We start from the raw sequence: 70,319 nt of genomic DNA on the forward strand, positions 1-70,319 counted from the left end.
ACCCATTTTGATATCAATCAAGGCAGTAGAGTTTAGCTCCCTTGGAAGAGTTTGTACTATAAGGTAAATAGCTTGTTGTAGTAACTGCGGCCATTTTGAAGTTATTAATGAGGAAACAAATTAGAAGAGAAGATCTATCAACCCTTGTCCACCCTTGCATGTATTCATTTTAAAGTATTTGAGCCTGCAAGACTTGATAAGCTGACAGGCAAAATGAGCTCTGGCAAAATATACACATAACATGGAGTTTGAATTGATGCCTAAGATTGGCATCCGGTCCTGATTTTCAGATTAGACGAATTAGAGTATTGAGGCATGAAGGGAACGCGAAACTGGGACGTCAAGTCCGCCCATCATATCACCTTGAAGGAAGATTTTGAGTGGTTCTGAACACGACCCATGAATGACCCGAAGGTAGGCCATTAGGATAAGTGAAAGAGATGTTCTGGTTAACAAATGTGACTGCATTGGCGACCATTTGGCCTAGCGAGTGAAAACGATGTATGCTTTCGGATGATCATTAAGGCAAACGAATCTAAACCCACCACGCACTGCCCCCACGATTTGTCTAAATTTCAACCATGGTGGCAATCCAGAATAATTCCTAGGTGATGTCCCTACCACTCTGTGGCATTTTCGCACCCTACTATTTAGCCTTTTTCTCATTCTTTTTTTTTTATCCTGTTTTAACACTTGATGATACGTGCATGACACTTGATATAATTAATCAATGGTGTGGGTCAGTTATTTCCTTAAAGGTACTCCAATGGTGATATTATTAGCATTTGAATTTTCTGTGCGCGTCATTTCCTTGCCAATCCACTACACCACTGAGGCTCCCTCTTCTCTTGATTGCGTGTTTGTTGTTTCCAGGGCATCCATTAAACTAGTAGTAATTGGAAATGCTGCTGAGATCATGTTTATTAAAAATTTAAAATAATTTATTTATATTTTAGATTTAAAATAATTTTTTAAAAATACATCATTTTAATATATTTTTAAATAAAAAACACTTTAAAATTTAACCGCTATACCTCTTTTGAGGCACCATTTTAACATGTCACATCCTTTTTTTTTCTTTTTTGTAATTTCTACCGTTTGGTGGCTGATTTTTGAATTAACATAGACTCGAGATATTGAGATTGAAGTATACGATAATGCAAAGGTTTCTATATAGGCTAGGATTTGATTATTTAGAGAAGACATAGATGGTGTTTGGTAGCGAGGTTGCGTCTGCGTTTTCAACAAAACGCAGATGCACCTCGTTTGGTAAAGAAAAAAAACAATTTACTATTCATGAGACCCGCGGCATTTCAGCGTCCAAAACGCTGGAGAAAAAAAAGCAGACGAATGCTGCTTCCTGCGCCCTTCATGCTAATTAATTAGCATTGAAGCACTGTTCATGCTAATTAATTAGCACGAACAGTGTAGCATGACTACACTGTTCCTGCCGGACCGGTTCCGATTCAAAGCTCAAAAATGCATTGAATCAGGTCCGACCCAGTAAAATAAAAAATAAAAATTATTTTTTATTTTTTAATTGTGTTTTATTAAAAAAAAACTAGTGTTTAACATTATTCAATGACACTGCATAAATTAGACAGAGATCGCTTGATGACGTAACATTTATAGAATTTGATCGCAATTTCAATTTTATTCCTGATTATATTTTACCTGATGTTGTTGCGTGCTTAAGAAACAAAAAAAATTGTAGTCCTTGTCGTATGTATTTCTTACGTGATGGAATTGTAGATAGTTTAATGGAACAATAAAAAATATTTTATATAAAGTATTATTTATTTCATGATGTAATAACAATAGTTAAATCTACAATATTTAAATTAAAAACCATCAATATTAATATATATATTTTTAATATTATTTTATAACCTCAATTTCAAAAGCATTATTAACCAAACACATTAAATTATTTTTTTTTCAACCTCAATTTCAACCACAGTTTTAACCAAATATATATTTTTTCAAACCAATCTAAATTAAAAGTACTTTTTATAAAATAATTTTTTTCAAACTACAAACACAACATCAATCACAATACCAAACACACTCATGAAGCAGGTGCACTAGCTTGTTAAAAAAAAAACGTAGCAGTTGCGTAGCTAAGATGTCACAGGAACATGTACTTTCACTCAGAATATATATTTTTTTCCTTTTAAAACCCTACCAACTTGGAAGAGGTGAGAATACTTACCTGACAGTAGAATTAAAACAAAAACAAAAGGAAGAGTGAACTGAAATGCTAACTGGTAAGGCCTCAATTACAAGCCACAGAACAGGATTGGGGTTGGGCAGTTGGCATTCAACGACCAATCAAATCGTAGCAGTATAAGAGAAGAGAAGAGAAGTGGGGGATAGCGTGGTTTGCCACTCGCTGGTTGTAAGAAGGAGCATGTGCTGCTGATCGTTTCTTAATTGCAACGGGAGACTCTTCGATGTAAACCACTCGTACCTACGTTTACAACAATTACGAGGAGGTATTAGCTTTCCCTTAAAACTCGTAATCTGATTTTGAATTTTGATTTGAATCGAAAAGGATAGACTTGTCCGGATTATTCGAGCCAATAAATTATTACATGCCCGACTAAATAGTATATTTAGTATGTGATAGCGATGATTTTTTAAATAATTTTTTATGTTAAAATATATGTTAATAATATTTTTTTTCAAAAAAAAATTATTTTTAAAATCAGCACATCAAAACAATCCAAAACATATTAAATTTTAATAAAAAAAATTAAATTTTTTAAAAACACAGTTTGCACCGCGTTCCCGAACGGTTAATAAGTCAACATCAAAAATTTTATTAAAAAAACAAAATAACTTTATTTTTATTAAATCTAGTATTTGTGAGTTGAAAAATTACCTTGATTATTTTATAATTTAGTTATTTTTACACTTATATTATGTGTTTTTAAAAATTATAAATGTAAAATAGATTATAGAATGATTTAGAATGTATATTATTACACGCATAACAAAGTTAGGATATAAATTATAAATTTTTAAAAAATAAAAAATATAAATATAAAAATAACTAAACTATAGAATAATCATGATAAATTTTTCATTCCAAGTCAAATCCTGAATTGATCCTAAATTGAATCTATCAACTATGATTTTCCTCAATGATAGCATTTTGCCATCTAATGGCGGTACGAGCAGCATTTCAATCTTTCGATCATGGGTGTCCTATACTTTGAATTGAAACTTCTAACACTAGCTGTAAACATTCAACAAAAAAATCCTTAGTATTTTGAAAAATAATTATGAGAAAATGATAGATATTATTTTTTAAAGTGATTTTTATTTGGAAATATATTAAAATAATATATTTTTTATTTTTTAAAAATTATTTTAACATCAATATATAAAAACAATCTAAAAAATAATTAAAACAAAAACAAAATATTTAAAATTCTTGAAAAGCTTAATTAAACCGCGCTCCGAGACCCAAAAGAAGAAGAAAAAAACACCTTTTGTTTCAGATTACATTTCGATTTTTTAAGAACTACCACTTGGTAACCGGCTGTGGTTCAGGGAAAAATTAAATTATAGCTCTGTGTTCGGTGTGAGTGTCGCACAGAATATTTGCTCTGCCTTTACTTAATTTCTGATTAACCATAATTCAATCACCCAATAAATTCAAGAGGACCCCACAATAATTGTTGTCATCTAGACAATCTCAACTACAAGATGCCAAAGCTTGTGTTCTGTAGTAATAGCGTGCCTTTCTCGATCCACACCAAAAATAAATAATTTTTTAAAGAAAAATAATATTTTATCATACGACGTCGATTACCCTGTTAATTATGTCCAAATTATCGAAATCCTTAAAAATGAATTATTTACATTTTTTATATATATAATTTTTTCGATTTTCCCATTAGTTCTTGTGCTTCCAAGCTACAAAAATTTCTCTCCAGTCTCCAACGACAACCAAAATTTAGAGAGAGAGAGAAGCAGAAAAAGGAAAAAACTTTCCCTTTAACCGAACAAAAAAGACTTATCAAAAGTGGGAATTAAGAATTTTTTCCCTTTGGATTCCTTCACTTTGATCACTCTGCAACTTCCTCAGCTTTTGTTCGTTCAATCTCTGGTTTCCCTCTTCAAATTCAAAGCCACTAGAGCTCAGCTGCGTCACTCTCCTCTTCTCATTTTATTGTCAACTATTCCTTGTTCTAGTTTCTCATTTTGTGTTTTTTTTTAAGGGATACGAAGTGGGTTGGGTTTGGTTTGCCTTTTTTGGTAGAGAAATTGAGGTAGCTGTTGGTGGGTGGGTCTGACGTCTTTTCTGCTCTCTTTCATTTTCTTGTTGAAGGTGACTGAGGATTTTTGTTGTGTAATTGAAGATTATATTTCAAGTTATTTTCTTTCTATATCTGTGGATTTGAGCCAACCCAAGAGGGATCTGTAAGATTGTGATTGCCATAAAACCTCCCTTTTTTGGTTTGTATTTACTTATTCAGTGAAACCTTTTCCACGCGATAGTTAGCCTGTTGTTTTGTAATTTTGTGAACTGTTATTTAGATAGGAATTGTTGTTCTGTGGGGTTGGAAGATCTATCAGCTAAGTGTAGTGATGTGTGTTCACAAGCAACAGTTTAGGCTTTATATTTGTTTGCTTTGTATTGCCAAATCTTAGGTTCATTTCAGTTGGGGAGAACGAGGGGAGAGAGAGAGAGAAATTAGAAAGAGTGGGGATAATACCTATCTGACTACTGTGGAGATCTGGGAATTGTTTATAGCCCCATGAGGTCTTCCTTTACCTCTGAGTCCTGTAAGGAATCACAGCTCAATTCCTTAAATCCACAGTCATGGCTTCAAGTTGAAAGAGGGAAGCTTTCCAAATTATCCTCCCAGTCTTCTACCTCTCCTACTTCTTCTTCACCATCCATGTAAGTTTTTCTTTACATCTGTTGTGGTTTCCATAACTAAAAAATGTTAAAGTTTTTATATTTGATTTCAATAGATTGAGATTTCCTTTTCTTGTTGGGTTAATTAGAGAATCATTTATCAAGGTCCCTGAACCACCTGTGCAACCATTCTTTAAACCCGGTGATTATGTAGAAGTTTTAGCTCAGATTCATGAAGAACTTGAATCCTGTTCTCCGCAAGAGAGGTCGAATCTCTATTTATTTCAATATCAACTGTTTAAAGGCCTTGGTGAAGCCAAATTGATGCGAAGAAGTCTCCGCTCAGCTTGGCTGAAGGGCAGCACTGTGCATGAGAAGCTTGTATTTGGGGCATGGTTAAAGTTTGAGAGACAGGGAGAGGAGCTTATTTCGGATTTGCTTGCCACATGTGGTAAATGCGCACAAGAGTCCGGTCAAATAGATGTTTCCTCCGACCTTGATATTGATATAAGTTCAAGTTCCCGTGAGACAGTTTCAATGATGAATGGCAGCCATATTTTAAGAAGTGTCTCTTTTAAAATTGGAGATGAGAAAATAGTTTGTGACAGACAGAAAATTGCCAGCCTTTCTGCACCATTTCATGCCATGCTTAATGGATGTTTCTCTGAGTCACTTTGTGAACACATAGATTTATCTGAAAACAACATATCGCCTCTGGGTTTTAGGTCAATAAGCGAGTTCAGCATAACTGGTAGTTTGAATGAAGAATCTCCAAATGTATTGTTGGAAATGTTGATTTTTGCTAATAAATTTTGTTGTGAAAGGCTAAAAGATGTGTGCGATAGGAAACTTGCATCTTTAGTGTCTTCCAGAGATGATGCTGTAGAGCTCATGGAATGTGCCCTTGAAGAGAACTCTCCTGTCCTTGCTGCATCATGTTTACAAGTTTTCTTACAGGATCTACCTGATTGCTTGAACGATGATCGGGTAGTGGAAATTTTTAGCCATGCTAATAAACAAGAGAAAATGATCATGGTTGGGCCAGCCTCATTTTCATTATATTGTTTATTAAGTGAAGTTGCTATGAACCTTGATCCTCAGTCCGATAAAACAGCTTGTTTTCTGGATCAGTTGGTAGAGTCAGCACAAACTAACCGACAGAAGCTGTTGGCTTTTCATCAATTGGGATGTGTACGGCTCTTGAGGAAAGAGTATGATGAAGCTGAGCGTCTTTTCGAGGCAGCTTTAAATGCTGGCCATATATATTCTGTATCAGGCTTGGCTAGGCTGGGTCGCATCAGAGGTCACAGGCTTTGGGCTTTTGACAAGCTCAGTTCTGTGATTTCATCTGGTACTCCACTTGGATGGATGTACCTGGAGAGGTCCTTGTGTTGTGAGGGTGATAAGAGGTGGGAAGACCTTGAAAAAGCAACTGAGCTGGACCCAACCCTAACTTACCCCTACATGTATCGGGCTGCTGCTTTGATGAGAAGACAGAATGTTCAAGCTGCACTGGCAGAAATCAATAGAATTCTTGGTTTTAAACTCGCATTAGAATGCTTGGAGCTCCGGTTCTGTTTCTATCTAGCGCTTGAGAATTATCAAGCAGCAATTTGTGATGTTCAGGCAATTCTCACGCTCTCCCCTGATTATAGGATGTTTGAGGGACGGGTGGCAGCATCCCAACTCCGTACCCTTGTGCGTGAGCATGTTGAGAATTGGACAACAGCAGATTGTTGGCTGCAATTGTATGATAGGTGGTCTTCAGTTGATGATACAGGGTCCCTCTCAGTCATATACCAGATGCTTGAATCTGATGCAGCCAAAGGTGTTCTATATTTCAGGCAGTCTTTGCTTCTCCTTAGGTATGCTCTTAAATTTTAATAGTTTACAGGCATTGCTGCTTAAAATAATTTCCAGGGTCCAGACTTTGTTGACGAGTTAGCTAGCACATGTGTCCCCTACCTTACGGCATATGCAACCTCTAAATGAATGCACCTAGTGAACAATATCCGAACATTGTGACAGTGGGATAGCCTATGGTTTCCTTCTCCTTTCTTTTTTTGTCTTATTATGTTGTCAATAATGAGAATCAGTTTATAAGCTTATTTTCTTTACTCAGCATTCTTTTCTCCAAAACATGTTTCTTTAATTTTCTTGACAAGATGTACTTTTCACAGTGGGTATGGCTTATGATTCCTTATAGCACAATGTTCACTTGTATATAGTTTCTATATTGGAGGTTAGTAAGATTATGGTTGACTAGGATTGCCAATAAACCCTATCTGAACATGATCAGGTTGAACTGTCCTGAGGCAGCCATGCGGAGTTTACAATTAGCCCGTCAACATGCATCAACTGAACATGAACGTCTAGTTTATGAAGGTTGGATCTTGTATGATACGGGTCATTGCAATGAAGGGCTTCAAAAAGCTGAGGAGTCTATCAACATCAAGAAGTCCTTTGAGGCCTTCTTCCTTAAAGCCTATGCATTGGCTGACTCTAGTCTTGATCCATCTTGCTCTTCAACTGTTATTTCCCTGCTTGAAGAAGCTCTCAAGTGCCCTTCGGACAGATTGCGCAAAGGCCAGGTATGGTTTTCCTGTCCCCTGCTTTTTCTTTGAAATGGGAATTGCTGGCATTTGGTAGCAGTCATTAGCAACTTTAATCAATTACACTAGTGTAGTTTTTGTCAAGGTTTTCTGGTGATAATACCTAGGGCAGGTCTTATTGATTTATAAAAAGAGAAACAATAAGAGAAAGAACAAAAAATATTGTGCTTGTGTCGAAAACATTGCAGCAGATCATTTTTGGTGATTGGGCAGATTCTGCTATGATTGGCTACTATTGATTGGTAGGTGATAGAGTGAAATGTGCTACGATTGGCTACAATTGATTGGTTGGTGATAGAGCAGCGCAACAGTTCAATGAAAGTATATACAGTGGTGACTTCACTGGTAGTTACTGATGCTCCAAGGTATTTGAGACAGCATGGTCCTGAAAGTCCAAAAAGTAAACACGCTAACTATACAAGATTTAGGTATTCTGCCTTAATAAATTACTGTAAAGAAATTGCTTCCTAAAGTCTGCTTGGAAAATGTCAAACTTTGGAAGGTCACATATGAAGCTGGTTAGAATCCTTGGAGTGGTATTCATTTAAAAAAAAAGCCTAAAAAACTAAGAAAAGAATTCATGGAGTGGTGGTCATTTTTTGGGTGCATAGCATGTATTGAAGTGCAGATTCATGTGCCTCTGTTTTTAAACTCTGTTTTAGATAAACTATTTTGTATCTCAAAATGAGAGTCGTATAATTATGAACACCTGCAGTTCATTCTGGGGTGGCCCTCGTTGGAAAAGTACTCAATAACTGGTGAGGCGCTGTTGTGCTGTTTCTTAGAAGGGTGGTTTGTCTTCACTGTTTCCAATATGTTTGACTGTGGAGAAGCCACTGTACATGAGCCTAGAGCACCCTTATGTGTTGCATGAAGGAGGTTAGCCTTACTGGCAGAGTTGAACTTAAAGTGGCTCCAGTGGTATGAGATAGATCATGTATGCAAATGTTTATTCGTAATTCTTTGAGACCTCGGTGTCAGAATGGTCATAGTTTATTTACTCGTAAGATTTTGTATGACGCCCATTTCATTTTCCCTTTGGGCCCAAATCTGAAGTGGTAGTTTCTTGGGTAGACTGATGAATCACCTATCATTTATCATTGCATTCTGCATCTGGCATTATGTTAAGGTCCTATATATGTAAGCAAGCCTGTGCTAATATTTTAGTTCTTGAAACTTTATTTGTTAGGCACTCAACAATCTTGGAAGTGTCTATGTCGACTGTGGGAAATTAGACTTGGCAGCTGATTGTTACATCAATGCCCTTAAGATCAGGCATACCAGAGCACACCAAGGACTTGCTCGAGTACATTTTCTAAGAAATGAAAAGACTGCTGCATATGAGGAAATGACGAAACTGATTGAGAAAGCCCAAAACAATGCATCTGCCTATGAGAAGAGGTCAGAGTATTGTGATCGGGAACTTACGAAAGCAGACCTTGAGATGGTTACGCAATTAGACCCCCTTCGAGTGTACCCTTACAGATACCGAGCTGCAGGTCTGATGCAACCCCACCCCCTGTACTGTTGAATAAAACAGAGTACCACAATTAGTTTGGGATGTAGAACTGAGCTTGAAAGAAAGGGGTTTTTTCTTCTTCTTTTTTTTAAATATCATTTAGCTCAAAGCTCATTGATACTGAAGCTGCATTGTGCTATTTGTTGGGCAGTGTTAATGGACAGCCACAAGGAGAAAGAAGCCATTGCAGAACTATCGAGGGCAATTGTATTCAAAGCAGACCTTCACCTTCTGCACTTGCGGGCGGCTTTTCATGAGCACACAGGTGATGTATTGGCTGCTCTACGTGACTGCCGTGCTGCTCTCTCTGTGGACCCAAACCATCGAGAGATGCTGGAACTTCATAACAGAGTGAACAGCCATGAGCCCTGAATTCACAAGGACCCAAAATCATCGAATGCATATAACAAATACTACCGAGCATGTTAACGTCCGTGTCACATTCTTTTTTCTTTTTTCTTTTTTCTTTTTTCTTTTTTCTTTTAGTAATTAATGCTTTTACATTTTTGTAATTTAATTTAATCAATATCCTAAAATATCCATGTTCTTCCATTATGGCATATGAACAAAAAGAGTAGTCTATGAAGCAATTGATTTAACGTTATCTTTCTCCAATTTCAAACGTTGTGACATCTTCCACGCAGAAATGAAAGATAAAAGCGTTGTGGAAACCAAGAAAAATCTCAACGCTTGATGCTGCATGGATGACAGGCACCGACATGTAGCAGTCTTCGATGAGCTTTTCCTCCTTTCTCATGAGAATACTAGAGATGTGAGCACCTTACCTCGTTGAACCTCTTAGGAAACAGAAAGGCAGACCACAAGGTGCAGATGTTCCCTAGCATCTTATTTTGTTGGCGTTGAACTGTCAGGGACACTTTATATCTTATTTTGTGACTCATGCTTTAGGCCTTTTCTTTTTCCTTTTCTTCTGCGTTTTTTTTATCTAAAATCCAAAACATCCCGAAAGCGAAAGATGTTTTTCTAAAGCCACTTAGAAGTTAAAAGTTACAAAAAAAAAAAGAGTTGAAGTTTTTGGATTTTTAAATCTATATAGTATATATAAAAGCATCTTGCATCTGAACAGCATGTATCGCCATCACATAAAACATAATTACAGCTGTTACCTTGAAGTTTTATTTGTTTTTATGTTTTAAATTTTTTAAAAAAATTAATATTTTTTTTATATTTTCAGATCATTTTGATGCATATCAAAAATAATTTTAAAAAAATTAAAAAAAATTATTTTAATGTATTTTCAAGTAAAAATTATTTTAAAAAACAACCACAATCACACTTCCGGTAATTAGACATTTAACCCGTTGGCCTGTAAGTTTTCTAACATACAAAAAAACAGAAGCCTAAAATTAAAGCAAAATTAAAACTTTTAAATAGCGTTTTCTAGTTTAGGTAGGTAAATTGAAAATGCCTCTACCTAGGACATCGTGTTTGGGTAATTACCATAATTACCGGGTGGTATTTTTTTTATAACTACTAGATAGCGATAGGTTATTGTTTTAAAATAAAAGGAATTAAAATAATTAAAATAAAAATATATTTAGTTGGAGATATAGACATTAAAATAAATTTATTTATGAAATAATTTTGAAGTGAAGTTTTGTATTTAAAAAACATGAGATACAAAAATGATATTTCTTCATGGATAATATTTATTATTTTTTATTTCTAAAATATCATTGTAAAAGACTCTTAAGTCCAAAATTGTTTAACTAAGACATATAAAAATATAAATGATAATTATTATAATTTTAAAACTCAACTCGAGAGTTGATCTTGGGAAAAGTTTGTCACTAATTAAGGCCCGGGTCACGGATCGGGTTGAGCCGAGTTAGCGTAAGAATAAAATTGATCATTATCATAATTTAAAAACCCGATTCGAGGGTCGACCTGGAACAAGACTCAAGTTATATGTCAAGAGGGTCAATCCAAGTTAACATAAAAATAAAAGTGGTTATTATTATATTTTTAAAACTTGATTTAGAAGAAACTTGAGGCAAGACCTAAGTCATAAATCAAGAGGATCAACCCGGGTTAACCCATATCAATGTAAAGATAAAAATTGTTATTATTATAATTTTAAAATCCAACATGAGAGTCAATCAAGGCAAAAGCTCTGGTCATGGGTCGAGAGGGTCAACATTAGTTGACTCGATTTAATATATCGATAAAAATGATTATTATTATAGTTTTAAAACTCGACTTGGGAGTCAACTCAAGTATATGTTAAAGTCACGAGTTTAGAAGATCAACTTAGTTGATTTTATTTTTTTTAAGAAATAATTAAAACAACCTTGTTTTGACCAAATATTTTTTTAAAAAAAGTCAATAGAGTTGACCCGTGTTTTATCCCCGATTGACCTGGATTTTTGACCTGATTAAATAAAGTCAATCATTTCTCTATTTTTAAAAAAACTCAGAACAGTCTAGGCCCCGGATCGATCTGATTTTGAATCAATCCGTCAGGTCGGTCCTAGTTTTGTAACTAGAGTTATTATAATATTATTAATTTCAATATTTATTATAAACTAAAGTAAAAAAAAATTATCTAATTATTTTTCAAAATATATAAGTTTGATAACAATACATATTAAAGGTAAAATAATTTTTTTATATATTTTATCATGTGTTGTCTATTATAATTATACAGAATATAGAAACAATCATTTATTTTATATATTTTTATTAAACACAAATTTGTTTTTGTTTTTCTGTTTTATTTTATCTCATGTCTTTGTCTTTTCAATCATGAGACAATAACCAAATGTTACTCAAGTATGCAAAACAATAAGATTTTTTTAGAGTCATTTTATTCAATAAATAATAAATCATATATATAAAAATCATATAATAAAGATATTTAAAATTTGATAAATAAAATATAAATATTTAATTTTCTTATATTATTTATAATGGATGGTGCATAAATACAATAGAAATTCCAGGTATGCGTGGTCATCCCTAACCGGGCCATTAACTCGGTGACGTCAAAACTTGCCCATCTCAGCACTTCCTAGCCTGCAATTTTAATTTTTTTTTGCTACTATAAAATCTAGGGCTCATCACATGTCTTGTAAGAAAATTTTAGGTTTCTGCAGAACTTTCACCAAACTTGGATTAATGGGCAGATTCAATATTACATCTTTTTCAATACCATTTGTACTTCTTTTCATCAAATCCATTCAATCTTCTCATGGGTTATCAGTGTCATGTATGATAGATTACGATAATGGTGGTGCCCCTGCAGTTTATGAGTCTCAAGAGTGTCCACGATGGGTTCTCTCTAATGGGTCTCTTAAAAATCAGAATATCAAGAACTGCCAGTTCGCCACACTCCAAGGACGCAGGGAGTATCAAGAAGACCGTGTAGTGTGCAATCTTGATATGAAACTACCCTTGCTAAAGAACAACTCTCTTCTTGATTTTGAAGAGGATACAGTTGGTATTGTAGCCGTTTTTGATGGGCATGGTGGTAAAGAAGCGAGTGAGATGGGGTCAAAGCTTTTGTTTGATTACTTTAAGGTGCACCTTGTGTTTCTGTCATATAAGCTAATGGGAATATACAAAGGAGAGATGCCTTTGAGTGATTATAAAGCCAATAAATTGGGGGTTTTAAGAGAATCATTGTTGAAGACAATTTTTGACATTGATCTTAAGTTTACTCAGGCAAGAAAGCGATTATAATTTAGCTGCTTTCTTTGATTAAGGTTTTGGTTTGAGACTAATTGTTTACATGGTTTTTCTCTCCAGGAGGCTATTAAAAATGGCTATTTCTCAGGCTCTACTGCCAATGTGGTTCTTTTGTATGATGGGCAGATTTTAGTTGCCAATGTTGGTGATTCTAAGGCTCTTCTCATGTCAGAGAAAATCCCTTCTGGTCTGTGGGTTTTTTGCAAATTTCCAGCACCTGGGTTTACATTATTTCTTGGTGTAATTAACAAGTGACATGACTGGCTTGATGTTCAAATGTAATTACACAGGTGATTCAAGAGTAAATCTTTCAGCTACAGAACTGACATATGATCATCACCCAGAGAGGGAAGATGAGAAGGCAAGAATTAAAACAGCTGGTGGTTCTGTTATTGTATGGGGTGTGCCTAGAGTGAATGGAGTGCTTGCAATGTCTCGGTCCATTGGTGATGTAGCCTTAAAAAGGTGAATTTCGAACTTGGTTAAGATTGTAAATCAAGCTTATCCATCATTTGCTTTGTTCTTCAAGTTTCTCTTTAAAAAACGAGATCGGATCTCTTCTAATTCAGAATGCTCCTACTTTGGTGTTGAAGGTTTGGTGTTATAGCCGAGCCTGAGTTTACAGGTTGGAGAGTTTTAACTGCAAATGATAGCTACTTGGTGGTAGCATCTGATGGTATATTTGAGAGCTTGAAACCACAAGATGTAGCTGAGCTGATATTTGAATGGAATTTAATTCCTGAAAGGAGAGAAGAATCAAAGCTTCCACTTTCATGCATGTTTTCTGAATCGCTGGCAGAGTGTATAATAACAATTGCATATGAGAAAGGGAGTCATGATAACTTGTCTGCTATTGTAGTTCCTTTGTGATAGAGAGCTTTTATGACTCGACAAAGAGAAAACACTGATCACTTGGGTTGAAGAGGTGGTTGCACAGAATTTTGCGAGATAAGGTACTGGGAGAAATACAGTTCTGAAACTGTATCCGACAAGAACCTGTGGGTAGATAGATGTGTAGTTCTAGGGAGTCTATTTGAATGCTTTCTTGGGCATGTTTTCCTCCGCCATTTGAGAGCATTTTGGCATGTTAACGATGCTTGTATCAAACTTTAGAATGAAAGACCTTTGGTCCCCGTTTTTTTTTCCGTTTACCATTTCGTATTGATCATGTACAGTTAATGATGTACCATGATAATTGCTCTTCTGTTAACTTCCCCGCAGGCATGGATCATAATCTAAAAACCCATAGGCAGTGGCGGTGGCTGCATCTTCATAAAAAAATATAAAAAATTCGGTCCTGGCTGGCTGGTTCCACCAATCTATAATAAACAGCAAATCGGTGTTGGCAGAAACTTGGCAATACAATACATTAACGATTTCCTAAGGAAAAGGCCGTCAAAATTCAGATATATGTATTGAGGGATGTTAGATACACATTCCCCATAGAGTAGCTTCTACTCACAAGAATGATTAAACATGGAATTGGTACTAATCGTCGAGATTAACCACATACAATCATTTTGGATCTAAATGCGCCTGTATTAGGTTATGATACAGTTTATGGAACATGTACAGCAGTAGAGACCGATTGGATGCTGAAAGAGGTGGTTATCAATGAAGTGATTTCATCCAAAGTTGGCATTAAGCAGCATCCGCTGCAAGGTGCTTGACAAGTTAGAGATTTTTGTGCTTTGGTTCAGCATTTCAATCTACAAGCAATGAGGAACCACCGGCCCATGCAACGCCTTCCCTTCCCAATCCTGCAAATCTCCCTTTAGGTGATGATAAGGTTACGAGGAGACCTGCAGCTGAAAAGGAAAAATAATATGTATTGAAGATCGTAGAAGCGCCCTGCATGTCGGGTTTTCAAACCATTATATGTACCTTCCGGAGGACCCAGAACCCAAAAACTAAGCACTTAGCACTTGCAAAGTTCCTATCAACTCATCTCTTGGGAGGAGGTTGGAAATAAGGATGCTGCAAAGCATCATCAACACTTAATCGATCCTCCTGCAATTACAAGCATTTAGTACCCGGCTTACATTCTACTTTATATGATTTGCATCTCAAGGATTGAAGAATGGAACGCGGAAATGAAAAAATAACCTTCAGCCATCTCAAGACCTAAAAATGCGTACTAAAACTACTAAAAAGCTCTAGCAGCCTACAAAGCTTTGATACTCCTATATTTTTTGGAGTATAATCTCCGTGGCTTGGCAGCAAATTAGCACAAGATGTTAAAATTACCCATAAGCCATCTGACTGATTAAATTTGCATGTGGAATTATATTACTCCTATATGTGCCTCCACTCCAAAAACTGACATATTTCATGTAAAATCCGATAACATCAATGGAATTCTCAGAGAGCATGTATCGGTGGAGGTATCAAATGAGTAAGAGCACGATATGGGCTTTGATACTCAGAATATGGAAAGCAGTATTTCTAAAATTGAAACCAGATACTACATTTTGACTTGTGCATTTTATAAACAGCATTTTCCGTTAATTAATTGCCTTGCAGGTGGTGGAAATACTAACCCCACCCCAAACCACTTGGGAGGGGGGGGGGATTTCTCTTATATACTAAATTGTCATCACACCCATTGCAGTTAAAAAGTATTAAATTTGACTGCTTTGTGAACTTACTGGATCCCAAAGTAACAGTTGGCGCACCAATCGCAAAGCCCAAACATTAGGAAACCTGCACATGGTGCAAGACTCTACAAGTAAAAGACATAAAAAAGGACTATATAGTAATTATGTAGTTTAATCAAGATGGCAAGTGCATGGAATCAGAACTGACCCTATTTTCAGAGGATCCCTATTCTTTATTTGATTGGAGAAGAACTCTTCAGAGCATTTCCAGGAAGCTGGTGAATCTCCAACCTGAATACCAAAAGAAAACTTTTCAGTGCATGCATGACGTGTAATTTATTAACAAAATCATAGTATGCTATGAATAAAAAATCATAAAACTGTTGGTGTAAGATAAATTGGAAATGTGACAAGAATCAATCTCATTTGCAAATTGCTGCATTCTCCTCACTTTTTCTGGTGGGGATGGAGCTTATATGGAAGGTGGGGTGGATTACAATAAACCCTTCATAGCCAAATGCAGTGACTCTTTTCCCATGTGATGACGATGATAGCAATAAAAAACAAGTTACTTTATATTAATGGTGGACCATTTGATTTCAAATGTTATTATGCCATGGACCTAAATTATTGAATTTCTTTATCTAATCAATGCTTGACAAACTATTCATTTCACCTTCCTGATTAGTCTGATCATGACCTTTATACATTTCATCACCAAATCATATCAGTTTGCACATGCCAAGTCAAATCAAGACCTAAGGTCATCGGGCCATATTTGCGTTCATGATATTTCAGCTAAAACGTTAGCACATATCTTCATCACAAAATTTATTTTTGGTCAGTGGCTATAAAATGGGCTGATTGTCCCATATCCATCTGTGCCGAGCTCAAAAGCAGAGCTTGAGGCCACCATCATAACATAAGGTCAGCAGTCACTAAGAAAATACTATTAAGGCCTCTATCTGGCTCACTGAGCTTCACCTTGATTTCCCAAAGCCAACAAATTTGAATTCATTATATCAGATGTTGGGAAGGTAAACAGTATAAAAAAGTTAATTTAACATTGCAGATGCTGACATCCATTTCTACTGCATATCTCACAGGAGTTAATGTAGGCATGAGAGTTCCATAAAGATGATGCCCAACAGCATGTTCATCACAGAAATCAAATTAGGAGAACATTCAGCAATAAAGGATGGAAACTGACCCGACCCGTTGAGCGATGATGCTTTGAGGAACTCCCTGGGATTAAGATACATAATTCCATGAATGCCCTGAGTCTGTCACCATAAAATAACCACAGATATCAATGTCAAAAGTTTATCCACACATGTTTCCTTTCTAAAATCAAAAGTCAGTTTGGAATCCATCACACTTTGAAAGTTTTGTAACTCTAGACCTTATAATTTACTGATAGGAATGGGTAAACAATTAAACTTGTACTGCTATCTACAACACAAAAAGGCGTTACTGCTTTCTAATTTCTCTTTTGCAAGAACAGCAGAAACATCAGACATGCACTAGAAAGAATAGAAAAGGGTCATCTGTTGACATTAAACATTGAGATTACCAGTAATAATCTTGTTGCACCAGCTAAACTGGACACGGCAGTAAGACCTTCCTGGTTTCATTAGAGAAGGTATAGTTCTTTCCTGGTTCCAACTTCCAATAAAGGTTACACCAAGCACTCCAGACTAGCACTTCTATGCAAAACAAGAATAGACTTTTTTCCTAATTTTAACAAGGCTAAGTAGGACTCTAGGAGAAGAGCAAAAAGCATTATATGTGATCCTAGAATTTCTGTGGAGAATCAAATAAGGTTGATTATGAAATGTAAACCAGAGGGCGATGAATTAGAGCAAATTCAACCTCAGACACTACAACACAACATTTCAGACTTCCAATTCATGAATTTCTAAGGGCTTTTGTCAAAGGCAACGTTTCAAAGAGAATCATTCAAAATTCAGCTCCCTGAGATATGAGAATTGCAGGATTCAATATCATATCATAAAAGCACATAGGATAATACTCACTTGTACGCGAGTTCCTTCAAGTCTTCGTTCCAACCAACAATATGTGGATCTAAAAGAGCTTGAGTGCGAGCACTAATCTGAAAAACATTTGGTGTTCCTAATATCAACTCTAGCATCACGACACCAACACTCCACATATCATACCTGTCAAACAAGAAGTTATTGGCAACTATAATTAATTCTACAGATAAAATGGTAGCATTCATCTATAAAAAATGCAGATGAATACTCAGGGAGAGAAAGGAAAAAAAAAAGAGTAATTAAGAAAATCAACCAAAAAGGCTAGCACTCAAAATCATTAAGTAGAAAGGCAACATACTTTAAATTTGTGCTTGCTGGCCCATGATACCAACTAGCATTAAGAAAAGCTTCTGGAGGAGAATACTCAGAAGTTTGTTCAGCCCTGATTAGTAGAAAATAGAGACCCGTCATCAACACTTAATTAGGTGCTGCAACATAGATATGGCATATCAGAAGGGGCTCCCAAAGTAAAAGGAGATACCTAGAAGGTCCGGTTGACCCATACAGATGCTTCAGAGTGAATTCATCCATTGCACTACCAAAATCAATAATCCGCCTAGACCAGATGGAAAAAAGAGGGATGAACAATATGTACCAAACAAAAAAGAGGCATGAATAACCCAGTTATAACTGATAACAAGAACACAAGAACTTCCATGCACTTGTGTCAATTCTCAGTTCATATTTTGGTTACCAACAAATGACAGGAAGCTTACAAAACTTAGTAACTTCATAGTAATAGCTTGGCAAATTAAATGAAATTGCTGTAATCTATACTATTTTACATTTTAACGGTATAGTTCTTATCTCCACTTGGACCTCCTTTCAAGCATCTCCCAGTGTGCTGATCTTCTAAGCATACCACCATGTTCTCTACCAATGAGAAACATGAAGCATCTTGAGCAACTAATTCTCAACATTTGGTATCATAAAAGCACAGTCAGACAAAAGAAGCATAATGACCGAAGAAAGGTGGTGTCATCCCCAATAAAGAAGAAGTGAAAAAGCAGATAGTGGAATGTGCACAATACACATGATACTGATAGGGAGTTGGATTATAAACCAATATGATGGCAAAATTTGCACCTCAGACTGGCGAAATTTGATGGCACCCCTTGGCAACAGTCCTTTATCAAATGCACAGAAAGTGAGACAAAATTCCATCCCATTATATTTGCTTTTTCGTTAACTTCTTGGTTTTACCTTTCATACTTGTTGGAAATTTCAATTTAAAAGACCTTCTGACATGTTCCGCTCTCTTTGGGGGGATATTATGGGGGGAAACCATTAAAGAGATTTTTTTATCTTTTGACGATGGACAGATTTTGGGGCATTCAAAAATAAAGAAATAAACTTTAAGTGAGGGGAATAGAGAAACTACATGTTAGGTCATTTCCCTTGAAGGCTTAACAATTTCACATGCACCATAGTTTTTGAGGCATTATTTACAAATCTGTAATTTTTAAACATATTTTATTTCCAACTCATATTGCATGATAATCAGCTCTGACAGATGACTAGTGCTCTCACCAGGTTTGATATCTCTGTGGGTGATGTTGCGGTCATGACAGGACTTGAGTGCTATCAACTGAGCAAACAAAATACAATGTACGTCAAACATCACTCAGAGTGTAACAACCAGGAATGACAGTAAAGTTAACAGAATAGTAACACAAATTAAAAAGGTGTTAAATTCATGAATAAAAAGTAAAAAAATTTCTAAAAGCTTCTTCAAAAGGAACAGAGGTAAGACAAAACATATTACTAGAAAAAGATCTGAAACATGTTAGTTTAAAATACTTCAGTATGAGCAGTATTCACTGATTCATGATAAAGTAAAGGATATGGTCAGTATTTACTGATGGATAAACTTTTGCTGCACCATAAAACCTAAAAACACTTATTGAACGCATTTAAAAGAAAAATTAACAGCAGAAACTCATTCTTATTGAACTCATTAAGCTGTCCTGATAACAAATAATTCATTGGACAATTCACCAGGGAAAAGGGTTGGTAATTCTAATAAAAAATTCACATGCTTTAGACTTAAAGAGTTGTGTCATCTCTTGTGTAAACACTAAAGTTAAACAAACTAACAACACAGCATGCGACTCCTAAGCCAACCATTGCAAGATTGCATATGAACATTAAAGAAACCAAAGGCTGAGTTAACAGAAAATCAGAACTCATAAGATTCAATGTCAAATTTGTAAAGCAGACATACCAATTGCCATAAAAGGTTGCGCATTTCCTCTTTCCCTGCTTTTGTTGTCTTCAACCAATGCCACCATTTTGATGGCTGCAATACCTCAATCCGTTTTACTTCTTCAACCTTTTCTCTGTCAGAGACATTTTCTGCCTCTTCCACAGTATAAATAAGCTTTGACAAAGACACGCCTTCATGATGAAATACAAGCCAGATCTCATTAGATCGAGATTCAAAAGATTCTACATATCTTGCTATATGACTCAAACCTTCTTCAAAGGTAGCTCTCATGGTTCTAAATTTGTTCGGGAACATATTTTCAAAACTCCATCCGCTTCCTAATCCATACACTGATTCATTAGTTTCTAGCAGGTCATAATCTGATCGCATTTCTTCAAATAAAGAGGTTTTGATCCCATCTGACTGTAAGTCTCCAAGACACCTGGATGCATTTAAGAATACGTCACCAAAATATTTTTCCCGCAGACCACTTAAGTAAACAGCAGCTCCTCTCTCCACCTGTTTACAGTAATCATCTCTTTTAAAGAACTTCAACCTCAAAAACACCAGCATGAACATTAACAGAGAATGATCAATAAATACATTAAGTCCTTTCAAACCACTTCAAAGCTGCTTAAAAATAAAAGAGGGGATCAAATGGTTTTTTTCTGACCTTCGTTTGCGTATTGAAAGACCTAATGGAACACCAGCATAAAAATTAACAGAAAATGATAGATCAACTTTCCCTAACCATTGCGAGACGAGAGATTGCAAAAATTTCTAAGTGGAGCCTGATCCTTCTAGACAAGGTTAGCAAAAAAAACTCTAAAGAGTCAGGATGTCACAACTGCCAACAAGGTCCAGAAATTGCTCCATCAGGGGGCAGACCGTTCAATAATTGAACACATAATGTAGTTTCAACAAATTTTTAGGATATCTTAAGGTTCAGTGTTTGATTTTTATATAAACAGCAAATGCTACAAAATAAGAAAGATGCGTGCAAATTAATTTAACACGTAAAACAGAGGAGAGTGGTAAAAACATAGATATCTACTACATTTAGCGCAGAAGCCTTGTTCAAGCAAAAGAGCAACAAAATGGGATCAAAGAGAAACCCAATTACCATGATTCGTTTCAAAATGAACAAGTCACCATCAGGAGAACCAGAACTAAAATCATTAGCACTGCCACAACTGGAATTTCTTTTAGTTGAATTTAAACTAGCATCAAACGAGGAATGTCCATTCCTTTTACTCCAACTTGAAGCATTATGATCTTGATGACAATTCCAATAAAAAGCCAGCCATACTTCACCATACGATCCACGACCAAACCTTTTCTTTAGCACATACCTAACAACCAAGAGCTACAATTGTCTTAGTGGTTTGTTTCAAAACAAAACAGGCCATAGAATATTGTTTAAATGTGAGATGGTGCTAAGAAGTCGATATAAGCAACAACTACAAGCTTAATGAAGAGGTTTCTCAAATTCTCTTGATATCTTTCACATGACATCATATCAGACATGGTCTGATTTGATCCCATATGAGTTGAGTGCTACAAGAATAAAAGTGACTAGCAATTCAGCACACCAGCATGTTACAATGATGTAATCTTGGTTATAACAGGAGCTAACCAATTTCCCATCTCCCCAAATTGGGTGCCTAGCCAGGCATATGCTCCAGAAAATTGCTTTCATTGCATCCAATTAGGAATCATTTTCAACAGTCTAATTGAATGCTAATGAACCAATAAGAGCTCAGCTGACCATATATGGAATTGCTCTTCAACTCTACCTCGTGGTGCACACAGGCAAAAACTTTAATATTGATGGGTTCCCGGGCTAAAAGTCATTAAAAAATAAAGAAAGAAAGATGCACACCTTAAGTCAGGCATTGCATGCTCAGTTGATCCATAATTTGAACCAACATCATGAAAAGGAATAGATTCAAGCAAGCCAAGGAAACTAGCAAAGCCTTCAGGATGAATGCATTGGTCTGTAACTCCATCAATAGTCATTCCAAAATGCAAGCACATATTCTGGTCATTATATAAATTCACAGGTCCACCTGAAATAAAAGGTGAAAAGGTTGCAAATGTCTGCTCATAGACACAAATATATGTCCACACAGACAAACATATAGTTGATAAAATTATAATGCTTGAAAAGAAGAGATGTTTTAGAGTTTCGTAAGAAAATTAAGAAGTCATAAATCCCCTTAAAGTGAAACAGAACCATCATGCAACCAAGGATTATCACAACCCATTCAAAGGATAAAAAAAAGCAAAGGAAGACAGAGATACTTAGGAACAACTTCACATACCATAGCGGTGATTGAAGGCCTCTGGTAGAGCCTGAGGTAGATCATACATATAATCTATCCCGTCATTTTTTTGAGCCCCTAACATCTCCAGATTATCATTAAGGTTCTCAGACAAGTAATAACAGCCAAAATTCCTCTGCTTTCCCTTGATCTGCAAGAGAAAAGAAGGGGGGAGGAAAAAATAACATCAAACGCCCAATAGTGAGATCATAACCATGAATTCACCTTCCAGTTTGTTAACTGTGGTTCAGGTTGTGAAGAATAATGTCTAAAAAATTAAAGTAAGATAAACAACAGATCTGTCTCGTATCTTTTTCTTTCATTGGTCAACACATGAAGGTCTTCTTGTCTTCTAAACATACAGGTAGCCATAAGAAAGTAAAACAAACACACAAAGTCCATATATAACATGGTCAATGATAAGGCCCTTAAAATGATTCAAACACCTTAACACCACTCTATTCCTAACAGAATTCAATCCCTTACAAGAAAATAAATGAGATAGAGATGTCTAATATAGATATGTAAGGAATAAAGGCCATTGACCAGAAAAGATTAAGGTATGAAAATTAGTCTTACCAGTAACTTTTAAAACAAACACACAAAGTCCATATATAACATGGTTATTCATACGGCCCTTAAAATGATTCAAACACCTTAACACCACTCTATCCCTAACAGAACTCAATCCCTTACAAGAAAATAAATGAGATAGAGATGTCTAATTTAGATATGTAAGGAATAAAGGCCATGGACCAGCAAAGATTAAGGTATGGAAATTAGTCTTACCAGTAACTTTTCAAACTTGGTGGTAACTGAATGTCCATGGTCCAATTGCACAAGATCAGAAGACCCTTCATTAGCTGTCAAAAGTTGTGAAAGATATGATGCTTGTTAGCATAAAAATCTGTCAAATCTTGAGCATATATGACAGGCTGTAACAATTCAGCACCACAAAAAAATTGAGGAAAGAAGAAGAAAACACTTGAAAACATGCATAGAATCGCTTCATCATCTACAATGCAAAATCCAACAGTGCCACTGGTCACTAGTCACAACTTATAAACCATGAATACATCCAGCAAAGACCTCATATGTATATGTCAACAGCAAAAAATTGAGTTTGGACAAACCTGGAGAAATACACATCAGCTTGCAAACACCCTGTGGATGAGCTAACTCATTTAATGTTGTTATAAAGGACACAAGGGCCCATGAGCATTGTGATTGCAACATAAAATCAGGTAAGAATATCATGATATTTAAAGTAACTCAGGTTGGTTCTTACCCAGATATAATAATTAAGGAAAGTGAGTCCGGATTAATTTATATCCAGAAACTCCTCAGTGTACCCTCAAATAACATTTTTCCATAAAGATGAGGAAAAAAATTCTGGAAAGGAATAAATTACGAAGTCACAAATATGTGACAGTTATACTTCAACGTACAGCAATTCCGATGTTCATGTTAGGTCCAACATACCATCTGGGAACAGTGCACACACAGAAATAATTACCTGATTGTTCATCCATGAAGTTTCTGTGTCCTATTGTTGAGCAATGTATATCCCCCTCTCCATCACAACTGTCCCTCGATATTTTTTGTGAAATTCCAATGGATCCTAATGGAACCACAACAGCTGCCGCATTGTCCATGCTGCCCTTTTCAACAGCAGTATTTACTAAGCATTCAGCTAATGAGTATGAGCATGAAGAAGAGAGTCCAGGCCTCTCAGTACCATGACTATGTACTTCCCACAGTAGATCACAAGTATCCTGCAAACCCAACTTTTCAAATATACCATCAGATGCAACCACCAGATAGCTATCATTTGTGGTTAGAGGCTGCCAATCTGTCACTTCTGGTGCAGATATAACTCCATAGCTGTTGATAATTAAAAAAAAAAACGTGTTATTTTACTATGAACAGAAGGAAAATCTCATAACATAAATGGATGATTAAAGGGAGAGAGATCCAAAAATTGCATATCAATCATGAAGTAAAGGATGTAATGAATACATATTCTCTTGTGGTTATGAACCTCACCCTTTTAGATGCAAATCGCCAATAGCTCGGGAAACAGCCAATTGACCATTTACTCGAGGCACCCCACCCCACTCAAGTACATATCCACCAGCATTTTCCACTCGAAACCTTTCATCATCTCTATCTGGATGATGATCTCTAGTTAATTGCTGGACAATCAAATGTGTAGGTCCATTGGATGATGTTGATTTGATGTTGCCATAATACCTGGCAGGTGAAACTGCCCCATCACGTCTCTGCTCCCTGTATATCCTTAATAAAGTGGCTGCAAATTCAGATGCAGTGTATTAAATAAACTTCAGTGTTTTTCTTTAACAAGAACTGCAATTATTATACCCCTATCCCAACATGCATGAATATTACCACTAAGAGCACGTAGAGCTATTGCCTACTCACTATGCAATTCTAAGAGCATGTATATAAGAACATTTAACTTTTTATTTTAGGTTGACGAGGTTTCAGACCTTTTGCCTCTGCAGGAGACTGAAACTTTTCAGAGCACAGAAGAGCCTTTGAATCTCCAATGTTGGCAGCTAAAATTTGACCATCTGCCATCAATGCAACAGTGGCCGTAGAACCAGAATCAAGATTATTTTTGGATGCTTCCTTCATTACAATAGCATGAAAAAAAATAAGAAGAAAAAAGATTAGGGAAATTATGCACGCAAGGACTGTAGTACAGACAAGCAAGAATGCATCAAATTCAATTATACAACTTGCCTTAGAAAATGTTGCATCAATATCATGAATTGCCCTCAATAATGCTTCCTTCAAGATATCCAAATGAAAAGAATCATCAAAATTTGTTGGCAGAGAAAATTTAAACCTGAAAAAGTTCATTTAGAAACAAATATTAACGATAAATAAGAATTAAATAGAAACATAGCATAATAACTGTGATAGAGTTCAAGAGAAATCAGTGCGCTAGAGTGAGAGTGAGCAGGCAGTAGGAGCATATGTGCAACTCCGCACGTGCATGTATGAAATATTTGTAGTAAAAAGTAAATTTAACAGCAAGAACAATAATTCTTCTAATTTAGCACTTGGAAACAAACTCTTAAATCACCTTTCAAAGTTCAATTTCCGCTGACCAGATTCCTCTCCCCAATTTAGCACTTGAAAAACTACATCTTTTTCTCCCTCATTCGGCAACCTTCCATTCGATTTCTTGAAAACAAAAGAATATGTTGCATCTAAAAGAAAATAAGTATGCAAAGCAAAATACTCCAATAAAAGCTTTGAAGCCATCTCACTAGCCTCTGCACCATTATGGCCATCAAAAACTGCCACAATTCCAACCACAACCTCCTTAACCCCTACCTTACCTGCTCCAACATCAAAATCTAAGAGTCACAAAAACCTTCCAACTAAATTAATAAGTTCACAAACGCTAACCCTAAGTGACAGCCTACAAATTAACAGATCTAGAAATACAACAGAAAGAGAAACGTGGTTATACCAGGAAATGGAATGCGAAAGTCGAGAGCACAGAGAGTGCGATCCTCCTGAGACTTTCTTCGGCCTTGAAGCATGGCTGATTGGCAAAGGCTACTGGGGGCTGTGGCGGTGGACCGTGGTCGAGAATCATAATTCGGAAGGTTCCAGCGAGGGCATTTTGGGGATTGAAACACTGCTGCTGCACCGCCTTCTTTGTACACCGTTAAACAAGTCGACGATTCTCCGACGCAGCGTGATGTTGTGTATATGGTAAAAATGATAAACCCTAAAACTGATAGCTTCCAATTGAACACCGGATTCATTGTGCGGTGGCATCGAGTTTTAGGTTTTTGAGATGAAAAGGAGAGTAGAGAAAGGAGAAGAGGAAAAGGACTGATTCGCATGCTAATTAATAATCGTTAATAGCTTTAAGATTTTGCCGCCAAGGCTGCTCGTATATCACGGTTTGATTGGATTGTTTTTAAAGTGTTTTTTTTAATATATTAAAATAATATTTTTAAAAATTTTAAAAATATATCAAAATCAAAATCATATGAAAATATAAAAAATATAAAAAATTCAAATTTTGTTTGAAATATATTTAATAACGTTGGAATATATTTCAGCTTGTAAGTTCAGAAATTTATAGAAAAAAAACTCAGCGCCGGAGAAATATTAGATTTTAAAGTTAAAACTGTTTTTCTAAGAGTAAAAATGTATTTGTTTCAAAAAAAAATAATTCATTTTCATAACTCCTTTTCGCTGTAATTTCCATAGAAATAATATATATATATATATATATATATAAATATGATTTATTCTAAAATGTTTTAAATATTTTTCCACAATATTGTCATTGGAGCATGTAGCTTTTTGCCGGGTAACTTCTTAGAAGTGATAAAGTTATCCTATGATTGTAGTTGATTTTTAAATAATTTTTTGTGCTGAAATGCATGTTAATGATTTTTTTTATATTTTAAAAATTATTTTTGATATTAGTCCATCAAAATGATCCAAAACATACAAACCATATTAAATTTTAATAAAAAAAAAATTTAAATTTTTTAGAAACACGATTTACACCGCGTTACCAAACATATTCTTAAGTTGAAATTTGAGGAATTCAATCAACTACAGATTTTTTCAAAATCAATTAAACATATATCTTTAATTGATTGTGTGGAAGAAATAGACTTTACTTCGAAATATAAGGTTCCATATGAAAATGTGATCTAGCCTATGTTTTTAAAAAATTCAAACTTTTTTGTATTTTTTATTGTTTTAATATGTTGAGTTTAAAAATAATTTTTAAAAAATAAAAAAAAATATTATTTTAATATATTTCTAAATAAAAAATAATTTAAACTGCAACCACAATTTCAAATCCCAAACAAGATCCACCACGTGGCCCGGCTGTGTGAAAGAAACTTTCTTTGTACAGGGATAAGCCTTCTCTAATCACCAACATTGGCACCTAAAATTTGATCATGTATCAAAAGAGCGACAACAGCTGTAGATCCTGCTGAAAGTTTATTTCGGAGAGCTTCCTGGAAGGAAGAATGAATAACAGATTGATGAGGAAAAATAACGAGATCAACAAACAAAGAAATTCAGAAAGGATGGAAGAATATTGCTTGCCTTGGAGAACGATGCATCGATCTTCAACGTTGTTCTTGTTTGTGCTTCATTCAGAACTTCCAGCTGCTGTGTTTATTGCATTGAGCTTAAAGAATCGATCCTTTAATTGATGTTATAAAGGTGGGGACTGTGGTAGATCACAATAGCGTCTCTGTACCTACGGTGTGTGAGTTCCAAAACCTAATCGGATCCTTCATTTGTTTTAAAAATATTTTTTAAAAAAAATAAAAAAATTATTTTTTAAAAAAATTATTTATTTTGAAATCTATTTACAATTAAACTCGTATCTAAGTTTACAATCCAAATATTAAATAAAATTATTAAAAAACATGCAAGAGAATCATAAATAATTTTAAAATAGCCCTAAATTTTTGTAGGAATTTTGGAAATTATTTGGGATTCATTTGGTAAAAGCACAAAAAATTAAAAAACAAATAAACATTACTGGAAAATCAGCAGAGCATGTTTTGTCAAACATAATTTTAATTAAAAATCAAAAGTTTAAAAAATATCTCAAGATTGTAATTGTCAAACACACTTAGAGAACAAAATATTATGTTCTCGATAAAAAATAAACATGCAAACACTGCTTTATGCTAAATGGACTGGACTTAGCCATGTGGACTGGACTTCATGACCTAAAGATCCAAACCCACAAACATGACTCAGGACTGCTTAAAGTAGGAATAAAGATCAAAAGAAAAAAAAAAACTTTTGAATATGCTTATAAACATGAACATAATGATAACCTTAGAAACATCTTCTTAGTATCATACCAAGTTATATCAAACTGAAAACGCATATTCAAGTAAGATTTTAGGGCTCAAGCATCACAACAAACACCAAACTAGTTTGAATTAAGTTTAATTAAAACAATTAGATTATAAATTAATTTATTAAATTACTGAAATTTAATCAGGTTAATTTCAAAAACCAGTTCAAATTAAGATTAAGTAGGAGTTTTCATTGATAGTGATAGTGAAATCGACCACAGAACTTCAGTTGTGCAATTGCTAAGAAATAAGGCGATGTACAGTGCGCGAGTTACATTTATCAATTCATTACTAATTTGGAACAAAGTAGGAGTTTTGGACCAACTCTCGCCTAATCTATAACTCTTCGCAGAGATGTGCTTCAGGGCTTGTACTTTTAGCAAAATTACTAGCTAGTCCCTCTCTCTAAAAACTTTTAATAGCATGGAGTGTTTCGTGATAGTTTTTGTTTTTTTTTTATGTATTTTACCTAAAAATATTAAAATAATTATTTTTTAATAGATTTGACATGTTAATATAAAAATATAAAAAATTATTTTAATATATTTTAAAGTAAAAATTATTTTTCAAAATAAAGAATACCGCTATGTCAAATAAACAAATCTCTATTTAGAAGCACGTTTTTGAGTTGTTCCATCGATTACTTGCCCATCTGTTTTTGGAGTCAAGTCTTTAATTCAGATAGAACCAATTATACCTAATAATTAATCAGCGATCGACACAAATCAAGTCAAACAGCTATCCAGGGTTAAAATAAACGAAGACTATGAAACGTGTGAATCTCAAATCATCTCTAAAACCCAATCCAACACACATTTTAGATTTTGTAGAAGCTGCTGCTGTTCAGCAATAAATCCAGTTCCACCCACTTTATACACCTCTAGAAAACTATATCCACATCAACACGTGTAATACTCGGCACTGGATTTACTTTCTTTTTTTTCTCTTGGTCGCCTCACCGTGTCACGACGGAGTGACGGGCAAATGGATCTTCAAATCATGCAGGCCGGTGATGCGTAAGACTACCAGTACCAGGTACATACTGATTACTAACTTTCTGAAACACAAGAGTCACAGAGTCAACCCTAGCCAGACGTGCACGTCTAATCAAGCATTTTTTACACGATCAATCATCTCATGATATGCCACGTTCCCTTGTTCAGATACTGGCTTGCACCGCTCCATGCCAACTGGCAGCGAGAAGGGCTCTCCTGCCTCGGACAAACAAACCTAGGAACCCAGGATTTGTTTATGGCTCCTAATCCAAACCCTGAAAGGAATGCATAGCAGCTGGAGCCAAAACATTGGACACTGATCCAACTAGGTTGGTTCAAATGGCTAGTTAAGATCTTTCTGGTCTCCCTGAATCACAACAAGTCATGGGCGTCACCTTAAAATAAAGGGTGTAGAAAACAAATGGAACACTGCTATTTGGTGAAACGTGCGAGTTTGTTGTTAAGGAAACATGGATACTTTCATGGACTTCGATGGATTAGGTCACCAATGACAAATTTTATTCTCCTTAATTTGGAGAGTCACACGTCTAGACTCTAGAATCCTATACTAAAATCTGCATGCGTGTTTCAGATGGGTTGCCAATATATAGTTTTCTTCTCCCATTTTTTTTTTTGGCATGGATGGGAGATTATTATGTTAAAAAAATAGATATTAACCGGGATTGAGATAAATTTGTTATTCTATAGTAAAAATAAAAATAAACACATCCTCAATAAAAAAAAATGAAAACAAGAAGAAAGTAAAAAGGGTAATGGAAGGGTAAAATTAATTTTTAATTAGAATTATTGATTTGTTCATCCAGGAACCCCGCAGGACTCTAGTACATTCAAGAAGATTGTAGAAGGTCTAGGTGCAAATTTTTTTAATATTTTATCACAATAATTGGCATCCTTTTACCTGTTGCAACTTCTGAGAATGTGCGGGAACAAATTTATTTTATTTGGTGGAGATATTAAAATAATCTTGTCTTTGTCCTAAATATTTAAATGATCGGTGCAAGTTGCAGAAAGGGAACAAAGGACGATTGGTTCTAGAACACCACCACCATGTAGTCTTTGCTCCATGCCTCTATCCGGTCGAAACTTGTTCCCCCTCCATGCTCGAAAAGAGTAACTTCACCTCGGATTAAGTTCATGAAATTTCCATTTATAATCAACCATTTGTCAATATAATGGATAAGAAGGATATTGCCTCGTATGCTGCTTGATTATTCTATTTTGTTTTTTTAATTTTTTAAAAATTAATTTTGTTATGTTAGCATATTAAAACAAAAAAAATATTTTAAAAAAAACACGATAACATTGCATTAACAAATAGGCTCGAAAAACACCAGCTCTCATTATTCAGGGAAAGGAGAATGGTGGGCAAGAAATCTTAAAATCGAATATATGGAACTTTGGATGCCTAGGAGACAAGAAGCTAGTGTACACGGATATTATTTTGGGTGTGAGGGTCTGCCAATTAGAACTACACACGAGTCACACTATTTAATAATGAAGTATAATTAGGATATTGGCCCGCGTTTCATTGCAAATTGAATTAAAAACATATAATTACATTATATAATATAAATGGTGTTATTTCTGCTTGAATGTAATGAAATATTTAAATTAATGATAAAAAACTTGATCAATAAATTAGAATAAATTAATTGACCTTCATAAGCATTAATAAATAAAAAGAAAAAGTTAGGGTGACTTGTTCGATCAATCAAGTAAACAATTTATCACTCAAAAAAACATCAAAAATAGCCCTAGAACATGAAATTAAATCTAGTTAGATTTTTTTCTTTAACCTTGATATATTTTTTTAGGTAATATTGAGGTTTGAAACAACTACAATTCAAATTCTTTAATTAAATAGAACTCGTGGACACTGATATCAACCAATTTGATGGTCGAGATATGCAAAAATAACAACTTTTTCTCTCAGCACTGAAATTCAACGAAAATCTCTCTAGCTCTCCTTAAAAAACCATGGACTTAAAAGCAACAAAAATAAAGTTGTGTATCAATATTTAATCTATAAAAATACAAGGGACTGAAAAAGATCTAATTTAATAAATTAGAACACTGAAATGTATTTTTTATATCGACTTTAAACACACCATTTATTTTCGGTATCTTTTCTAAATTGATCCTTTGTCTTTCCTTTTTATCTCTAACCAATAAATTTGATGCAATTGAATGCTATTTTTTGCAACTAATAGACATAGTCGAGTACTTTATGAATACTTCAACAATATTTGACACCGGTCAAAACATACCCTTTTATTTATTTATTATTATTATTATTTTTGATTTACGTGGGGTGTCCGGGCCAGCTTACGCGCACCACGACTATTCCCCACGGCCCACTGGATATCCTGCAAGCCCAGGAGCAGGTAAGGCACCGCGGGGGTGACAGGCGTGCACATAGAGGATCGAACCCGGGACGGGGGCGGAACAAGTCACACGATTGACCACAGCAGCTAGACCCTCAAGTACACACCCTTTTATTTTAGTATATTTAGTTATGTGGTGTTGTATTGATAGACACGCATATTACTCCTTGATTTTGCTATTTTATTTATTTATCATTATTGTTATATTACTCTAGATCAAAAGGAAATGAAAAGGGTGCAAGAAGGAAGAACATGGAAGGATGGTGGAAATGAAAAATATATTTTGTCCGATTGTTCGGATGACTGGGCGAAAGCCAGCCAAAAAAGGAACGACTTATATATTTTTGCATATAAAATAAATCATAGGTATAAATCATAACTCATAAGTATTATTTTATTTATTATGGATTGATACAAAATCATTAAAGAAAGGACGGTGTTAATAAAATATATTTTCTCCAAATGTTTTGATGATCGTGAAAGATGACAAAAAAGAGAAAAGTATTTTTGCATTAAAATAAATTATTAGTAATATTTTTTTTATCATATATTAAAAAGGTATTTAAAAGTATTTTGTTTCTATTTCCAAGTGCTTTAAAAGCCAGCGATATTGGTTTAAAAAAATATTAAATTTATATTTTTTAGTATTTTTTTAATGATTTTGATAGGTTAAGATCAAGAATAAAATAAAAACTATAATTTATTTTAATATATACTAAAAATACAATACACTACAATCTCAACATATATACTAATTAAACATGAAAAACAAGTTAAGTTTGCTCCTCCTAACCATTAAAATGAAAGAAAAAGGAGAGATATATATCTTCTTCTTTTTCTCTCCACTTGATACTTTAAACTTAATCTGTAAATAAATCAAGATTAATTGTATATGTTTTTAGAAAACAAAAGTGTGCCGATTTTCTAACTCGTCGTGAATTACTTGGAACTTTTCAACTGGCATGGAACTCCTCGTCTCCTGTTTTTTTTTTGAAAATATATTAAGATAAATTTTTTTAAAAAAAAAAAATTATTTTCAATATTAACATATTAAAATGATCTAAAAATATTAAAAAAATATTAATTTAAAACAAAAAAATATATAAAATTTTTAATTTTTTAAAAAAACAGTTTTGAGATAAAAAACAAACAAACTTTCTTGAGCTGTTTTCCACCAAAACAAAAATATGAAAATAAAAGAGATTTTACTGTGAGATTTTTAACGGTAGTCCTATTTCATACCCTTTACCCTTTTTTTCTACCTTTCATATGCTCTTGCTTACTTTTTAAAAGTGCAAAATTATTGAGGCGTTGACAATTTTTTTCCAAGGAAGACTTTTCATACTCTTACACACGAGGAGCTCTCGAGCATACACTATCCCATGTTTGTACACAACTTCTACCCCCTATCAACAAGCATAAAAATATCACTAGATACTCAAATGGCATTTAGTTGTGGATTAGATATTTTTTTCAATAAAAAATATTATATGCAGGCTTTTTTAGTTTTATGCATATATATAATAAAATAAATTGAGGACTATGTATAATAATAAATAAATAAAATATAAATAATAACTAAAAATAAAATTAAAAAAATCAAGAGACAAGTATCAATCAATATATTTAATCTCGTAATATAGTATATTTACCTGGTTGTGTTTGCTAAATTTATTTATTAAAATATTTTTTTATTCAATCAAACGATAATAAAAATTGACAAACATATTAAATTAATTGAATAAAATAAAAGGGAAAGAGTGCACATATTATAACTATTATATGAAAATAAAAGGAATTATTTTCAAAATTAAAGTTAGTCTATATAGGAAATAAAAAAAATTATAGATGAATTAGGAAAACCTCATTAAAAATTAAAAGCATAACAAAAAATAATCATCATTTAAAAGAGGCTCTTTAAACAAAACAAAAAAGAAATATGGTATTAGTCTAAATATAAATATATTTGTTTGAAAAAAAAACATAAAAAAGCATTAATTTATAGAAACAAATAAAAAGGAAAAAAAAAGAGAAAGGTCTAAACGTTGTTGGGTCTGGTAATCCAAGCTAGCTCGTTTGGTCCATTTTATTAGGGCTCGTGCAATCATTTTGGTGGTAAAAAATTTACCTAAGCTCAGATATGTTTATTAAAGTTTTTTTTTAAAAAAAAATCTAATGTGAAGTCTCCTCATCAAATAGAACCATTTGACATAAACATCGATCGTTTTTGTGGCTTAAATTGGTGTCAATAATATTTTTCTCTCTCTACCGCTGGAATTTAGTGACCTCTCTATCTCCTCTCTTGATCAAAAACTAAAAAATAATAAAAATAAATTTTTGTACTAAAATTGAATTGAAAAAATACTGAGGTATCAGAAATTCTAACATGCCTTCCATGTTTGACGCCTGTTTAATTTCAGTTTCTATTCTTTGAATTTCACCATTAAATAAAAAATCTAAATCAATTGGCCTTAAATTATGATCAAATCACCTAAAATAAAATTTCAGATGAATTATAAAAAAACATAGCGTCATCCGTAATGTTTTTTGGTGTGTGTATAGTGCTTGCTTCATGGTACTCAGCGATCTAGTTTTTTTATCTGATGATTATAATAAAACACACTAAAAACAAAGGATAAAATACACCGTACACATTACTGTAACTCTACATTCGTATGCATTATGAACTGTAACAGTAAAAATATTGTTTTACCCTATAACATGAAAACTTGGCTTAGTTGACAAGGATTGTGAAAATACAAAATATACCCCTGGTACCAAAAAAAACTAGGCCCGACATCCAGGGGTATTTTTTTTCTTTTCATCTTTAAATGCACGATGCAATTATTGAGATACCCTTGAGGTGAAAAAAAAAAACCTTAACTTTGGTCAAATGTCATTTTCTTCGTTTTAACCTTTTTTTTTTGTTATTGTTCTGCGCAGTTAGGAGAAGATTTGTATTTTAATATTTTTAAAATATTTTTAAAAAGTTGCTAACATGTGTAAGGTGACAACAATCTTCGGGTGGCTCATACAACATTGCTTGAAGGACAAACAATGGCTTTCAGGATAGTGTTTAAATTCTCTCGGCATCCTTTTTATCCATGATTACAGCTTTTCCCAAACAAACCTTTGGATTGGTGCTAAAAACCTTTTCTTATTTTTTTTTATTTTTTTTCCTCTTTATTTTTCATGTCTCGTTATTCAAAATCTCAAAGTTGTTTCTCAATTTGTTTTGCCTAGATTATTTTTTAATAACTTTATAATTTTTTTCAATTTATTTTATATAAAGTTAGCCTAATTTCGTGGTATAAAATACAAATTTTACTGATTAATCCGATTCGACTTACTTTTTACTAGTCAAGTTACAATTCTATCACTTTACAATTTTTTTTTACGGGCAGCATATTTCTGTGATCATGGTTAAATCTACAGTGATTTTGAATGACGCCAGCCAATTATTGGTAGGGTAAATAAAATCACCACGCTCCTCCAATCAAATCTCATAAAGGTATTGAAATCTAGATGCCAAACAAAAACCACTACGTATTATACTTTAGACACAATGGGCCCCAAACCACACCTCCACCATACCGTCCCCAGTTTCTACCCTTGCAAGTTCCAGAAGTTTCCTAGAGGACCACTCTCTATCCCTCTCTCCCCCACCCTTTGCCAAATGAAGAAAGGGGCTAGATTTTTTTATTTTTTTAAAATATATTCAGCACCCAAGACCTCTAGAACTTTCCAAATGATTTTTATAATAAGCTTCATTACCTCTATTTATCTCTTTAGACACTGCTTCTCTGATTATAGGTATCTACCAACTTTGTAACGACATAAACGACCTTTCCTTTCCCAAAACGCTGTTGCTGTTTTCACCCCTAAAAAAAAAAAAATATCCAATGCAACTTTGTCCTCTTTTTTCATCACAATTATCTCATCTTTTCGATTTATATGAAACTGTTCTTTCCATGACTCTGCTTTCAGTTCTCTTTCCAGCTTAAACCCAGCAGCAGTCTCCTCTCTTTTTCTTGACCAAAATTTATTTATTTTTTCTTATTTTAGTTCAATCAAACCCATTACTCCTCTTCCTTTCTCGATCTTTTTCTTTGCCAGTGTTCATTTTTTAAAAAAAAAAAAAATCTCAAAATCCCATCATCCAGGGCTTCAATTTTGACCGGAGCCAGTTCTATCATCAATCTTGAACCGACACTGGAGCATGTAAATTTTTATCATCAAGCTAACATAAGAACCGAATCGGTGAATCAAATTGCAATCATGAATCCATTTTTCACTGTGAAGCAAGAGTATGCAGGATCAAGTTCATCGCCACCGTCCGGCGGTGATGAGCCCCCACCAGTTATGCTGCCGCCGCAGCCAAGGGAAGGTTTACATGATACAGGACCACCACCATTCCTGACTAAGACTTTTGACATGGTAGATGACCCAACGACCAATCACATAGTTTCTTGGAACAGAGGAGGTTCTAGCTTTGTTGCCTGGGATCCTCATTCGTTCTCCACAAATCTCCTTCCTAGATACTTCAAACATAATAATTTTTCCAGCTTTGTCAGGCAGCTCAATACTTATGTAAGTATTTTGATACTGAGCTCAATCTTACTTTTTTTTTTAAAAAAAAACTCTTATCTATTTTAACAGTCCATTTTATTGAAATAAGCAGTTTTAATATTTTTATGGCATTTTTCAACCTGGGTTCTTGGTACCTCAAAATAATAAATTTTATCATACCCAAAGAACAGTGCTAGTGAGAAGAATGTTCATTTTAACCAGTGTTTTAGCAATTTTTATTTTTTTTTGCGGGATCCATAGTCTATTGTTACTTTATTTTCCACTGTAGGAGTTTATCTTCTTCTGCCCCCCCCCCCTCCAATAGTCCTGTCTGGATGGGGGACCTGTACTTATTACAAAAAAAGCAGAAGTTAAAAATTCTGCATTCTGTTTTCAGAGTTCGATTGCTCTACTCCTGTAATGCAGGAATTTCTTCATTGTACACTGCCTGTCACACTGGAAATTCTCAAGTAATTTTCTTGAGTCTGTGTTGAGATGTAATTTTGTTGGTGGGAATTGATGATGGCTCTGGATTTTTTTTACAGGGTTTTAGAAAGATTGATCCAGATAGATGGGAGTTTGCCAATGAAGGATTTCTGAGCGGTCAAAAGCATCTCTTAAGGAATATAAAGAGAAGAAAGGCACCCTCTCAGCCTCTTACTCAACAGCAAGCTCCAGATGCTTGCGTTGAAGTTGGCCGTTTTGGATTAGATGGAGAAATCGATCGCTTGAGACGTGACAAGCAGGTTTTAATGATGGAATTAGTGAAACTTAGACAGCAGCAACAGAATGCTAGATCTTATATACAAGCTATGGACCAAAGGCTACAAGCGATAGAGCAAAAGCAGCAGCAAATGATGCAATTCTTAGCTAGAGCAATGCAAAATCCAGCCTTTTTACAGCAGTTAGTTCAGCAGAAGGAGAAAAGGAAAGAGCTTGAGGAAGCAATGACTAAAAAGAGAAGGCGGCCTATTGATCAAGGATCTAGTAGAGGTGGTGGTGGTCGTCGTGGTGGTGAATCGAGCCATATTGGTGGAAGTGCAAACCCCATCAAGGCAGAGCCTTTAGAGTCTGGAGACCTTGAATTTGAAGTGTCAGAGCTGGAAGCACTTGCGTTGGAAATGCAAGGGTATGGTAGGGCAAGGAGAGAGCAAGAGGATGGAGTAGAAGAGCTAGAGACACCAGAAAGTAAAGATAGAGAACTTGATGAGGGATTTTGGGAAGAACTGTTAAATGAGAGTGCTGGAGGAGATGAAGATGATGTCAATACATTAGCCGAGCGCTTGGGTTATCTGGGTTCAAGTCCTAAGTAGTGAAACTGAACAGTTTTCTGCATCGCTGACCATCATCATCATCATCATTATCACCACTTGATTCCCTCAATGATCATTTCATTGTGGTAGCAGGTTTCCATGGTCATATTGCTAGTTGACAGTCTAATTTGTGTCATTGGATGCCATTAGGCTATAATCTTCACCTGCATTTCTTGCTATTGACAGGATAGGGGAACTACCAAGCCGTACTTTCCAGTGGAAACTATCTTGTTTCTGGTTTTCTAACCCTTGTATTTTCATTTTGTTGTCAATTTCTCCATTTTGTACATCCCTTCTTATTTTCTCCATCTTGGTTAGGTTGCAGCAGTGCCTGGGCAGAGTCTCGTAGTCCTTGTCATGATTTGTCTCAAAGGTTACTAGATATTTTTTTCACTCGCAACTAATCTTTGAATTATGCATTTGATTCATTAGTTAACAGCTTCCTGTAATTTTCCTTGTCCTCGAATAAATGTAGACTGTTGAGATGCTGTTGATTTCGACAAGATGTTGCTGCAAGTTGCAAGAAACCACGCTAGGTGCTTTTGGATTCAAATAACCGATTTGGTAGTTAACGGCGTCGGCTTGATTTTTTTATCCTTTCTTTTTCTTGATTTGTCTTGTTCTTTATGCAAGGGGAAGAGAGACTCGGTCGGTGATGAAATTCTTGATGTTACATTTATACCATATATAGATGTTTTTCATGCCTCTGCAATTTGGTTCTTGATCTCTCATTTTCAATGGCGGAGGGGCTACCACGGTCCAAGCGGCAGTGTTGATAATGCATCGCATTTCATGACCAATAACAAACAAATGTGTTCGTGGTGGCAATTTTGTGGCCGATCGTGGTGCTGTCCTTGAAAATGGTTTTGAACGATAGTGCAAAATCATTTTCACAGGTCTCTTTTGGAGACCCGACTCCATTGATCTTGCTTTCTATACGATGAGCTCTTAATTTATCTGGTTTGTTGTTATATGAACCATGGGAAGTTTGCGCAGAACAAAAATGAATGAAGGAAAATAATGGCTTTAGTAATCCATGACCCTCTTGAGTGGACTTCCCAGGATTAATGTTTCAATTGCTGGAAATGAGGAAAAAAGAGGTAAGAGGGGTTGGAAAGAAATTAACGTAGCTCGTGAAAAGTCTCGTGTGTGGGTTTGAATTTTGCAATTCCCAGCGCGTTTGGTGGTGTGTTAATGGGAAGCATGTTATCCTATTTTTTATTTAAAAATATATTAAAAAAATTATTTTAAATATTAATACATTAAAAATATTCAATTTATTTATTTAAAAATATAATTTCAATCGCTTTCTTAAACAAGGCTAGAGCAACAATGATCACCGTCCCTAAATTATGGTGTAATATTTTTTTACAATAATTTTTTTATTTAAAAATACATTAGATTTTTTTTATTTTTTATATTAGCACATTAAAATTATTATAAGATACTAAAAAATATTAATTATTATTTTTTAAATAATATTAATAAATTAATATTTTTAAAAACTCAAAATATTTTTAAAATATATTTAAAAACAAAACATATTCACCCCGAAATAAAAGCTAGTACAAGAAAAAAAAAATCCAATTTCAGTATTTATGATCCTGCAATCCCACGTCGTGGAATTGACATAAAATCTGGACAAAAGAGTTATTATAGGTTGCTAAGTATACTCAATTATTAATTAATATTATTATTATTATTAACAAGAATTATTTGATAAAAGAAAATTATTGGTATTTTTCTCACAGAGTATTGTTTGTTGTAACGTTAATTTTTTAAAAACTTTATTATTTAACATTAGATTTATTTAAAATTAAACTTCATAATTTATTTTAATTTACTTTCTATAAGGTTATCCCAGTTTTATGACACAAGTCAATGGTTTAACAGGTTAACTTGGATTTTTTGTTCATTTTTAATTGATTTTTTTAAAATTTTAATATTTAACATTGAGTTTACTGAGGATTGAGCTTTAATATTTATTTATTTTTGTTTTTTATGAGGCTATCACGGTCTCATAACTCGAGTTGTAAATTTTATATGTTAACTTGAGTTGACCTAAATCAATCCAGTATGGTGCTAGCTTAATTATTTTTCAATGGGATGTCATCTTAAAGTTTTTCTAGTCAAATTATATTTGTTTGTTTTTTTCTCTATTTTTTCAAGTTGCTATTGAACTTGTCAAGTTGACTATGTCATATTGGATCAATCTCTGGATGATTTATTTTTTTCCTTCTTGAACATACAATAGCAATGCGTGAAAAAAAAAATAACATTAAAAAAAATCAACTTGACCCTCAATGTATTGCAGTTAGATAATTTAGAGTCATGTCCTAAACAATTTTACATGATTTATACGATAATTTATATAATTATCAAGAATCTAAAAAATGAGGGGGTTTTATTATACCCCTCATCACAAAACATTATTCATTATAATAATTTTTTTTTCATTCGGCCTTTTCCTTTTCTTTTTGATAATCTATGTTTTGTTTTTCAATTTCAATTTTATCTTTCAACATTAAATTTATTGGGAATTGAACATCATAATATTTCTCAATATTTTTTATAAGGTTATTTCGATCTCAAAACTCGAACACAAGTTTGATGGGTTAACTTGGTTGACTCAAATTTTTTTTCTTTTTAATTTTTTTTTCACTTCCATCAATTAATAATGGATTGATTGAAAATTAGACTTCGTGATATGTTTAAGTTTGTTTTCTATAAGATTATCCTCCTTTCATGATTCAAGTTATGAGTTTGACGGATTAATTCAGGTTGATTTCTTTCAGTTTTTTTGTCATTTTTTAATCGATTTTTATAATTAAATTTTTCAACATTGGGTTGATTGAGCATTAAATTTCGTAATTTATTTTAATTTACTTTTTATTGAGTTATTCCGGTTTCATGATCTAGGATAGGGGTTTGACAAGTTAACTCGAGTCGTTTTTTCTAGTTATTTTTTTAATTGTGTGTTTTTTGTTTTTCAATTTCATTCTTCAATGTTAGATTTATTGGAAATTAAACTTCATAGTTTGTTTTGATTTGGTTTCCATGAGGTTATTATAGTCTCATGAATCAACATGCGAATTGATAGATTAACCCGTATTGATTCAAATAAATCAAATATGTTGTCGTCTCAATATTTATAAAAAAATATCATCTTTAATATTTATTTCGAGTCAAACTATGCTTTTACTATTCATTCAAGGTGACTCTGGACCCATCAAATTATCTGGGTTACATCGGTCAGTCTCCATATGATTTAAAAACATTTTTCACTTTAAAAAACATTACCAATGCTGAATATATTTTATATTAAAATTGTTTTGACCCGAACTACCTTGCAATGCAAACTAGTGAAAACTATTCAATAAAATAATGTTATGACAAATATGTCATTGACTTGAAAAAACATTAAGGTGTGATTTAAGGGCATGATGGATTTTTTACCATGATTCAATGTCATTTTAAAATTGTTTAGGGATGGATTATTCTTTTTAATTTTTTAGAAAAGTTAAATTACTTAAATACCTCACGAACAAAAAAAAAATGATGGCTTAAGCCCGTGGGATTTAATGTCTTTTATATTTTTTTATTAAAGTTAAATTACTTAATAACCCATGGGTTCAAAATTAACAAAATTATCATTTAGGGGTGTTTTGATAAATTTTTTAAATTAATATTTTTTTATTTCATAATTCTACTTTAGATTGTTTGGAAATTGAGCTTTTTAATGAGCTTTGCGTTTTAGAAATTAACCAGGGTTTGTAAAGTTTGTTCAGGTTCGCTTGTTTTTATTTTATTTTATTTTTTAAAGTTATATTTTTAAGTTTTATCCTTCAATATTTATTGAGTTGTAGACCGAGCGTTGTTATTTTTATTTATTTATTTTCTATAAGATTCTTCACTAATTTAAAAAATGACCAAGGTTTTCTCTGGTATTTTTACTTGTTGTTCTTTCTTGAATATATTTTGGCTAATTACTATTAAATTGATTGTAAATTAAGTTTCTTGATTTAATCCGAGTCTAGAATTGAATGAGTTGCGAGTTTGAGACTCTAGTTTAGGTTTAGAAGATTCGTCTATGTTTACTTTGTTTATTTTTTTTTCTGTTTTTCTAAGCTTGTGTTTTTTCAATTTAATCATTCATCGTTTTTATATCATTAGTGGCTAGGTTTTGTTTTGTTTTTTTTTATCAATTTTTTATATGATTTTTTTGATAATTTCAAAATAATCTAAAGTTATGATCTTAAGTCTTTTTGTTGTTTTTACAAGTTTCCTGTTTTTTCATTTATTAGGTCATACTTCGAGTATTATTTTTTAAAACATTGCTTGAACATTTATTTTTTTATCAATAAAAAAAATATAAATACGAAGACCGCAATAGAGTGCAGACCCAAAATCTAGTTGCATTGTATTCTTACTTAATTTTATCAGCATTTAAAGCGGGGCAGGTGTAGTTTGCTCTATTAATATCAAAAATTAAGTTTCTAACTTTACTTTATAATTAATGTTTATTTTTTTTTAACTATGTATACATGAAAATAATGATAATTAATTATTATTGTTAATTAAAAATATGTAAAATTATTATGTTGGTTTTCTTATTGTCATATATAATATCCTTTTACCAAATATCACACAGTATAGGGTACGAGTTGGGTAGTTGATATAATTTTAAAAAAATAATATAAATAAACCTGGTAAATAATAAGCATATAATTTAACACTATATACATGATTTTTAAACATAAAAGAGTCTTGAATAATGTTATATATAATTATACTAACCACTAATAATTTATTAATAAGTACACATCAATACAATAATGTTTAATGATGTAATTTTATATTTTTAAATCATATCTAGTATTAATAACTTAAATACAACATAGAAAAATATAACTACCGAGCATGTGAGAATCCTTGCATAGATTTTTGAAGATGTAATTTTATTTTTAAAAAAGAGATTTGTTTTTAAAAAACACGAAAAAAGGTCAGAACGCTTTACTCAACTTGATCATATCGGGTGTAGATAATGGGTTCGGATGAGGCGTGGTGGTCCTGTTGGGTGTGTAAAAAACCCACTCCTACCTTATCCGCTGCCATCCCTACCTGAGTGGACAACCCAATAATCACGACTTGCAATTTCCACCAGAAGGTCTCTGGTTCTAGGTGGCCTGGGATCTAGGGAAAGAGAAAGCGAAAGCTTGTTTTTTTTTTTTTATTCTTCCTAGTGTAGCTCCAAATTTAGATCTTCTATTAATAAAGAGAAAAAAAAGACAGCTGCACCGCCAAAAACCAAAGTTGTCAAAATTACAATAATAGAGGATTGGTTGAAAAATGCTGCATTGTGTGTTTAGGTGATGATTTACGAGGTGGTGATTATTTTTTAAAATATTTTTTATTTAAAAATATATAATAATAATATTTTTATTTTTTAAAAATTATTTTTAATATCGGTACATTAAAATGATTTAAAAATACAAAAAAAATCAATTTAAAGAAAAAAATAATTTAAATTTTCTCAAAAGCACAAAGTCACTACAAAAACAAACATTGTCTCAGTGTATGTTTGGTATTGTGGTATTTTTTACGATTATAGTAAAAAAATACTTTTAATTGTGGTTTTAAAAAATAAATTTAAAATAAATATATATTTTGTTAAAACTACCTTGAGATAAATTATTGCATGTAAAATAAATAAATAAAAAACAAATTATTTTAGCTTTTATAAAATCAAGATTTGAAAAGTAATTGATAATTAAACCAATGTAAAAAAAAAAAAAATAGTTAACTATCTAAACGAATCTTCATATATAATTAGACAAAAAATAAAAGTTACTAGATACCAATTAGTGTCTTAAGCCTCCATTTGATATTGTGTTTAGGGCAAAATTTGATTTTTTTTCTTGTTTAAATTAATTTTTTATGTTTTTATATCTTTTAATATGTCGATATTAAAAATAATTTTTTAAAAATAAAAAAATATTATTTTAATATATTTTCAAGTAAAATATATTTTAAAAAGTAACCGTTATCACACTCTTAAACACCTTCTTAAAGAATGTAGTCGAGCGCAGTGACGGTGTGCAAAACCTCTTAAAAAAATTTGGTTTCATAATAATTAAAGTCTATTTATTTTTATATTTTAAAAATATTTTTAAAATAAAATAATTTTTTTAATTTAAAATTAATATTTTTTGATATTTTCAGATCATTTTAATATATTCATATTAAAAATAATTTTTAAAATATAAAAAATATTATTTTAATATATTTATAAGCAAAATCTTTATCATACTCCTGTTTGCTTGGTTTTTCACTATCGTGAAAAAGCATCTGTCCGTTGAAATAATCTTGTAAATAGTGCCGGGCAATTGTTTGTGGGCTGGGCTAACTATTGGCTAAATTCCAGGGAGTTTAGGTCTGTGTTCGTAAGCAGTCCGCTTACAAAAAAAAATAAAATAATAATTCTCTAGTACAGAACGCAGATGTCGTTTCAAAGCGAACAAAAGTTCTGCTTACCCAGTCAAACTTCTGCAGAAACTGACCGTTATTACTACCAATAACTGGTAATTAATGCTATTCTTTTACTTGATTAGCTTAATTAATCTCCGATAATCTCCTTTCTATAAGCTCAATCCCATCCATATATTGCAGCAGCTTCAAAATCTCTTTGCATTTGTAGTTCTTTTCATTTCAGTTAATACTGATGACAGAAATAATGATGCTGATGATCTATTTGTTTAATCTAATTTAATCTTAGCTTATCTGTTAATTTATTTATTTCTGTTGAATTTGTCATTTTTTTGGGATTATTCACTATTACTTGTTAGGTTTATTGTGAGTGCGTTGTTGTAGTCATCAGGAATTGGGAAATTTTCCAAATTATTAATTTTACGCTATCTAAATGGATTTTCTATTCAAAACTTATGAGACATTTAAAAATTAGGGATTTATACCATTTGATGCAAGTTATGAAACCATGAATAGATCATTTGTCTTTGTCTGAGAATACCATCGACGCTGAACATTGTAATGCTGATTTCGTAATTATTTTAAACTTTTTTTCTTGTTTGACTTATTTTATTGGCACGATATGGCCATTAGCATGCTTCACTATCACCTGTACTTTTCTTGTGTTTGTTCAAACTGTGGCCCTACGACGTTTTACTTCTATAGATAAGCTGACAGAAATTCTTTGTCCCAGTTCTATGCGAGGTGAACACAGAAGAAATTCTACAGAAAGCATGAATCCTTTGTTGGAGGGCTTCCGAGAGGAAGCTTTGTGGTGAAAGGGTAAAATATTTTAATTATTTTTTTTCCTGCCATTATTGAGTGCTGTCTTGAAGTGAGAAAATGGCTTCTTTCTTCGATAAGGGAGGAATGAACCTGTCCCAGAAAGTAATACAGAGATAAAATGGCTGTCAATTTTGATATCGAGTAGTAGTAAGTCATCTTGTGATTCAATAGCAAGAAGAAATTAGTTATCATTTACATGGAAAAAGTTTGAAAAACTTTTATGACTGCGTGCTATCACCTTTCCTTTTATATTGTTGTCAAACACGATGATTTGCATCATGAAGATACTTCTTCAAGTTAATAAAATGATTCTTTTCTTATCAATAAGATATGTCTTGATATTGGTTGATTGTGTCATATTTGTCGCGATTTCTTGAGTTTCCAAAAATTTTGTGGGTGGCATTATGGTAGATACAATGTATCATGCTCGACAGAATGTTTCAATTCTCTTTTTTGACGGTAAGGCATCAATATAATGAAGTAGTTGTTAGGGAAGAAGTTACTCATTGATTCACCTCCATCTTCTGTTGTCTAAATCAACATAAGAATCATCTTAAGAAGTAGAAACAATGGAATCGAATGACCTTGTTAAAAATCCAAGTTTCAAAACATAGTCTAAGTTACTATAGAGGAAAAAATCATGTTTTCTTATAAAGACATGGTTGCACACTTGCACGGATATAAGCTGAGAACAGCATCTATTGCATAGTTAGCTCCCATGTCCTGAATAATATATTGTATTTTGATGTATTCTTATAAAACTGTAATGCATCTCATACTGTTATAGTTTCACTAAGAAAAAATTGATGATGTAAGTTTTTTGCTGGTGAAAACCAGAAGAATCTCTGCTTAATTCATAAAAAAAGTATGGATCATATGGACTATAGATTCAATAAAATTAGGAGCAAGTGGACTAAGATAACTCATGCAGTAACTATTTATTTTTAGGAGCTAATCTTTCACAAAGATTGCCCTTGCCTTGACATGGACACATCACTAACCAGAAGAGTCAATAAAACATTAGTGCCAGTTGGCATTCTTATCATGTAATAGGCCGTCCAAATTGATGGCTACTGACCCTAGGTTGAATCATGTCAATTTTTGTCACAACTACCTGGTTTTCTTGTTAGTTGCTGGACTCTATCATGGATGCACGCACATACACACATTTATCTTCACAAGTGTACATTTGCAATTTCTTTATGGAATTTTTTCGTTTCAGTGTCTCCTTTTGAGAAGTCTTTTACTTTCCATCAACAAGGAATGTATAAATAAATGAGTACATCAGCAGTAAAGTGCCTGTGATACCACTACGGACAAGATAACACAGATTGTTTGAAATGGTTTAACTGTACTTAGTGTTGACCCATGGATCCACCAGTGCAGGAGAGCAATCAAATTGAAAAATCTGAGGCAGCACGTGAGGATACCAAAAATTATGTGGGGTGCAGTGATAGCATTGCGGTATGTTAACACATTAACTTACAGAAAGTCTAGCCCATAACAGAATTTGTTGGGGGAGAAGCCATGTAGTCAACTCCATCTAGTTTGGATTGAGACTTAACTGAATTGAATTAAGCAGTGATAGCATGCTGTTTGGAAAATAATGGTGTTTGCTCCATGGCAACAACCATTAGAATTAAGCAAAGCTCGGGTTTTTACACTTTCAGATTTTGATAAACTGTTTGAGGTAGAATGTGATGCCTGTGGTGTCGGGATTGGTGGAGTTTTATCCTAAGAGCAGAGACCCACGGCATTTTTTAATAAGAAGTTGAGTGATGCTAAATTAAAGTGGTCCATATACAATAAAGAGTTCTATGTTGTTTTTTGAATTCTTAAGAAGTGGGAGCGTTATTTGATTGGTAAGGAGTTTGTGTTGTATTCTGACCATGAGGTGTTGAAATTTTTACATAATCGAAGGAGAATAAGTAATAACATACATGCAATCACTTATTTACAACGGTTTCCAATTAGAATTGTATACAAGGTTGAAGTTCAGAATAGAGTTGTTGATGTTTTGAATAGAAGAGTAACATTGTTGATTACTCTAAGAAGAGAGACCATTGGATTAAGACTATTCGGACTTTTTATAAAACACTATAGAGTTTTTTCTAAATTTTTCTATAGCTTAGGTTTGTAACTTTAAGGCTTGAGAATCTTAGTTTTATCCACACTATAAATTGATATCATAATAGAGTTGCTGATGTTTTGAGTAGAAGAACAACCTTGCTGGTTATTCTAATGGGAGAGATCATCAGATTCAGACTATTCAGACTTTTAATAAAACACTAGAGAGTTTTCTCTATATTCTTTTACAATTTAGGTCTGTAATCTTAGAGTTTGAGAACTCTAGCTTTTATCCACGCTCTACGCCGCATCATTTTAGACCTCATTCAACTACAACGGTATATTGTTAACATAATTATTGGCTGATTTAATGATTCTAATCTTATCAATATTGGTCGGGTAATTTGAGCTCAGAATTTATCTAGGTGGGTGACATACAATGTACAAATGTAGCAGATTCTTTACCAGGATAGTTTGGTTAGTTTATCCTGACAAGACATCAACCTATGAGGAAGAAGTTAGGGAATAACTTCATTCAGTTCTATTTTCTTCAATTAATTGGTTTTATAATATAGACTTCAGAAATTTGAAATATGAAATGACTTTGGGCTTGTATAAGTTAAAATTTCAAATTATAATCAATCAAACATGTGATGCATAAATAGAAATTCGATATTCTATCATATCCATATGATTCACTAGGACATGTGGTGGAGACACCAGACCCACACTGCAAATTACACGAGTTTATGGACGAGAACGACGTAGGATGACCTAACTTGTCACTCTTTGGTTGGGAGACTGAGCTTATTTCATTGTTTTGTTTTATTTATTTGGGTTATTTATGTTAGATAGTTTTAATTGATAGGCTGAGACCAATAGTTAGATGTTTTAAGGTTATGTTATTTATATGTTTTTCTTTCAGTTTGTAAGACAATTTTTGATGAATTGAATAAAAATTACGGAGTTGCAGACTTTTCCAATCCCTATTCTTTTTTTTTTCTGGCTTTTTTTTTCTTTACTTTTAATTCTTAGCTTCTTTCTTTCCTGTTTTAATTTTTCCAAATGATTAGTAATTCGAGCTACTACTTGAGGAGTCATGGACTCATCAGTAACAGAAGGGTCAACTGAAGCACATGACGATTGATGCCAGTTGGCAATCCAAGCATGCGTGTCACAATTGTTGGACACTGCACAGCCCTTGGCCAATCACTTTTTTGGCTCCTGGCTGATTCTCTTGTGAACTGTCTCTCTGCACTTGTATGCCACACACATAAATCTTTGATGAAAGCTTTGGTCTTGCAAGTTCCAACCATCTCATAGATGCAAGTTGGAAAACTTGAAAGTAGTCATTCATTAAAAAATAACTTTTGAACTCCCCCTCCAAAAATGCTAAATAGCAGGACTGCCTTCAAATTCTACCCTTTTGGACCCCTTCCAATGAGGCAGTGTCGGATTGATGACCTAATTTTTCATGCATAGTCCATTTCCAAATAGGAGCTTGATTTGGTTTCTGTTTGGTGAGTTGAGTGCATGGGGAGATTGCATAGCAAATAAAAGTTCTTGCTCCATGGAAAGCATTCATTGGATTGGGTGACTGACTGAAACAGACAAATGTTTTGAACTTTTAGATGGCCTTTTAGGAAGCAATGTTTATAGAGGTTTCTCTGTTGTCTTGTGACAAGGTAAACAGTTTCAAGTTTGTCCTCACCGATTTATTGCAGAAGCATCCAAAGAGGTGACAGAGAATCTAAAATTGCAAATGCCTTTATCTTTGCTAGAGCATTTTGATGTTATTGAGTGATAACATTGTGCTGTCCCTCCTACTCAATTTAATAGCAGGCTAATACTTAGCTTAAAGGTTTTAGTCAACGAATTTAAGTCTCATCGTTTACTCAAGTCTCCAGAGTTGGCTGATTTTGTTTGTCTTGTGTATGTTGTGCTTGAAGAATTTTGGGGACTTTACTAGTCTGCATGGACCTTTCATTGCACACACCTGAAGGGAAGATGATTTAGCATCCCCCTCGCACCAACTTCGGTGATGAGTTGTATGAAAAGCTGCTGCTTTGCCTTGCAGGTCATGATGGTTACTGACACCTAATGTGTTGCACAGTGTGCTTCGATTCCTAGGGTCTGGGTATGCCACAATACTTTTATCCGAGCTACCAAAATCAATCAAAATCATATATCATCGTTTTTTTTTTTGTTTGGGGGGGGGGGGGGGGGGGGGTGTCCCTATAGTCTGTGTGTGCATTTTAGGCGTTTTAGACGACTGAACAGGTCAAGAGGAGTTAATCAGAAAGTGCGATCTCTCTTGTATCATCATCTAAACTTGTTTTTGGAGGTCTCATCAGCCATCACCTCTCTTCCTGTAGCAAGTTTGTTCCACGTCGTTTTATGATTTATCGTTGCTTGTCTTCATCTGGTTGCAGTGGAAAATGCATAATAGCAGGATAAAGAGTGACGTTTTATATGATCTAGTAACAATTAAATAACCTTTTGGTTCGGATACAGCAAATATTCGGAGGGAAGGTCCGGGGCAGAAACCAACCAACCTTTTGTTATTCAAAAAGTCTGTTCGCAGTCGGAAGTTTAGGCTTCGATAAAGGCATAGAAACAACATCAAATGTCCATCTCTTTGTGAATCCCCTACATTGTAATTTGATCAGACATGGTTCCCCAATTGAGAGACAGAATTACGAATATCATCTCGAGTTTGGTCTCTCAGAATGTTACCGACTTTTCTTGAAGAGGCAAATTTTTATAGTCCATTGCCCTGCAGAACTAGGTAAAATATTAGTGTTTGAATTCTATTTTATTTTTGTTTGGCGGTAATGAATTGTTAGGTCAAAAGTGGTCGGGCAGCAGCTTGTGTACATGTTGTCGAAGCATATTTCATGCTCCAGCATTAAAAACCCAGAGTGCTGAAATCCCGGGTCTCACTTTCTTGGACCCCTGCTGAGCTGAAAATTAAAAAACACGGCAACAAAGAATTCTGATTTCTACTGTCTAGTAGACCACTGCAATTTCCTTGAAATTCCTGAGGACTGGAAAATCTTAAAGAGAAGCTGCTGCCTGCAATTCTAGTTCATGAATCTGGGCACTGAGTGCTGACTGCTGATCCAGTAGTTTTTAGCCGACTAAATAGCAAATAACGCCCATCGAGTAATTAAGAAGGAAAGTGGCCGAAAACAGCCAAAAACTCGAAATCACGTCATCAAAATTATCAGGATACCATTCTATGGTTCCGTGGTCCTACTCTTTAGCTCTTCATTTTTCTCATCCGTGACCTGCAAGATTTAAATATAACATTCAAACTAGATAATCCAAACTCGGTCTTTGTCTTCCTTCTACTGGTGCATTGACCCAAAATTGAGAGGAAGGAGATCTCTCATAATCACGGACCCACTCTACTGTCCCAGCTAAAAATCCTGGAAGTGTATTCTCAGCTCAGAGACTTTGAAAAGGCTCCTCCTATTGGATGATGATGATGATGATGAAGGTGTAGAAGATGGGGAATCAAATAATTATTGCCTTTACGAGCGTATCCAGAAATCGAAAAAATCCATATGATTTTTTCTGTTCGTCCTCTCAAATCTTCTTTCGTGGATACACAACACGACATGGCATCATCACCCTCTTGTCTCGTGAGGTGAATTTCCAATTCTTAGGATGACTTCGATTTTTCTATGTTAATACTTAAATATCATGCACGACGTAAACCTTTTTTACAAGTCAAATAGAGAATTTTGAAGTCGCTAAGGTTCGATGGACAACACTAAATTACATAAAAACCCCAGTTTTTTCTGGATTTGAACTTCAAACCTTTAAATCGAAATCTCAAATTTTAAGGAATAAATTGTGTTTTTTCAAATCTTAAATTACAATCCTAAACTATATATAAAAAATTTAATTGCATAGATTTTGAATATCAATAAGCATCGAATCCAATGATCTCTTAAAAAAATAAGAATCCACCGTGTAGATGGTATATTGTTGTGTTTGATGCAATTTTGGAAATTTCCATGCGACCAATATAAAGAATTTAATATCATTAGCTGAAAGTCAATTGCTATCGGCACTCAGTTTGGTTACTTTGCAAGTTTAAAATGGTATTTATGGTAGAAGTTAATTTTTTGAAGTGATTTTATTTAAAAATATTTTAAATTAATATTTATTTTATTTTTTTAAAATTATTTTTAATATTATCACATTCAAATAATTTTAAAATACAAAAAAAATTAATTTCAAAATAAAAAAATTAAAATTTTCTAAAAATATGGTTGTACCAATAACCAGCTGAGAACATGATAGTCTTGTAAGCATGTGAGTCTGACACGTGTATCGAGGCTGAGGTTGGATCCAAACTAAGTTCTCGTGACTTAATACCTTTCTCGTGAGGTCATCATGTGTCCCTAGAGTAGGGCCCGCTGCTCATTCATGGTCCCTCCCTTGTTGCTGTCATCTTGGGCCGTCTGTGGATTTTGGGCCTGAGATTCTCGTCATGCCCCCATGAAACTAAATCGTCCGTACCTACATACGCGGAATCAGCTTGCCAAGTTTTTTTTTTCCCAAGGAATTTGATAACAAATTCAATTAATAAATTACAATTAATTATCATTGAATCTGCAATAACTAGTCAATTACCATTGAATCCATGTTTATTGGCAAATATTTCGAGATGGCTAATTAAAAAACACCTCTTATTTTCAAATTGAAAGACTTCTTTTAGTCTTCCCTACGTTAAATGATTAGTGTTTGTTTAATTTGTTCTTCAAAATTTATAATTATTAAACCTGATTTAATATATTTACTTAGTGATTTAATAATCCCGTGTCTAATTTAAACTTAGATTTATTTCAAATAACTTTATAAAACTTGAATGAAATCTAGTCGGATCATCTTTAATTTTTTTTTTAAAATAAAACAACACGTTTTGGATAAAATTATTAATTCATGTAAAAACTTTTAGTCATTCTTTCAATAAATACAAAAAAAAAAAGAATAAAAAAGCTATTATTATTATTATTATTATTATTATAACTTGGAGTCTCCTAAATCTGCATGTACATTTCTTGTTACATTTAATCTTGAATTAAAAATGGTATATTGAGATTTGTGTCCTTGTTCATGATTAAGGTTTGAAAACAGAAATCTTTCTTTCGTCGTGAAAGTAAAAGATACGAGGTTGTTGGGTGACATAATAGGGCATCTAAAAATACATGATGGTTTTGCACTTTGCAGGGGTTAAGTAAGAAGAGGTTCAATTACAGTAGGGTAGTTGTTGAGAGATCTTAGATCGGCATATCCTCCACTGCTTGCTTTCAAGTCTCCTCGGACTTTGATGACATCTGATCTCGGCAGTGCCTGAGCTATTTGACCCTACGGTGACTAAAATTGTGCCTTAATTGACCGCGGCACAGACCTTCAATTGGTATTTACACCAAAGCTGTTTTTTGTTGTTGTTGTTGTTTTTAGTATCGTCTCCATCACGCTTAAACTAGAACAAAACCTTCTCGGCGATGAGATTTTGGGGCTACCAAATTTGGAAACGGAAAGAAAAAACTTTATTTATTTATTTTGGTTCTTAAGAACATAGCAAACAAATAATTGACTGTCAATTTCTTTATGAAAACAAAACCAGTTTTTTGTTTTTATTTTTAATATTAGTATATTAAAATCATAAAAGAAAACACTTAAAAACATTGGTATTGGTATTTTTTCACAAAACAAAATTTGAAAAACAGAAACAACAAGCCTAATAGACATGATGCGGTGGTGTTTTTACTTAGCTTGGCTGAGACTGTTGGTGCTTAAATCCCTGTCAATGTTGTGATGTAAAGACGAGTCAAATTTAGGGTACATGTATACACAATAAGGCTGGCGTTCTGGCGCTGAGCATTGCCTTTTGTTTCCATACAAATCACGGGAGAATGGTCTAGTCTATACAAAAGGGGACAATTAGGAAAATGATAATAAGATCTTGAGGGAGGAGCTAACCAGAACATCCATCCAACGATGGATGCACTAATGCAATTATGTCATTCACTGTGTCCTTGGGATAATAGGAAAGCCAAACCTAATTAATTGCATGAGAGAATCTGGCAATAGAAGAACCCGTGAAGAATAAAATGGCCCACAAAGGGGCTATTCTGCTTCCCACTGATCAATATGCCTCCCTGCATGCACAAAGGATAAGCAACTGTGTGTGTGTATTACAACAAGAAATATGAAAGACTACAACTAGATGAGCATCATAGCTTGATATGAATAATTGTATTCTTCAAAAGGTCATCATTTCATACTTGATATCTCCACTGATCGTGGAAAACTTGGGTTCAACTTATCACAATCTAGGCATCTAATTCAGATTTTAATAAAAGTAATTAATTTGCTTCCACAGCCTAGATATATGACAGCTAATCTAGTGTAGTCATTCTACCACGACATGTTGAAATTTTTGCAGGCAAGGTACCGAAAAAAATGGGATTAAATCTTGAGAAATGGTAGGGGAAATGTCACACCGATAGATGGTGCCAACCTTAATCCTATCGAAGACACGGTTTCACTAAATCGTGATACATCAGCTGTCATAAAAATACATGGAGCAAGAGAATTCCAACACAAATGGGATTATATATATTGCGTTTAATTTTCTACAATTTAAAACGGCAAGAATTTTCTACAGACAAAGACAAACGAGAGTGCCGTGGTGCCTCCAATTCTCTACAAAGGGTATTCTTTAAATGATCTGGAGTTTGGTAAGTAAAAAGACTAGACCTTCCACGTTTATTTGTCCACGATGACTGACTATATTATTAGTAACAATTTGTCATATAATATATCTGTTAGGGATGATTTAGATAGGATTTAGTTATTATCTCGGTAGAACAAATATTATCAAAATAAAAGAGATATATATGTACTCTGATCCTTCATGTTTTAAAATAATAAAAACTCATTAAATTATCTCATAAATATAATTATATTTATAATGTTTTTGTTTTTTTTTATATCTATTTGTTTTTTAAATACTAAATAAAAGTAACCCAAAGTGAATCAATGAAGCATAAAATTGATCTTGTTGAGTTTTAGCCATCTTTTTACTCGCTTTCTTGGAGATTTATCCTGAATAATATACAATTCTGCATTTTATTCATCGATGCACATAAGATCAGTCATATCAAGATTCTGTATATCATGGATTGAAACTTTTTTTTTTTTTTACCGAAAGACTTTGTGTCAATCTGAGCCATGAATTGTGTCAAGATTGCATCACCCTAGCTTTTTTGGCTTAAAGGTGAATCAATGAAGCATAAATCTCATCTTATCCCAAAAGATAAAAGCAAAATGAATCTCACCCGAAAGACAAATTGATTCAAAAAAAGATTTGTAGATCAAAAGAAAACACATAGGATTCCAAAGGATTTGTTTAAGAGCAACACTACACAAATATAATATTATAGATGGCCGTATTTTTTTTTTAGGAAAGGTCTAATTGTAGATGGGTCGACCTAAGTATCTTACACGACTAAAGGGTTATGTACGGATATAGTTTGCATGGTTAGCACTTGAGCTGCCATGTTTCTGCGTATCTGATAATAATTATTTTTTAAAGTTTTTATTTTAAAAATATATTAAAATAATATATTTTTATTTTTAAAAATTTAATTTTAACATTAACACATTAAAATAATTTAAAAATTAAATTAAAATTAAAAAAATTTAATTTTAACCAATTTGAACCGCAGTTCCAGACCGGGCCTAAAGGAAAAGAATATCCCTAAAATCGCACAAAGACGTTTACGGCCAGTACTTTTATTTGCGGAAGTTCGGAAAAAACAGGAGCATTGTTGTGTTAGGGGGGGATAAAAAGGTCAATTTATGCTATGTTTCTTCATTACTTTAGATTTGGGTTTGGAATAAGAAAAAGTTAAAAGGGAAGAAATAAAGAAGAGAACTTCCAAATTAAATTCCTCCTCCTTGGTGGGGTTTGCCCTGAGAAATTTCACTGTGTACTAGCTAGCTAGGATGTAAGAGAATAATAATTACAAAAGATAGATTGACAGAAAGGGAGAAAAATCCTCAGCAAAATAATGTAAAACGAGAAATCGATCAAGATTCCACAAATTAAACTCAATTGTAACGTGAAAAAGAAGAAGAAGAAGAAGAAAGAATAATGTTCTTCTGTTCACAATGCTTTGAAAGTTGATTAGCTATAAAATTCTCTTCAAAAAACTATAAATTGCTCTTAAATTACCACGGCATGAAAAATATATATTGTACAAAAGAGAGAATTCGAAACTAAAATAATTAATTCAGTAATATATATTTCATAAAAAGTTCCATAGGGAATAAATTACATAAATCAAACTTTAAATTTACTTAATGCATGGTTTAAACAAAGTGTATTATAAGCTGGAAGAGCCCGTCAAGAAGCCAATCATGCTTGATGTGGGGCAGAAGAAAAGGTTGAGAAGAGAAGACCTATGTATCCATCTCTAGCTCTTTGCATGCCTTTACCATCCTCAAAGCTTTTTAAGCTTCTCAATCTTCCAGGCCTTCTATAAGCCAGCCGTCCTTTTAATATCATGATTCCATTCAAATTAAGGTCCTTTCTAGGGTTTGGGTGTTTTATAACAGGAACAAAGGAAAAGACAGAAAGTGCCAGCGTCATCCCTTCAAAAGAAAAATTATTAAAGAAATACTTGTAAGTAAAGAGAGAGTAAAAAGAAAGAAAAAAACGTTTGGGTGGGGTAGGGATTCTTCTTCTTAGCCTTCGCTTACCTCTCTCTCCTTAGTACAATCGCTCCTTTTTAAAAAGAATTTGTATTTTTCATACCATTATTATTTTTATTTTTTGTATTTTCTGTAATTTGCCACCCCCATCCTCGGTCTGCCACTGTAATCATAACCTCCTGTACATGTTATCTAGAAGAGAGATACAGGTTACTTCTCTTTTGATTATTTTTTCTCCTCTTTCCTTTATATAGGCATAAATAGACAGAAAGGCGAGTTATTGGGTAGTAAAGGGTTTTTAAGGAAAAACAAACTTGCTGTCTGGTCTTTCTATGTTTTATTGCATGGTGAACCCTCTCTTAGCTAGCTTATTAGTTGATGATCTTTGAGAGAGAGGGAGAGAGGTTAGAGAGAGAGAGGAAAGAGATATATCTGAATTGTGTTGCAGATTTGCTCAGAGAAGCAATCCATGGTTAGATAGCGACTTGGAGAATAACCCATCATGATCACCATCTCCTCACGAGATTTTGGTTTTGCTACCCAATGAATGATGCCTTTCTGTTTCTATAATTCACTGCCACCTGTTCATCAACAAAACTTTGTTTAGTTTAGTTGTGTCCAAAGCTGAGGATTCTCTATTTCTGGCCTTGGTCTTACATCTTGTTGTTGTTTCTTCAAGAGTGCAAAAGTGAACACTTGAACAAAGGTTACTCCAAAGAAAAGTGTTAGCTAGCACGAAATATATCAAACAAAACAAAACAAAGTGGTATCACTTCTTGGTTTTTCTTTTTTTGGAGTTTTCTTCTTCACGGATATGTTCCCTGCAGCCATGTCCAACTCAACTTCTTTGTCTGAAGAAGCTAGTGTCTCTTCTGGCACCAGAGTTCAAGAATTTGGTAGCTTAAATCCATTGGCTTCAAACTTCTCTCCTCTGCAGCATCAGCAACAGCAACAAAAGATCATCAAGAAGAAGAGAAGCTTACCAGGAAACCCAGGTAGGTTTTTCATTTAGACCCTCCAATCTTGTTTTAGACTATTTTGGAAATTCTAATACCATAATATAGAAAATTGTTTCTTTATATATGATCTTGCAGACCCAGATGCTGAAGTGATAGCATTATCTCCAAAGACCTTATTGGCTACCAATAGATTTGTGTGTGAGATCTGCAACAAAGGGTTTCAGAGAGATCAGAATCTTCAGCTTCATAGGAGGGGCCATAACCTTCCCTGGAAGCTGAAGCAAAGAAACAGCAAAGAAATTAAAAAGAAAGCTTATGTTTGCCCTGAGCCTACGTGTGTTCACCACCATCCTTCAAGGGCTCTGGGTGACCTTACAGGTATCAAGAAACACTATTGCAGGAAACATGGAGAGAAGAAATGGAAGTGTGAGAAATGCTCAAAGATCTATGCCGTTCAATCAGATTGGAAGGCTCACTCTAAAACCTGTGGAACAAGAGAGTATAGATGTGACTGTGGAACCCTTTTCTCCAGGTAATTTCTCTTTTTTTTGTTCCTTCCTAGTCTTTTTATATATTTTGGGATTTCAAATTGAATATTTTTTTTCCTTTCTACACACTTACGTTGGTCTCAAAGTCCTATGTTCCCTTCTTTACTTGTTTTTGATGTTTTACAGTTATGCACGCACTTTATATTTTGGATTCTCTTGGGATTCAAAGAAAATTTTGATCTTCTGTTTAAAGTGGGAAGTCTCATGTCTTCGCGATGGTCTTTGTATTTTGTTTCAGTCTGTTCTGTTTTTGTGGTTTGTTTTTTTTACAAGAGTGGTAATGTAAGCTCTGCATGGAATAATATATCTGGAGCTTAAATGCATTGGCAGGTATATCATAGACGTGGACAACATTAATACAAGTGTCTGTTACTGCTAAAACCATAAGAGTAACTGAAAGCAAAGCTTCTGAAATCTGAACCTGCCAATTTCAAAATTTGAAAACAACAAACAAGACAATAAAGAGAACAATCCACTTAAATCTTTTGTTTTATGTGTTGTTTTGTCTTTTAATTCAAGACGAGTCAGCTAAGTATATTCTTGCCTGGGGGTTCTGTGTACATCGTCGTCATCTAGGTTGTTAAAAAAAAGTTGGATCAATGCCATATTGCATTTACCTCGAAGGGTTTGACGTGCTTTTTTCACCGTGATTACTTCTTTTGGTACTTTATAAATTGAGTGATGACTGCAGTCTCAAAAACAATGATGAACATCTGCTCTTGTCCAAGAAAAAGGTGAAAACAAAGCTCTTAATTTGCTTTGGGGGGTTTTCATATGGATGAGTAAGAACCGTGATGGTTTCTTTCCCTTGAAGAATGCTATGATTTACTTGTAGAAAATACTGAAACTCTGACCTTTCATCATGACAAAAACTGATAAATCTGCAAAGATATCTGATGTGCTCATTTGCTTTCATTTTCTTTCATCAGCATTACAGATTTGGGCCCTTTTGGGGGTTTCAACTTTGAACTGCATATCTTTGTTACATGCATGAGCTCAAGTTTCAAAAGTCATTCATGTCATCGTCGTTTACCAATTTCTTGAAATTTTGAGCCTTTTTACCATCCATGACTACTATTTCTGCATGCATAAACACCAATCAACTCTCTCTCTCTCTCTCTCTGCACTTTAGTTTTGACCAAAAAAGATGGTTTTACTTTAGTGTTTTTGCTATAGCTTTATGGCAATCATGGCACGCACGGTCTTGTGGTCTGTCACCCTTTGAAGGAGTGCTACAAATTAAGATGAAGTAAATCAAATTAATTACCTTTAATGAGAATAATCAAATTCACATCAATGTATCCTTATGATCTTCCTCATTCACCTTTTTTTCTTGATCCCATTTCCCAAATGAATTTAAAAGTTTTTCCCTGGTTAAACACTTTTTATAAATGGAGTTGATAAACATTAAATTAATTATATATTACCAAGTATATCTGTTCTTTCTTTCTATCTGGACCTTTTCTCCTAGACCCCTTTTTTTGCTGTTTTGGTTACCCTCCTCCTCAGCATCGTGATTTTTTATATTTTCAAGTAAAAAGAAAAACATAATCTACTCTCGTATCTAGAAAATCATGCTTTACATGCCCTCTGCGGAAAGTTTAGTTTAATTAAATAAAAGAACGTGGTGTTAATTAAGGTCTGAACTCCTAATCACTTCATATATAACTAAATCAAAGAAATGTACCCTAGATAACTAAGAACTTAAATAGTAAATTACAATGTCAAAAATAGTTTTTAGAGTAGTATTTTCTAACAATAATCAAATGTGTTTAACTAAGTTCCCTCATCAATTATCCTCCTTTTGTTAATCATTAAGTATTAATCACAAATTAAACTGAATTTGTTATTTTGGTTTGTAATGATAGTGTTCACTGATAATCTCTTTATGTGCCTGCATTGTTGAAACTGCAGGAAGGATAGCTTCGTAACCCACAGGGCATTCTGTGATGCATTAGCTGAAGAAAGTGCAAGACTCTCAGCTCACCAGCTAATCTCCACAGATCCAAATGCCCAAGCTCTCCTCCTTCAAAACGCACTTCAAGCACACCCCATTTCCCTCTTCTCCGCCCCTAACCCTACTCATCAACAGCAAATCTCCCTCGCTTCTCCTTGGGACCCGCCTCGCCATCACAACCCTAGTAGTAATAACCACCAAAACCCAGTTCACATCAAGCCTGAAACTCACAACCATTTTCAAATCCCTCCGCTTCTCCAAGAACCACCACCACCAGCATTGCCTAGCCACAAGGGTTTGTTAGCCTCAACCTTCCACAGCCTATCAAATGCCGTCACGTCATCAGCAGCATCACACCACTTGTCAGCCACTGCACTCCTTCAAAAGGCTGCAAGTGTGGGTGCCGCTCAGACCTCAGTGGGCCACAGCCAAATGACCCAGCTGGACATGGGCGAGTTGGGATCAGCGGGCCAGGTTCATGTCAACTCAGCGAGTCACGTCGCACAGGGTCCTAACTATAACCTTAACAGCCTTGCCACGTGGCAGAAGAGTGACCGCCTGACAAGGGACTTTCTGGGCCTGACCGGTGAATGTGAGGACCATCATGGCCATGCCGCGAGTAATTCAAATGGGAGTAGTGGGGGTGTTAACGCTAGCATGAATGTGAGGGAAATCCTAACGTACACAGGGGGTGTAGGGTTCCACCAGCAGCAATACAATGAGAGAGACCACTCACTGCTGAAGCCCCACGGTGGTTTTGGATTCGCTCAGCCTTCTGCCTCTAAAACGTGGGGTGATTGCTAGAGAGCCCCCCAAAAGTAAAAGGGGCTAAATGGTAAAATTCCATTTACTCCCTTCAAAATGACCAAAGTGCCCCTTGTCCCCCTTGCCGCGAGAATCTAATGAAGGTTTTTTTTTTAAGAAATTAAGAGCCTTTCGTATGCCATATATATATATATGATCAACCTCTCATCTTTTATGCAGCAGCTTCACAGCAACATTTTTTTTTTTTGGGTTATCTCTCTTAATTTAAGAATGCTATTAGCCATTTCCCTTCCTGCTTTTCTGTTTTTATCCTTTGCCCTCCTCCTCTTTAATGTTAGATTTAGCTATGGTGATCGAGAGGATGGTGGCTTCCTTGTAATTTTGCTGCGGAAAAATCATGTCACAAGCAGAATATAAAGATGTGCAGTAATAATAGAATTCCGTGGGATTTATTTTTCTTGGCTACTGTTTTTTATACCATTTCCTTCAGGACTTTTCCCCATCTCAATCCAGACAGCTATACGTACATGAAGGTCACATGTCACTTGTTGATTTCTAGGGTTTAGGCTCGTAATTTTGGTGGATCATATCTAGCTGATTGAAAGATGATCCTGGCGATTCCAAGCCGACCAGCCATACAGATATTGCGTTGGAATTAAGAAGGGTTTAATTTTTTTTTGAGTTTAACGTGGGTTTCGGGTCAGCTTGCGCGCACCTCGATTAATTCCACGGGCCCTAAAGTTAACGACCATGTAAGCCTCCAGTGGCCATTATATAAGCAACCATAGGGCTTGAATCTGAAACCACAGAGAAAACAAACCTCTTGATTCCAAACTTTTATCATTGTACCACCATCTAGAAGGGTTCAATTTTAAACCAAGGAATTCTTCTTTTGGAATTCATTGTCACTTTTGTGCTGTTCAGAGAATATACAAACAAAGTGGGCATAGGAGACAACTACCACTCATAGGCCTCACTGGCCCTATGCTAACCATTATGATCTTATTATGAACAAAAAGTAAATCTTTTTTTTTATTTGTTCTACTCTTTAGGCCCCCCAATCCCTTTCACGGTAACTTTAACTTAAATGCTATAAACATATTTATATCACGTTTGTTTTTTTATTTTAATAATATTTTTTAAAAAAATTAAAATATTTTTTTTATATTTTTAGATTATTTTGATATTTTAATGTTAAAAATAAATTTTAAAAAATAAAAATATATATCATTCCAATTAAAGTTCCCCCTGTTTGGTAATTGCAATTAAAGTTGTACTTAATTCAAGCTGAACTCGGTGATTTTAAGATTAATAAGCATAAAATATGATCGTTTGGTAATTGCAATGAAAGTTGTACTTAATTCAAGCTGAACTTAGTGATTTTAAGATTAATAATCGATCATAAAATATGATCATAAAGCGATCATAAGTAGTTTTTAATTATTGTCTTATCTTGAGTTATAAAAAAACAAATATAATTTCGAATATTTCCTATTTTGAAAACACGTAAGTTTTGTATTTTTATTTGTTTATATTCCATTATGTAACACATATCTCGTTTAATATAATTTCGAATATCTTCTGTTTTGAAAACACGTCAATTTATTTTAAAATTTATTATCTTTGTTTTTCCAAACCAAGCCCCTTTAAGAGGTTAATGTCGATGCATATTCTGCTGGGTGAAGAAATGAAATAAACACAAGAAAGCGAGTGGATATTCTCGGATCGTTCATGTTAATCAAGCAAAGAAACCTTTTCTCTATAGTTAACGATGAATAATGCTAACGGCAGCATATATGGAGGTTCCAGACCTCCAGGTGAGAAGAAGACGACACTTTGTATGTGCAAGGAATGGGAATTACGATCCCACCCTCCATTACCTGTAAAAAACAGTGCATGAAAAATGGAGGGGTTTAAGCTTTAAGAGGAGGAGATGTTCTGGAACATGATATTGTGGAACAGGAAGACGGTACTGCATAATCAAGAAGTAGCAGATGAGGAAAGCATGCATATTGTCGGTGGAGGGCCTTGCCTTGTACCCAAGAAATTGACGAATGTGTCCTTTATCCCCCACCCAGTAGACAGTGATAGCCCAGCGGTCATTTTTCAGATGTCTCCTTCAAGTTTCTTGCAATAATTCTCGTGATTTATTTGGAGAAATTAAGAATAATAATAATAATCCTTCCGACTCAATTTTAGCTAATCTACATGGCCATAGATATACTTAATGGCACAATCGTCTCTCGGTTTATAGAATTTAGGCACGTTAAACTTGATGATTCGTTAAAAAGAAGAAGAAAAAAGAGAGACATTAATGGCTGCTTCTGCTGCTATCAAGATTTGGTCAAATTCGGCCATTCCCACCTGTCGGAGAACTGATCCAGTGGAATAAATAAACAAAACAAGTAGCATATAAAGCCAATCGCCTCAGCAAGACTTTTATTAGGATACAGAGTTTTTTCTCTTTTCTTTCTTTCCATTGTAGGTAGAAAAGAGGGTGTCGAGGTATTTGTACGTATTTGTAGAGATGTTGATTGATTTGTATTTGTATATATATTATTTCCTGTAACATAAAATAATGTAGATGTCTGTTAGCACTTTTTCCATACAAATTCACAATAACATAATATATATATATATTATTATGCGAAAACAAATTCACAATAACATAATATACAAATTCACAATAACATAATAATGTAGATGTCTGTTAGCACATTTTAAAACATAAGTTATAATGCGAAAACAAGAACCTTGACAATATTGTCCATTTGGACAACATTTCAATTAGAGTTTTAAAAAGATATTGATTTTTTTAATAATTTTTTATATTTTTATATTGTTTTAATATTAAAAATAAAATTTAAAATATAAAAAAATATTATTTTAATATATTTCTAAATAAAAATATTATTTTAAAAAACAAACCAGCATCAGGTTAAAGTAATTCTAATACCCCTTTTCTGCCGGTGACGGGTTTCGGCGTCCTGTAATTACACGCCGAATGAAAAGTTTGCAATGAATAAAACTCCGTTCAGCTTTTGTCCAAATGAGACCAGTAATTTCAAATTCGACAGCTAACCCGAAGGGGCCTTTTGTAGCTCAATACAATCTATATTAGCGACTAATATTGGAAAATCTAGCCTGGCAGTACTAGTATTCTTTTCTCCTTTAAACCAAAAAAAAAAAGCTTTTTTTCCAGATAACATCGAATGTTTGTGGCAACTCATAGGCTTATAGCTAGACCTTTTACTTTACAATGGGATAAAAAAAAAAAATCCAACTGCCTAGCTCCGAGGGAGTCAATAATGTTTTTGAATGAGCCACTTACCAGTTTTCATGTGTTTACATAAACTATGCTAAAATGGGAATCCTTGAACCTTGATGAGACCATAGCATAAGCAGTACTGGGGGCATAGGGTAGTGTCGCTACAGAAATTTCAGGCAATTCCCTTTTTTTCTTCTCTCTTCTATCAAATTCCCATCAAGGATTGAAGAGATATAAGCAGTTTCCAAGAATTTCTTTTTCGTCAATCATCACTCTATGGGTACTAGGGATTTTTTTTTCTTTTGTGATAATATCGAAGAAATGTAGCCTTTTCTAAAGAGAGGTGTGGATGGATGTAAAACCTGCTACAAGCGTGAGTAAAAAAAAGGCTACTAAGTTGATGGTGTATGTGTATTTGTGCGAGTGTGGTGGTGGTCCGAGACATATATAGTGGTACTAGACCAAAAGATAAAAAGAAGAGAGGAGAAGAGAAAACGAAAGAGAAAAAATGTCAACGGTTATGCAAAAGACACTCAATACAACTTTGAATTACATGTCTTCGTTGAGTCTTCTTTTCTTCGATGACCTCCTGGGCTCCCTCTATCAATTTCTGTGCGCGTCCCCATGCTAGAGCCTTTGATTGGCAGCTTAACCAACATCATTAACATTCCAATCATTTTTCTCTACTTTGTTTCCATGACCCACCAGTTGATCTCATGCTTGACCACTCGGATCGATCAGTTTAGGCAAATTTTCAATGTTAATGATTGGAAGAATCACGTATAAACTGATTTACATGACGTCCACTCGAGTGGTTTAATTAGTATGATGCCAAGAATAACACAAGCTGCAACTGCATTTCTGTCTTTATCTTTCGCATCTGTTTGGAAACGCGACTGCACTCACCCGCGGCAGAAGAACTGCAAGTTACGAGCCATAACTTTGTATATTCGATCGCTAGGAGAATGGGGCAAATTCTTGTTACCTTAACTTTGTATATTCACCAGGAGAAAAGAGAAGAGGGGGGATATAAAGGGATTTATTTAATAAAAAGGAGAGGTGGTGGGTGTTGTATGGTATATCCAAGCTTTTAGAAAGTATAAATGTAAGATGCAGGGTTAAGGTACAATACATGCCATTTGCCTACAGAAAAAGACTGCATCTTTTTTATATCCCTCTGCTGCACAACCAGACAAACCAAAAGCTTCTCTTCCATTACCTCTTCCCTTTTCCTCTCTCAACATCCTTGCATATGTCATCTTCCATCAGGGAATCTAATCTTAACAAACCCTCCTTTTCCCTCTTTTCTTCCTTCCGGCCCTAATAATTACCAATGCCTTCTTTTTCCATGCTTTTTCCTCTTTACTCCTCCTGCTGCAAATCCCCATGCAACACACTCTTTTCCACACAACCCCTCCAGCAATAAATTTAAAAAAAAAATAAACCACCTCCATGTAACCGCACTCTCTTTATAATCCCCTCGTAAATTTAGACCAAGTCTCAGCAATACGGTCGTAATAAAGAAACGACAAAAGGTGAGAGAATCAGGCAAGCCAGTTATGTTGCAACTATATGGTTACATTACCTTGGCAAGCGAGTTGTGTTGCAACTATATGGTTACATTACCTTTTCTTCTGGTTTGTGTTAACTGCTGAGATGCTTGTTGGCTGGATTAATCATACATGATGTCAGATTATTGTCCAGATATACGACACTTCCTCCAGTTTTGCTCTGATATTAAGACGAAAGTCGTTATTTAGGGAAGATATTGCTGTTGATGCCATCTGCTTATGCGTTCTTGATGGAACACCATTTAAGACAGGGACATGAAGTTTCATAATTCTGACTATACATTATACAAAAAATTTATCTGTTGGAAGAGTATCATTAGAGTCAAATTACTTGGGATAGCATGGCATATTGAAAGCTGTGACATATACAGCACTATTCAAACTAGGCAATCATTTATATTTCTGCAGCATGGATGACTCGCATGTAAAAGTACCGATTATGACAGAAAGCTTCTTCTATGGAAATGCTTTGCTCGACTCTTTTAATACGGCAGGTGGGACCGATTCTTTCACGAAGTTGCATCACTGCATGGCTTATCATCTAATTGATGGTTTGGGAACGTCAATGTTCACTCCCAAGAATTTATCCAGAGAATCTTTGAATGCCTGCGGCAAGAAAATAATATGTCAAATTCAGATCCAAAGTTCTCATTAGCCCAATGCATCAGAGTTGCTCAAGATAATCCCCATCTTTAACAATCAATTCTGTTTCAGCAAAAAAGGGAGAATTTTAGAATGTATTAATTTATCTCTAGGCGTGCCTGGAAGACTTTATTGTCACTCGTATATGAATCAAAGGAAAAGATGACGATGCTGCTAAATAATGCATATAAAAGTTCGTTTGGATGGAGATTGGAAAATGCAAAGAACCAAAAAGAAAACAAAGGCCATGAATAACTTTAAAAAGACTGCTCATTTGGGAAAAAATCAATGTGGTCAAAGTTGAACTGGATCAGAAAACTATAATGAGAGTAGAATCCAAATCCAGTTGGATTCAGCCAGTACAGCTTTTAATTCGAAAAGGAATACAAATCCAGACCCAGAGAATCTAATCTGTGAATGCAATGATCATGCATGGCAATACTAACATGGCACCGCACTAGCTCACCATGCAAAGTTTTACTGAGAAGAACGAGAGGGACTTTTTTTCACTGATACCGAAGAATGGGTAAGATACATGGATTTCAGGGTTCATTGCCCTCTCTCTGTTTTTTCTTTTTCTTTTTTTCATCTTAAAAGGATCCTGGCTAAGTGCAAAGAAAAAAATGTTTTCACGCTAATTTTCTAACCTATGCGTGCTCCGTGAACTCCATCACCAAATTCCAAATCTGGAAGAGCTTCATCATTTGCAGGATGCAATAAAATCATGCAGAAAAAATGCTTCATAGCATGAGGCCACTGACGAATCAAAATGGAATCTACATCAAACTGGAATATAACAACTCCAAATGAAACTTTCATGGTGTGTAGCTAGTAGAAATGTATACTTTAACCAATTAAACTTCAAATATGATACTTTGTTGAGATTGGGCCAATTACAGTAATGCTTGTGAAAGAATGCTCCAAACTTAGAAGATCACATGTCATGATTTCTCCTTTGAAAACACAATTCAAATCAAACAGAGACTGTGATGTTAATGGCATTTTAATATATTAGCATAAGTTAAAATGTAGTATGAGACACTCTCTACCTACTATATTAAGTTGTTTTGGTTGTAACTCGTTGCATTTCACTGTTATGTTGATTGACCACAAGTTAGGCCTGTTAGGCCATTACCGAATTATAGGCCATGGAAGTGAGGTCCTAGGATAGAGAATTTGGAAGCAATCCTACCTTTCAGCTTTTTCGATTGGATGCTCTAGCACTCAAGCAATTTTATTCCTCACTCCATAAAAGTAGTAAATAAATTAGTGAACCTAAAGCAAAATGGATTTCACATGCAAACATAAGTACCTAAATACCATACCTTATGAAATCATAAATATATATGATAAAATATGCAATTTATGTAGTTCTGCCAGGCATTTTCATGAAGAAAAATAACATTACCTGGAGAGCAAACAATTCCTTTCCATTAAGGATTGCATCCATTGCAGCAAATTGGTCATCAAATGCACCATAAAAGCCTTGGTAGAATTTGTTCCTGAAATAAAAAATGATAAATGGTCGAGTAAATACAAAGATTATAGGTGTCTTCTTCTTTCCTTTCAAGAAAAAAAAATCTTCATGAATTTGACAGATACCGATCATCTTCTGTTGTATGTTGATCAACCTCATCAAACTTCCTTGTAAGTACCTCTGCTCCTACTGGTGAAAGCAAGTGCAGCATCAGAGCCTCCAGGGTTCTTGGAAAATTGTGCTGAAAAGAGTTAGATGACATGAAAAACTATCGAAGAAAAAGGTGGGATGGTGTGTAATCTATGTATTGTTGGAGCTTATTTTGTGGTAGCAGGGTATTTCCTACAGTTTTAATAAGAATTTCATCCACCTATGGGAGCTTTATAAGGGGGTGCATACTCACCGCCATGGCAAGGAGGACATTCTGAAGAGTGCTTGGATCAAAGGTCCAAAGAATTTTAGCAACTGGATCATCCTCTAGGAAAAATAATTTACTTGTCAAAGTTTTATCGCATTCATGTTTCACACTGACTTTAGAATCATTTGGTGGAGTTGATTGAATGCATTGACTTTGGTCGGTGATGTTAACACGGTCATGAACTACAGAAACAAGTTCATGAAGGGCCTGGAGAGAAAACGGTTCCAATTCATGCAACTTAAGGTCCTTCCCTTGTAAACCCTGTTTCTTGCATGCCGGGTTCAAGTCACAACAACCATGATCTGGTACAAAATTATCAAGATCAGTCTACAGAAAGACATGGGAAATAAGCTGGGTGAAGAAAACCTAGTGGTATAATTATCAGAACTGACCTGCTCCATTACTGGGCAGCTCACATGTACTCTTCAGTTTCTCTGTGCTGTGAGAAGCCTTGGGGAGTACTTGGTTCTGTCCTAATTTTAAATATAATATACATGTTGAAATGGTTGACAATAAACTTGTAACTCGAAACAAGATGCATGAAGGAAAAGAAACAGGACAGTAGACTCCCCAAACTTAATGGATGAAACAATTTTGAAAATTTCATTAATGAGTACTCTTTAGTAAACAGACTCTGCACATGATAATATTTGAGCATCAATTGTCATAAATTACTGAAAAGTTTTGGTGGAGACTTGTGATTTCAAAGCTTCTTCGTCTACAAACAATGACAAACTTTCTGAAAGCCTCAAAAAAGTTATGTTCACAATTTTATCTGTTAGTGGCCCTCGAACTTTTCAAAGCTCAGACATAAAGAGCTCCTCAACCATTAATTTGAGAAACACTTCTGTCCTTCCACTGCAAATTTTTTTGTGCTATTGAAGTGTGGCTGATGAAGAATGCTGCAAACCTAAGGAAGTCTCCCAAAGGAATTATACATGGTAAAAGAAATCATGTAAATCTAATGGGCACAAGCTAACAGAATAAACATTTTGCAGAGCCCAAAAACAAGAGAAAAGGGTCTCCACTAGGAATAAGCATGCAACATCTGACGTATCAAGGAGAAGGACATACCATTTCTTTGTCCATCAATCTTGAATTTATAGCATTGATTTGACGAGCCAATAAAACATGTTAGAGCAAAACAAAATCACTAAATCAAGTTAGCTTAAACTGCATTACCAACACCAAACTGAAACAGTTACACAGGGAAAAAATGGGGACCAAAGGAGAAACAGATGAAACATTATAACATTATAAGACAAAATGAATCAAGAGTACCTTCTTAATATTCTTCGCAAATAATAAGCATCCATGTGTTCTAACATGTTAGACATTATGTTGGACCGCCACCAAAAGTTCACAGCAATGGTCAAATCATCACTGTCTACTTGGTGGAACCTGTAGCAATTGGAGACAACAGTCATCTCACCTGACTAAATACCAAAAGTGAGGTTGAGTCCAAGAAATAAGTCTAGTGTCTTAATAGTGGTGTAATAAGTTTTGCATACATAAAGAGCAGTAGAATCAGAGAACCATTTTAGTAAGGTTCTGAGTAGCAAAACACAGTAAAAGAGAAACAGTTAAATTTGGAAACGATGTTTGCAGCATTAGACAGTTACATAATTGATTCTTTGTTGACTATTGCATCACGAAAAAAACCATGGTAAGAGGAGGGAATAGTTGATGGTACAAAGCATAAAAGGCCATGTCAATGTCAGTCATGGATAATTTAAAAAGAAAGACTCCTAAAACAAATTATTGCATGGACAGGACAGCTGATACAGATAGCAAGAAGTACAATACTGCAACCAAAAGGCTCTAAGGTAGAGAGAAGATCAACAATTTTGAAACTAAAATGGAGAAATGACCTGAAGGTGTGAAAGGATGCATGAAGGAGACTCAGCTATACTAGTTAGCATTAATGCCCCTCAGTTCTGAACAAACATGCATAAACCCCACTTCATATTTGCTGCTGAAAAATAAATAGCTTCTATTTGTCAATTCTATGAGATGACTCACACATATCAGACAAGATAATGAACAAAGCAACCAATTTTTCTAGGAGCAGAGGGATGGTGATCCAATAAGTTAAGACTTGCATCAATTTCATATTTTGGAAGTCTTTCCTGGACAATAATAAGTCTTTTTTTAAGGTTTCTTAAATTAGAAAGCTGTTGGTTTATTTTTAAATTTTTACTTCCTATGTTCTGGAAGTCTTAGGTTTACTTCCTATGTTTTGGAAGTCTTAGGTTAATTCAGTTACTTTTGGTTATGGATCATTTTCTTTATGTCACCTTCAGGTCTCAATTCCTGCAAGTGTTTACAGAATTCAACAGCAAAACAACAGCCACCAAAACTCTTATCTTTTTATGCTTTCCTCCCCAAGATCAACCATAACTCCTAATTCCCCATTCTCCACCATAAGAATTCATCAATCTCTTGATCAACACTACCACCTTTTGTGATGACTAAGCAATAAAATTTACGGATACATCCGTGATACAACACAGAACAAAATGCATGAAAGAAAGCAAAATAACATCTCAGATTTCTTGTAGTTTGTTAAAGAAGTAAAACGAAAAGTCAATACCAAACTTGAATAAAGGTAAGAACAATATCATAAGCTTGGCATTATAGTCTAGAATTACACGAAGAAGGTTCCTAATAAAGGGAATTTTCTCATAAGCATCATTATATTTTAAACCTTACCAGCCTTCAGGAATGAAAAGGGCATCACCTGCATGAAGAATAACCTTCTGAGAGTAGTCCATGGAGCATTTTGCTCTCGGATACAATGAGAAGTCAGGGTTTTCCAGAGCAATAGAACTGCCAGCCAGAAGAAGACAAGTTGGCAATTACAAAAGGATAATTATAAAAAGAAAGCAGTTCCAAATTTCCAGTGGCTAAACAAACTTTACAGGCACTACATTTTCATACTCTTACAAAATTGAGGGGGAACAGAAATTAATTTGCTGTTGCTCACAAAAAAGTGGCATACCTGTGGTTTGATGCCTCCCCATATACAGGCATTGGGTATAAAAATGGACTTGCAGAGGGCGGCCATAAGACAACTGCAACGAAGAAGTATTTGAACAAAACAGAAAAACAAAAGAAGCAAGCTCTAACTTATAAATAAATTGATAAAGGGAACTATCTAGACCAGACATAGGCAACGGTTCAAAGAACAAGCATGACATGGAACTAAGTGTGCAGGAAGAAAGCATTAGCATGCAAGATTGGAAAAGAATTTGTAGTTTCTTTACAAATAATAGAATCCTGACAAGGGCTATTAGCATTGCCATGAATCTATAACTTGCAGCTAAAGAGAGAAAGTCGCTATAGTTGTAGAATGGACAAGAAGGGAGAGAGAGAGAGAGACGGAACCTTGTTTGCTGCCAGCAACTACACATAGCACGTTATGATGTGGATCATAGTGGGTGCTTGATCTAGATTGAGCATTATTCATCCACAAATTGATAGAAGCTAGTTCTTTTGTTTCCAAAAAAGTAGGCTGCGAAAACC

The 70,319-nt window shown here is 34.2% G+C and overlaps 7 protein-coding genes and 1 long non-coding RNA gene across 20 annotated transcripts in view; 6 read left to right on the forward strand and 2 right to left on the reverse strand.

Moving 5' to 3' along the window:
• LOC7480273 (protein TIFY 4B) overlaps positions 1–757 on the forward strand; it is a 4,991-nt gene extending 4,234 nt beyond the window's left edge. Inside the window, exons 9-10 of one of the 4 annotated variants that reach the window (XR_002981693.2) lie at positions 1–63; positions 176–757. The exon at positions 1–63 is cut by the window's left edge and continues 95 nt beyond it. The gene's annotated coding sequence lies outside the window, so the exon portion shown is untranslated. Of the gene's footprint in view, positions 136–175 lie in introns of those variants that run through there. The other 3 variants (XR_002981694.2, XR_002981692.2, XM_006383612.3) reach the window with 3 other exon arrangements.
• Positions 758–3,826: 3,069 nt separating this feature from the next.
• LOC7476860 (ETO1-like protein 1) lies at positions 3,827–9,608 on the forward strand. Of its 4 annotated transcripts, none has more exons than XR_002981617.2 (5): positions 3,827–4,915; positions 5,023–6,738; positions 7,173–7,464; positions 8,201–8,422; positions 8,675–8,855. XR_002981617.2 is itself a non-coding variant. In XM_024600286.2 (5 exons), the coding sequence occupies exons 1-4, from the start codon at positions 4,770–4,772 to the stop codon at positions 8,357–8,359; spliced, it is 2,313 nt and encodes a 770-aa protein (XP_024456054.2). In that variant the 5' UTR covers positions 3,827–4,769; the 3' UTR covers positions 8,360–8,406; positions 8,675–8,855. The 4 variants fall into 4 exon arrangements, 2 of the variants coding, with proteins under 2 accessions (XP_024456054.2, XP_002306795.4); XM_024600286.2 differs by having other exon boundaries at positions 8,201–8,406; XR_002981618.2 differs by lacking the exon at positions 8,201–8,422 and adding an exon at positions 7,732–7,850 and having other exon boundaries at positions 3,833–4,915.
• Positions 9,609–11,985: 2,377 nt separating this feature from the next.
• LOC18099651 (probable protein phosphatase 2C 51) lies at positions 11,986–13,863 on the forward strand. Its single transcript, XM_024601492.2, has 4 exons — positions 11,986–12,688; positions 12,773–12,899; positions 13,003–13,177; positions 13,306–13,863. The coding sequence occupies exons 1-4, from the start codon at positions 12,089–12,091 to the stop codon at positions 13,580–13,582; spliced, it is 1,179 nt and encodes a 392-aa protein (XP_024457260.1). The 5' UTR covers positions 11,986–12,088; the 3' UTR covers positions 13,583–13,863.
• Positions 13,864–14,054: 191 nt separating this feature from the next.
• Positions 14,055–25,838, reverse strand: LOC7476862 (uncharacterized). 5 transcript variants are annotated; one of them, XM_024601491.2, is made up of 21 exons: positions 25,402–25,838; positions 25,009–25,267; positions 24,663–24,768; positions 24,407–24,548; positions 23,943–24,207; positions 23,413–23,780; positions 22,686–22,759; positions 21,897–22,047; positions 21,455–21,641; positions 20,696–20,924; positions 19,591–20,091; positions 18,897–18,954; positions 18,152–18,239; positions 17,848–17,922; positions 17,665–17,748; positions 17,346–17,489; positions 16,520–16,592; positions 15,518–15,600; positions 15,361–15,415; positions 14,597–14,722; positions 14,055–14,520 (listed from the first exon to the last, which is right to left on the reverse strand). In XM_024601491.2, the coding sequence occupies exons 1-20, from the start codon at positions 25,781–25,783 to the stop codon at positions 14,657–14,659; spliced, it is 3,390 nt and encodes a 1,129-aa protein (XP_024457259.2). In that variant the 5' UTR covers positions 25,784–25,838; the 3' UTR covers positions 14,055–14,520; positions 14,597–14,656. The 5 variants fall into 5 exon arrangements, with proteins under 5 accessions (XP_024457259.2, XP_052309134.1, XP_052309135.1 ...); XM_052453174.1 differs by having other exon boundaries at positions 18,152–18,272; XM_052453175.1 differs by having other exon boundaries at positions 18,152–18,272; positions 24,407–24,544; positions 24,659–24,768.
• Positions 25,839–34,984: 9,146 nt separating this feature from the next.
• LOC7453900 (heat stress transcription factor A-7a) lies at positions 34,985–38,043 on the forward strand. Of its 2 annotated transcripts, XR_002981631.2 has the most exons (3): positions 34,985–35,780; positions 36,305–37,445; positions 37,548–38,043. XR_002981631.2 is itself a non-coding variant. In XM_002306760.4 (2 exons), the coding sequence occupies exons 1-2, from the start codon at positions 35,469–35,471 to the stop codon at positions 37,070–37,072; spliced, it is 1,080 nt and encodes a 359-aa protein (XP_002306796.2). In that variant the 5' UTR covers positions 34,985–35,468; the 3' UTR covers positions 37,073–38,043. The 2 variants fall into 2 exon arrangements, 1 of the variants encoding a protein (XP_002306796.2); XM_002306760.4 differs by having other exon boundaries at positions 36,305–38,043.
• Positions 38,044–43,457: 5,414 nt separating this feature from the next.
• LOC112327504 (uncharacterized) lies at positions 43,458–47,433 on the forward strand. Of its 2 annotated transcripts, XR_002981801.2 has the most exons (3): positions 43,504–43,653; positions 44,292–44,380; positions 45,606–47,433. It is a non-coding gene; the product is annotated as an uncharacterized LOC112327504 (long non-coding RNA). The 2 variants fall into 2 exon arrangements; XR_008059293.1 differs by lacking the exon at positions 45,606–47,433 and having other exon boundaries at positions 43,458–43,653; positions 44,292–44,710.
• A 7,767-nt stretch (positions 47,434–55,200) lies between these two features.
• LOC7476863 (protein indeterminate-domain 12) lies at positions 55,201–59,876 on the forward strand. Its single transcript, XM_002306761.4, has 3 exons — positions 55,201–56,184; positions 56,284–56,680; positions 58,611–59,876. The coding sequence occupies exons 1-3, from the start codon at positions 56,004–56,006 to the stop codon at positions 59,455–59,457; spliced, it is 1,425 nt and encodes a 474-aa protein (XP_002306797.2). The 5' UTR covers positions 55,201–56,003; the 3' UTR covers positions 59,458–59,876.
• A 4,637-nt stretch (positions 59,877–64,513) lies between these two features.
• Positions 64,514–70,319, reverse strand: part of LOC7454308 (lysine-specific demethylase JMJ31) — a 7,011-nt gene continuing 1,205 nt past the window's right edge. Inside the window, exons 6-15 of the mRNA XM_024601973.2 lie at positions 70,182–70,308; positions 69,796–69,868; positions 69,507–69,623; positions 68,076–68,195; positions 67,869–67,887; positions 67,187–67,262; positions 66,780–67,096; positions 66,502–66,617; positions 66,308–66,401; positions 64,514–64,863 (exon numbers count right to left, since the gene is read on the reverse strand). Coding sequence (XP_024457741.2) covers positions 64,795–64,863; positions 66,308–66,401; positions 66,502–66,617; positions 66,780–67,096; positions 67,187–67,262; positions 67,869–67,887; positions 68,076–68,195; positions 69,507–69,623; positions 69,796–69,868; positions 70,182–70,308 — 1,128 coding nt within the window. The 3' untranslated portion in view covers positions 64,514–64,794. The remainder of the gene's footprint in view (positions 64,864–66,307; positions 66,402–66,501; positions 66,618–66,779; positions 67,097–67,186; positions 67,263–67,868; positions 67,888–68,075; positions 68,196–69,506; positions 69,624–69,795; positions 69,869–70,181; positions 70,309–70,319) is intronic.

Source organism: Populus trichocarpa, chromosome 5 (assembly GCF_000002775.5).
Source record: "Populus trichocarpa isolate Nisqually-1 chromosome 5, P.trichocarpa_v4.1, whole genome shotgun sequence".
Lineage (NCBI taxonomy): Eukaryota > Viridiplantae > Streptophyta > Magnoliopsida > Malpighiales > Salicaceae > Populus > Populus trichocarpa.

Coding starts and splice junctions, on each gene's coding strand:
- LOC7476862 (XM_052453174.1), bottom strand. CDS start 25,783: ATGCGAATCAGTCCTTTTCCTCTTCTCCTTTCTCTACTCTCCTTTTCA. Junction 20,925..21,454: donor CATGCAATGCCTGACTTAAG/GTGTGCATCTTT, acceptor CTTGGTTGTTAG/GTATGTGCTAAAGAAAAGGT. Junction 15,601..16,519: donor ATCATCGCTCAACGGGTCGG/GTCAGTTTCCAT, acceptor TTTGGTATTCAG/GTTGGAGATTCACCAGCTTC.
- LOC18099651 (XM_024601492.2), top strand. CDS start 12,089: ATGTCTTGTAAGAAAATTTTAGGTTTCTGCAGAACTTTCACCAAACTT. Junction 12,689..12,772: donor TTGATCTTAAGTTTACTCAG/GCAAGAAAGCGA, acceptor TTTTCTCTCCAG/GAGGCTATTAAAAATGGCTA. Junction 12,900..13,002: donor GTCAGAGAAAATCCCTTCTG/GTCTGTGGGTTT, acceptor GTAATTACACAG/GTGATTCAAGAGTAAATCTT.
- LOC7476860 (XM_002306759.4), top strand. CDS start 4,770: ATGAGGTCTTCCTTTACCTCTGAGTCCTGTAAGGAATCACAGCTCAAT. Junction 4,916..5,022: donor ACTTCTTCTTCACCATCCAT/GTAAGTTTTTCT, acceptor TGGGTTAATTAG/AGAATCATTTATCAAGGTCC. Junction 7,465..8,674: donor ACAGATTGCGCAAAGGCCAG/GTATGGTTTTCC, acceptor TTTATTTGTTAG/GCACTCAACAATCTTGGAAG.
- LOC7476863 (XM_002306761.4), top strand. CDS start 56,004: ATGTTCCCTGCAGCCATGTCCAACTCAACTTCTTTGTCTGAAGAAGCT. Junction 56,185..56,283: donor AAGCTTACCAGGAAACCCAG/GTAGGTTTTTCA, acceptor ATGATCTTGCAG/ACCCAGATGCTGAAGTGATA. Junction 56,681..58,610: donor TGTGGAACCCTTTTCTCCAG/GTAATTTCTCTT, acceptor TTGAAACTGCAG/GAAGGATAGCTTCGTAACCC.
- LOC7453900 (XM_002306760.4), top strand. CDS start 35,469: ATGAATCCATTTTTCACTGTGAAGCAAGAGTATGCAGGATCAAGTTCA. Junction 35,781..36,304: donor TCAGGCAGCTCAATACTTAT/GTAAGTATTTTG, acceptor TTTTTTTTACAG/GGTTTTAGAAAGATTGATCC.